The 63,980-nt window shown below is 42.7% G+C and overlaps 2 protein-coding genes and 1 long non-coding RNA gene across 4 annotated transcripts; 1 reads left to right on the top strand and 2 right to left on the bottom strand.

Annotated features, from left to right (window-relative positions):
• Positions 1–39,766: 39,766 nt before the first annotated feature.
• Positions 39,767–44,812, bottom strand: LOC143268854 (uncharacterized). Its single transcript, XR_013044989.1, has 2 exons — positions 44,454–44,812; positions 39,767–43,504 (listed from the first exon to the last, which is right to left on the bottom strand). It is a non-coding gene; the product is annotated as an uncharacterized LOC143268854 (long non-coding RNA).
• On the top strand, positions 43,580–48,570 carry LOC102923800 (sulfotransferase 1A1). 2 transcript variants are annotated; one of them, XM_076552436.1, is made up of 9 exons: positions 43,580–43,733; positions 45,710–45,861; positions 46,135–46,260; positions 46,335–46,432; positions 47,105–47,231; positions 47,320–47,414; positions 47,888–48,068; positions 48,197–48,304; positions 48,402–48,570. In XM_076552436.1, coding segments are annotated over exons 2-9 (885 nt in total). In that variant the 5' UTR covers positions 43,580–43,733; positions 45,710–45,713; the 3' UTR covers positions 48,404–48,570. The 2 variants fall into 2 exon arrangements, with proteins under 2 accessions (XP_076408551.1, XP_042126049.2); XM_042270115.2 differs by lacking the exon at positions 43,580–43,733 and adding an exon at positions 44,832–44,975.
• A 90-nt stretch (positions 48,571–48,660) lies between these two features.
• Positions 48,661–60,185, bottom strand: LOC102924306 (SAGA-associated factor 29). Its single transcript, XM_076552421.1, has 9 exons — positions 60,037–60,185; positions 57,256–57,331; positions 56,009–56,081; positions 50,782–50,846; positions 49,819–49,948; positions 49,605–49,751; positions 49,376–49,411; positions 49,127–49,289; positions 48,661–48,868 (listed from the first exon to the last, which is right to left on the bottom strand). The coding sequence occupies exons 1-9, from the start codon at positions 60,109–60,111 to the stop codon at positions 48,752–48,754; spliced, it is 882 nt and encodes a 293-aa protein (XP_076408536.1). The 5' UTR covers positions 60,112–60,185; the 3' UTR covers positions 48,661–48,751.
• Positions 60,186–63,980: the final 3,795 nt, after the last annotated feature.

Here is a 63,980-nt window from a genome sequence, read left to right as displayed (position 1 = left end):
TCTGGACCCATCTGTCCTTTTATCCCCATTGGCCTTTATGAAGCTGGAAGGCCCAACATTGGGTGCATATATATTTGCAATTGTTCTATTTTCTTTATTAATACATACTGGCTTCTTGACTTCCATCCTTTCACATTCAGTCTCTGTATGTGTTTCTTAGAAACCAAAATAAATTTAATTTCTTTTAAAAGACACGGCCTCAGTCAGGTGTAGTGGCACACAGCTTTAATAACAGCATTTAGGAGGCAGAGGAAGGCAGATCTCTGAGTTTGGGGGCAGCCTGGCCTACATACTGAGTTTCAACGCTACTAGACCTTGTCTCCTCCCTCCCCCCAAAGATGACAAGAGTCTCACTATGTCACCCTACCTGCCTCTTCCTCCTGAGTGCTGGGATTAAACACATGCTTCCCTGCCTGACTCTAGTTTCAGAGCACTGACTGCTATTTTAGAGAAGCTTGTCCTGATGTATTTGTAATCTAAGAACTAAAGCTTGCCTGAAGATCAGAGGACAGAGCCAGCCACAGAGTTAGGAACAGAGCCAGGCAGTGGTGGCACACACCTTTAATTCCAGCACTTGGGATCACACACCTTTAATCCCAGCACTAAGAAGGTTGAGACAGTAAGTAATATGGCTGGGCAGAGAAATGTAGGTGGAATTTTCTGTCCCACCAAGAAGTCCAAATACCCAGCAGCCGCTTCCCAAATTACCACTCTTATACAAATTTTAACTGCTCAGCCATTAGCTCAGGCTTATTACTGGTTATCTCTTTCACTTAAATTAGCCCATAATTCTTATCTCTGTTTAGCCACATGGCTTGGTACCTTTTCTCAGTTCGGCATTCTCATCTTGCTTCCTCTGTGTCTGGCTGGTGACTCCTGACTCTGCCTTCCTCTTCCCAGAATTCTCCTGTCTGCTTGCCCCACCTATACTTCCTGCCTGGCTACTGGCCAATCAGCATTTTATTAAACCAATTCAAGTGACAAATCTTTACAGTGTACAAGAGCATTATCCCACATCACTTCCCCTTTTTTGTTGAATTAACAAGGAAGGTTTAACCTTAATATAGTAAAGAAAAAAGTTATTAAGTAAGAATTATAGTAACAATATCCAATCCATTTGCACTTGGCAAAATTAGAGAAAATACTAATTATCTATCTTATCTTGATGAGTCTAAAGTTTTGTACCTAATTCACTTTGTATCCTAACTTGCATTACTAACTGAAAACTACCTTTTGATGTCTTTCAAACTTATACACTTTACGCCTCTTTAGTGAGTTTCTTTTCTGAATTTGTTAACAAGGAAAACTATAACTATCTAGTTTTCAACTCCCTCAGAGACCATTAGTTAGTGATGACAAGGTAACATCAAATTGTAAGATGAAACAAAAAGTGTTGTGGGATGTCTTTCTGTATGCTGTGAATATGTGTTGCTTTGATTGGTTGATAAATAAAGCTGCATTGGCCTATGGCAGGGCAGGATAAGGTTAGGTGGTACATGGAGTCAGGAGAAATGCCAGCCTGCCGTGGAGGAGCAACAAGGTGCCAGCGGACTGGTAATGCCATGCCCATGTGGCAACATATAGATTAATAGAAATGGGTTAAGTTATAAGAGCTAGCTAGCAAGGAGCCTGACCCATAGGCCATATAATTTGTAATTAATATTAAGACTCTGAGAGATTATTTTATAAGTGACTGCAGGACCTTGGGGCTGGGCAGGACCAGAGAAACATGAGACCGTGGGGTGGGACTAGAGAAAAATCTGGCTACATTTTGGCACTCAATGTGGTAGCAAGAATTTCCACCCAAAACCTGAGAAAGCTTTAAAAAAGCATTCTAAAACAGGGCTAAACAGAGCATCCTACTTCTGTCTGTCAGGCAAGCCATGAATCAGGGAGGCCGCAGCGTGTGGCCTGTTTGTGGCACGTGGGCTTCCTACAGCGTGGCAGGTTCCTGCTGTGGTACACAGAGGTGTCTCCAAGCAGTGCAGCACACTACGTGGTAGATTTAGCTTTTGTTAGTACAGACAAAAAAAAAAGTTTTGGGTTACATGCTGATGGATGGATGCATAGACCTACTGCTTCCCAGACTCCGTGGTGAGCATGGCGGTAAGCATCTCTGCCATGTTGGGAAGCTGAGGTGGGTGGAGCCAGCAGCCAGGGCTGCCACTTTGGTCCTAAGCCACACTGCAGTTTAAATCAATGTTCAAAAAATGATTACAGATTCACAATAAGGCAGATTCAAATGGAATAAAACCCTAACAGTTTACAGTGTGTGTAAAAATGTACAAAAACTTGGGAGTGAGAGGAAAAGAAATACAGACAGTTATATAAAGTAACAGTTTTAAAAAATAAAGTCTTTTTTTTTTGTAGCTGTCTGTCTCTTGCTGTGGTAGAAGTTTTGAGATTTCTTTTATTTATTTATTTTTATTATTAAGAGATTTTCTATTCATTTTACATACCAACCACAGATTCCCCTGTTCTCCCTCCTCCTACTCCCCAGTGTTTGCCCCCATCAACCTCGCCCCCGCCCATTCCCACCTCCTTCAAGGCAAAGTCTTCCATGGGGAGTCAGCAGAGACTGGTACATTCAGTTGAGGCAGGTCCAAGCCCCTCCTTCCTACACCAAGGCTGAGCAAAGTGTCTCACCATAGGCACTAGGCTCCAAAAAGCCAGCTCATACACTAGGGATGGGTCCCAATTCCACTGCCTGGGGGCCCCCTAAACAGTTCAAGCTAAACTGCTGTGGATGATTGATTGATAAATGAAACACTGATTGGCCAATAGCCAGGCAGGAAGTATAGGCGAGACTAGCAGAGAGGAGAATTGTGGGAAGTGGAAGGCGGAGGCAGAGAGACACTGCCAGCCACTGCCATGAAAAGTGAGGCCCGTGGTCCTGATCATCCTCTATGCAGACCTGCTGGGTAAAGCCACGAGGAACCCAAGAATGGCTCCCACAGGTCCCCTCTTCTTAATATATAAAAAAATAACTATTAATGGCTTACAGCAATCTCCATAGCTGTTACACCTCCCAGTATGGGAGTAGAGGATGATATAGATGGCATTTCTCTTTTGAATTAGGTCCAAGGTGACCACAGCAGTCTTAGCTGCCTCAAGCCCTTTCTAAACCAAAAACTCTTAAGGAAACTACAAACTTAAAGAATCCCTTAGCTTCATCATTACCATTAACAGGTTAACATAAATATTGCTATACACAGTCACAATTATCTCAATCTTACAACTCAAAGCAAACTCTTAACAGAACCATTGAATTAGCGTATATGGTGCTATATATAGTTAACAATTTTCTCTGTCTTACAACTTTAACTCAATCATTTGAATTTTCTTGTTAACAGAACATAGGAAAAACTCCGATGTATTCACATCAAACTTAAATATTTCCTTAACTCCACAAAACCAGGGTGCATTAATATCAATAGGTTTCTGTGAACATAATTCAATCTCATAACTCCTCCTTTTCTTTATAATTTTTTAAACAAAATCTCACACCTAGTTAGAGGAACCCAAACTTATACAGTTCCTACAACCCCATATTGAAAAGCAGTATTTTCAATCTAACTATTATCACTTTGAAAACTTTTAGCAAAACATCCAAAAGAGTTTTATAAAACTCTTTACACTTTAAATTTTAGTATACCCATTTGCATTTCTTACTAACATAACATTAATCCACTCAAATAAGAAAATATTTTTTAAATTAAATAGACTAAGGAATATTAACTCTCCCTTTTCTTTATAATTTTTTAAGCAAAGTCTCAAGCCTAGTTAGAAAACCCAAACTTTTCCATTTAAACAGTTCCATTTATAACACAAAACCAGTTCCTTAAGTAATTCTATTTTTACATAAACAGTTCCACAAAACAATTCACCAGTTACTAAAGCATATATGCATACACAAAACTGCATCTTGATTCTAGGTAGAAATAAATTTCTTCATTTAACCCAATTCCAGAAAACCGTTCCTAGGTCATTACTCAAAATTGTCCCATTGCAATGAAATCTCTATTGTTTATTTCATTTCTTAAGTCTTAAAATTCAAATGATAAATTCTGGTACGAGCCTTCCAAATATGAGAAATCCATAACCAAAATCTTTTTGTAATTTTATCTCATTTTAAGTTCAAAAAGTTTAAACAAGAAATAAATTCTGGTATCAGGCTTTCACTTCCAAATATGAAGAGACGTTTTTCAAACAAAACTTTTTGTATTTAACAATTTTTGTGGGCCGGGCGGTGGTGGCGCACGCCTTTAATCCCAGCACTCGGGAGGCAGAGCCAGGCGGATCTCTGTGAGTTCGAGGCCAGCCTGGGCTACCGAGTGAGCTCCAGGAAAGGCGCAAAGCTACACAGAGAAACCCTGTCTCGAAAAACCAAAAAAAAAAAAAAAAAAAAAAAAAACAAAAAAAAACAATTTTTGTTCAAACAAGCGTCTCTGAACTTTTATTCTCAAGCCAGTGACCTTTTTAGTTACAGTAGTATTTTAAACTGCACCATTTTTGATGTTAGCTCAGGTTTTTCTGTGTTGCGTCGATTTTCCACAGATCTCAGCTGCAGATGCCTTGTTGTGCTGGTTCTGGCGTCCACCATTCTTAGCTTCTTAGCGGCTTCTGGAGCGTTTGAAGCCATTCAGACTGCCTAATTTGCAGTCTACTAGGACACTGTCTCCTGTGTCTCAGGTGTTTTCACCATATACATTAATAGACTCACACTTAACATTTACACTTTTTCACAAACTCACATATAACATATTTTGCCTTGCAAAGCATTTAGACTCACATTCAACATTTACACATTTTTACAAACTCACATATAACATTAACATCTACTTATTTATACTCCTTAAACTATAGAACTACTTTAGTAAATATATTTCTTATTATTCGTTCCATCTTATTCTTATTTAAACTTACATTTACGACTAGCATCTTACAAGCTTATTACTACATGTCTTAAGACTACCTCAGATACTTCTTGCAAGCTTATATTCTTAAAGGAACTCTATAGATCTATTTTACAAACTTATATAGGGCTACCATTAGCATATATCTAACTTAGCAAACACCTAAAGATTTCTTAACACAGATCTAACAAGATAGAATAATTTCTACAAACTCACATATCTTATTTTCGTCTTTCTACTTCTTACTCTTAATATTATCACTATCTCTATTAGAAAGATTCTCTTAACTAGACAGGAAGTACGTACATCATTTCTAAAGTTTAGAGTTCATAGTCAGCTTTGTTATAAAGCACTGGGATTTAGTGAGTGTTGTTGTTATAGAATTGTGATAGTTGTTGCTAGGGAACTGTAACCTTCCAAGGATGACACCACACTCCAAAGTTGCCAGTTCTCTCAGCCGTTCTGGACCGGCAGAGATGCACTGTCAGCGGTAAACGGTTTTTAACTAGAGGCTGTCCCTTCACTCAAATTCTTAATAGCTCCCCTAAGTACTTCAATTCAGACAAACGTTTCTATCACAGCAGTACTTTTGATTTGTTCTACCGAAAAGCTTCACTTCACACTGAGGGTGAAATTACCGTATTTAGCTGCTGTAAAGCTCTTTGCCAAATACTGCACAGCTATTAGGTGATATAAAGTATTTTTCTAGAGGAGCTAGTAAAGCCAAAAGCAGCACAGCTCTGAACTCTGTTTCCTCACTGTTTGCATTAACCAGTGACAAAACCTCAGAAACACTAATCGAGCCACTTTCATTCTGGTTCCTTTATAGGAATGTCATTAGAGCTGACTTTTATTAGTTCCACGCTCCTTACCAGATTCTCCGGTAACCACCGAGCTTCATTCTCCTCTTGTGAAAAAACACAAACATGTCCTCGACCCCATATTAAAACAGGATGGGGACCCTCCCATAATCCCGAGCAGGGATCTTTCCATTTCACTTGAGCGAAAGTCACTTGGGTACCACTGTGCTAAAATATATCTGCGGCAGACTGTTCATAGACATCTATATTCAAAAAGTTCAGAACAAAAAGAGCATGATTTAATGCATTATGTGGCGATTGAGGGTAAATTTCTTCCTTTTTTATATTTTTGAAGTTGTATTTTAAGACTGCTATGAGCCCTTTCCACAATACCTTGTCCCTGAGGATTATAAGGAATACCTGTTTTATGTACAATTTCCCATTGGGTACAAAATTGTTAAAATGCCTTACTACTATATCCAGAACCATTATCAGTTTTAATAATTTTTGGTAAACCCATAAATGAAAAACACTTCAAGCAGTGCATAATGACATGTTTTGTAGCTTCCCCAGGTTGTGCACTAGCCATTAAAAATCCTGAATAAGTGTCAATGGTCACATGTACATATCTTAATTTGCCAAATTTTGCAATATGCATAACATCCATTTGCCATAGATGATTGGGAAGAAGACCTCGAGGGTTTACCCCTAAGTGAGGGACAGGAAAATGTGGTGGTAATCTAATTGTACTGAATTATTATTTTGATTGTATGTTAATAAATAAAGTTGTCCGGGGGTCAGAGCTATTAGAGCCATAGCAAGAGTGTGGCGGTGGTGGCACACGCCTTTAATCCCATAAGATCTCTGTGTGTTCAGGGATACAGTCAGCATTGGAGACACATGCCTTTAAGACCTAGGGGGCTGTACATTCAGACAGTGACGAGGCAGTCATGTGTTTGGGTTTACAACCAATGAGAAGGCAGAACAACATACTTTAAAAAAACAAACCGACAGGAAGTAGGTCTCTTTTCGCGAAGCTGGGACAGCAAGAAGAAGGGTGAGATTTTAGCTCTGAGCTCTGACTTCTCGGCTTTTTCTTTTACATTGTTTCTGTGTTTCTTATTTAATAAGACGGTTGGTTACATCTACATCTGGCGCCCAACGTGACAAGAATCCATTAAAAACTGCTTGGCTTGGCGGCAGGTCCGCTTTCCTGCAAGGGCGGCAGGCGGGCGGCGATCGGCTTCTTAGTCCGAGCAGCGGCTTCTGAGCCTGGGTCTAGTACTGCTTGACCTCAGGCTGGACTATCGGTGAGCTGCTTGCTTAAATCCTGCTCGCTTAAAGCCGGTGCTACAAACAACTCAGAGTTGCCCTGCCGAACAGGGCCCTGCCTGTAAAGCCAACGCACGTGGTCGGAGCTTAAGGAAGTCAGACCCAAGCCTTGACTCGGCACAAGAGGGAACACGTGGCTGCATTTAAACTTTAGCCAGCTACGCTTTCTTGTTCTCTCTCTCTCTCTCTCTCTCTCTCTCTCTCTCTCTCTCTTTCTCTCTCTCTCTTTCTCTTTGGATTTACACCTGGGACACTAGGTGGCTGCTTTGAAAATCCCCTCGGATTTCTACTGTTCTACGCAGATTTGGTAAGTCATAACATATCAGATATTTTAAAGGAAACTATCTAAAAGAGAATTTTTTCCACATTAAAAAACAAATGGGTTTTATGTGTACATTGGAAGAAAATTGGTTTTTGTTCGAAATTTTAGGCAGTCTGGCAATGGAACAACTATATAATATTAGTATTGGTGGAATTATGCACCTTATCACTATAATAATCCACATTTTAATATTTAAAAAGATAGTCAATTTAAGTGCCAGGATAACAGCTTTAGAAGAACTTGTTAAACCTGTAAAAATTCAGACAGAAGAAATTAACAGTGAAGTTGTTTCAAGTCGGGATCATAAGGTTGCAGAAAGAAAGCCTGTTTTCACACAGTCACCCTTAATTTATCCTGTAACCGTACAGCAGATGCCTGATCAAATGGCTACACAAAATACTTGGGCTCCAATTGAAATGTTGGATTTAAAAAGGTTTAAGGAGGCAATAGTATCTTATGGCATGCATTCCCCATATGTAAAGCAAATGTTAAACACTTGGTCAACATATAATAGGATAGTACCACAGGACTGGCGGGACCTTGCACAAGATGTTCTGGAACCCAGCCAGAGACTTCAATTTCTGACTTGGTTTAAGGAGGAGGCTAAAAACATAGAAAAACAATGGAGGGATAAAGGAATACAAGTTTGCCAGGATCAGCTTATGGGCGAAGGCCAATATGCTTCAGCACAAGCACAATGTTTATATGATGTCCAAACCCTAATTTTATGTCGAACGGCAGCCTTGAATGCATGGGACAGAGTTGAGGAACCAGAAAAAAAATCTGAGTCATTTACAAAGGTGATGCAAGGCCCAAAAGAGTCTTTTACAGATTTTTTACAAAGACTGGCTTCAGCAGTAAAGAGAATGGTCTCGGATTCAGAAGCTAGTAAGGCAATAATTGAATCTTTGGCCTTTGAGAATGCGAATGCAGCATGCAAAAGAATAATCAGGCCATTAAGGGCAAGATCTGCACCTATAGAAGATTGGATTAGAGAAACAATTAATGTTGAAGCTGATGAGCATGATGATACATGGGTAGGAGAAGTAATTTCAAAAGGTTTGAGGAGTGTTAGATGTTTTGGATGTGGAAAGCAAGGACATTTGAAAAGGGACTGTAGACAGGTCATTCCCAGAAACAATGTTTCTTCAAGGAACAATGGCAACAGAATGCCCCTTCCTTCTGGAGTATGCAGAAGGTGTGGTAAGGGAAAACACTGGACCAACGAATGTAGATCAACAAAGGACAGACAGGGTAATCCTTTGCCTCAGTCTTCGGGAAACTCCCAGAGGGGCCTCAGGCAGGTCCCCAGTGCAAATCCAGTTCAAACCTTTCCGGCAGCCATAGAGGAAATGCCTGCTCTGGAGAGTGATTAAATAACCAAATGCCTATTGGAATAAATAATGCTGGTCAGGATGATGAAACAGAGAGAATAGAAAATTCAGGAGAAAACATAAAGAAAATTTTTTGGCAAACTTCTATTAATGAACAAAGACCAAAATTAACAATAAAAATAAATGGTGTTTTGTTGTCTGGTCTGGTAGACACAGGTGCGGACGTTACCATAATTGCACCAGAATTTTGGCATCCAACTTGGCCTCTTCAGGAGGTAAACGTTCAACTGTTAGGAATTGGGACATTATCTCAGGTGAAACAGAGTGCAAGATGGCTCGAATGTATAGGTCCAGAAGGACAGAGAGGAAAATTAAAACCATATGTGGCTAACATAACTATGAACCTGTGGGGTTGAGACTTGTTGCAACAATGGAATACTCAGATTAACATCCCTCCAATCTCAGAAACAAATCATAAACTAGCACATGTTACTGAGAGAAATATTAGAAGATATTGTTCTAATGAGTGGCCACCAGCCATCCATATTATACAAGAACAGGGCACAATAACTGATGATCTTCCAAAGACACCAACAGCTCTACCTTTAAAATGGTTAACAGACAAGCCTGTATGGGTCCAGCAATGGCCTTTAACAACAGAGAAACTCCAGGCTTTAGAAGAGCTGGTAGAAGAACAGTTAAATGCTCAGCATATTGAAGAATCAACCAGCCCTTGGAATTCTCCTGTATTTGTTATTAAAAAGAAATCTGGTAAATGGAGAATGGTAACAGACCTTAGAGCAATTAACAAAGTAATTCAGCCAATGGGCTCTCTACAATCTGGGATGCCTTTGCCTACTCTGTTACCAAAAGGATGGCCTCTCATAGTTATTGATTTAAAAGACTGTTTCTTTTCAATACCCTTACAAGAAAAAGACAGAGAAAGATTTGCTTTTACAGTGCCTACTTATAATAATTCTCAACCGGTTAAAAGATTTCAATGGAGGGTCCTCCCACAGGGAATGTTGAATAGCCCAACTCTGTGCCAATATTTTGTACAGCAACCATTGGAAGTGATACGTAAAAAATTTCCTAAATCTATAATTTATCATTATATGGATGATATTTTACTAGCTGACTCAAATACAGATACTTTAGAAATAATATTTGAAGAAGTAAAGAAAATTTTGCCTCGCTGGGGATTACAAATTGCTCCTGAAAAGATACAAAGAGGAGATTCTATTAATTATTTAGGATATAAAATAGAGCTACAAAAAATTAGACCCCAAAAGGTGCAAATTCGGAGAGATAGACTACAGACTCTTAATGACTTTCAAAGATTATTTGGAGATATTTCTCATCTACGAACTATTGTTGGGGTAAAAAATGATGAACTGACTAATTTGTTCAGAACCTTAGAAGGTGACAAGGACTTAAATAGTCCAAGAGAATTATCACCTGAAGCTGAGAAAGAATTGGCCTTGGTAGAAAAGAAAGTGCATGAAGGACACGTGGATCGTATTGATCCAAAGCTGGATTGCATTTTGGTTATTTTACCTTCTAGGCGTTCTCCTACTGGAATATTAATGCAGAGGGAAGATATTATATTGGAATGGATATTTTTACCAAATAAACCAAATAAAAAATTAAAAACTTATGTGGAAAAAATCTCTAACTTGATTTACAAAGGAAAACTGAGACTTCGTCAATTAGCAGGCATAGACCCAGCAGAAATTGTCGTACCATTAACTAAGGAGGACATTGAAAAATTATGGACAGAAAGTGAATCTTGGCAAAGAGCTTGCAGTAATTTTTTGGGAGAAATTAACAGCAAATATCCCAAAAGCAATAGAATTGATCTTATAAAGAGAGCTGATTGGATCTTACCTCGAATTGTACGGCAAAAACCCATATCTGGAGTTCGTACATTTTATACAGATGCCAACAAAGAAGGAAAGGCAGGTTACAAATCAGAAAATTTAAGTAAAGTGGTTCAAAGTCCGTATAATTCAGTTCAAAAATCAGAATTGTATGCTATTCTGTTGGTATTAATGGATTTTTCAGAACCTCTCAACATAGTAACTGACTCTCAGTATGCTGAAAGAGTGGTGTTACATATTGAGACTGCAGAATTTATCCCTGATGCTTCAGAATTAACTTCACTATTTATTCAATTACAAGATACAATCAGGAAAAGGAATCATCCTTTATATATAACTCACATTCGATCCCATACTGGTCTGCCAGGCCCTCTAGCACAAGGCAATGATGAGATTGATAAATTATTGATAGGAAATGTGCTGGAGGCCTCAGAATTTCATAAAAAACATCACGTCAATAGTAAAGGTTTAAAAAAGGATTTTTCCATAACCTGGCAACAAGCCAAAGAAATAGTAAAGAAATGTCCTACTTGTTCCTTCTACAATCAGACGCCATTACCAGCAGGATGTAACCCAAAGGGTACTCAGAGAAATGAAATCTGGCAGATGGACGTGTTTCACTTTGCAGAATTTGGAAAATTGAAATATGTACACCACACTATCGATACTTATTCAGGATTTCAATGGGCAACTGCTTTGAGTTCTGAAAAAGCTGATTCTGTAATCACTCATTTGCTAGAAGTTATGGCCATCATGGGTATACCTGCACAAATCAAAACTGACAATGCTCCATCATATGTCTCTGTTAAAATGAAACAGTTTTTTGCTTATTACAATATAAAGCATATTACAGGCATACCACATAATCCTACAGGTCAAGCAGTTATAGAAAGATCAAACAGAACTCTAAAGGATATGCTAAATAAACAGAAATGGGTAACAAAAACCCCCAGAAATAGACTGCATAATGCTCTTCTAACTTTGAATTTTCTGAATGCCAATGAGAAAGGAACAACAGCTGCAGAGAGACACTGGATAATAGAAAAAACTACAGAATTAAATCAGCCTATATACTTTAAGGATGTGCTGACCTCAGAATGGAAACCAGGGTATGTATTACATTGGGGACGTGGTTTTGCTTTTGTTTCTACAGGAGAAGATAAGCTGTGGGTACCATCAAAATTGATAAAGGTTCGATTTGAACAAGAGAGACCTCTTAATTAGAGGAGGTGATAGTTCATTAACCAGCATGAACATCCAATTTAAACTAACTTGTATCAATAACACATGCCTTTTCATTTAATCAGATAATAACTTGTCAAAAGGAAACATCCCCAAAATTAGTCTTGGGGAAAGGTTTTTGTTTTTGTCTTTTAGGAGAATGAAGGTTAAGGAATCTGAAGAACACTGGACAAATGAGACAACTGAAGAAAAGTGACAAATCATCTATCCCAAGAAACAGAGTGAAACGGATAAAGAAAACTTCGCCCATACCCAGCAGGAAGCAATTTTAAGAATACGACGCCCACATTCCCAAAGAGGTGGTGTGGGGTGGGTGGTTTTTTTGGTCTTTTTAATGGGTTTTGGGTCTGGGATAATTTTCAGTGTTTAGGGGGGTTGGTTACAAGTTATTGTCAAGGGTTAGGAAAAAGGCTAAGCAAAGGGGATTAGATTTAAGGTTCTTGTTTAAAAAAAAAAGAGAAAGAAAGAAAAGAAAAAGACAATTACTAGTTTTAAATACTTTACATTGGATTGAATTGTTTTATATTGTACACAAATTTGAAACTGATATTGTTAGAAAATGCTATATGTATATTTCTAATTGTATTTATTCCATCCATTTAACAATGTAATGCAAATTTCTGATCCTTGAATGTTATTATTATCAACTATTAGGATATAAAGAAATGAAAGATAGTAGTTAGACATTATCATAGAACTTGTAGTCATATTAGATATGTTTCAAAAATTGAGCAGAGATGTTTTAGACAGGTCATCTTCAAACCCTTCAGAGATCTACAGAATATGGCATTTAAAATGTTTTAATAACTTAGAAAATTTTTCTTTTTTGAGACATGTCGGCTCCTGGCAGTACCAATCTACTTTAGAGAAAATATGGGCATTGAAGAAACTGCATATGGAGTCAACTTTCATTCTGGCAAAAGTTAGCCACTGGACAACAAAGTATCCTCGAATCAACAGGACAAAATGGACAGACAGATCACGAAACAAGGGACTACTGATTCTTGTCAAAACAAGTATGGTTATGGCTTTATCAAAAGGCATCTTCTGAGGCCAGGACAATATGGCCCCATCCCTGAAGTGGCCTTCGCATCCGGAAAAGGTACAGTGCCCTTTTCTTCGAAGGCAGCTCAACAGGCAGAGTGCCGATGGATTCTGTTGTACAATGGAACAGTAGCTGAAAGCTCATGCCTCTCAAAAGTAGACTGGCATTTAATAGAGGGATGTGGAGAAGAAGGGGATGCTGAGATGAAGCCATATATACACAGCCAAGAAGAATGGACAGCTGAATTAAAAAACTGTCAACAATTTCCAGAATTTAAAATCCTGAATCATGACAGGACACTAGTGGAATTCAGGTGTTTCTGGTACGTGGACTGCTCTCACCCAATGTGAGGTTGAACTGTTGACCTTGTGTACATCCTACTTCACAAATGAGTCTGTCAGATACACTAAGCCTATAGGCTGAAGATGATGCCCCAACACTGCGGAGAAACCTCAGGTGACTGCCCAGGCAGCTGGCTGTTTCTGTCAACTCACAAAAATTTTTTGGAAGTTGCTTGCATGCACTTCCTGTTTTTATTTTTGTTAGCTAATATTATTTCCTTCTTGGGTCTCTGAGGGAGTTGAAGATTAGTTAGTTATGGTTGAAGATTAGTTAGTTATAGTTGAAAATTAATTAGGATAGAAAGTACATTAGATACATCTTGGAATTACCAAAATAGGATAGATAATGGAATTATTTTCTCTGATTTGTCAAATACCTGTTTAGGTATTTATTACTTGTATATATTGTATATAGTTATTGTACTTTTGTATATAGTTTTTCTTTTGTTAGTTATAACCTTTTGCTTTCTTTTTCTTTTTATTAAAATAGAAAGGGGAAATGTGGTGGTAATCTAATTGTACTGAATTATTATTTTGATTGTATGTTAATAAATAAAGTTGTCCGGGGGTCAGAGCTATTAGAGCCATAGCAAGAGTGTGGCGGTGGTGGCACACGCCTTTAATCCCATAGATATCTGTGTGTTCAGGGTCAGAGTTATTAGAGCCATAGCAAGAGTGTGGCGGTGGTGGCACACGCCTTTAATCCCATAAGATCTCTGTGTGTTCAGGGATACAGTCAGCATTGGAGACATATGCCTTTAAGACCTAGGGGGCTGTACATTCAGACAGTGACGAGGCAGTCATGTGTTTGGGTTTACAACCAATGAGAAGGCAGAACAACATACTTTAAAAAAACAAACCGACAGGAAGTAGGTCTCTTTTCGCGAAGCTGGGACAGCAGGAAGAAGGGTGAGATTTTAGCTCTGAGCTCTGACTTCTCGGCTTTTTCTTTTACATTGTTTCTGTGTTTCTTATTTAATAAGACGGTTGGTTACATCTACAGGAAAATATTTTGGACATACCCCACATCGTTTAACTACTTGATAAGCCGCTTCTTTGGTAAGATTGAATTGCTTTCTTAAGCTTTTGCTATTTTGATGATGAAGAGCATGTGACTGTTGAGCCATTTCCACTTGGGATAATGCTACTATCTTTGTTAACTTATCGGCCATCACATTACCCTCAGCTAAAGGACCAGGAAGACTGGAGTGAGCTCTAATATGGCCCACAAAGCATGGCAGCTTTCTTTTGTGAATAGCGTCTTGAATTTATAGAAACATTTGAACTTAGTTATTATTAGTGCCAATATAGGGAACAGTTTCTCTGACTTGAAGAGCTCTATAAATATATTGACTGTCTGTATATAAGTTCAATGATCTGTCTTCAAGAACCTGAAAAACCATGTTCACTGCCCGTAATTCCACTATCTGTGCAGAGACTAGGGTTGTTTGTACTACATAACTTTTTCCATTAATAACATAAGCAGCCTTTCCATTAGAAGATCCATCAGTGAAAACTAGAACAGCATCTTCTACGGGGTCTTTCATAACAATTTTAGGAAATACAAAGGAATGCATTTGAACAAATTGCAATAATGGATCAGCTGGGAATTGATTATCAATTTGGCCTGAAAACTGAGAGAAAGCAATTGCCCAAGAATCACTGTTTTGAAAAAGCCAATCAACTTGCTGCTTTGTAAAAGGAACATTAATTACCATAGGTTCTTTACCAAAATAACGTCTAGACTCAATTCTGCTTTTTTGTACCAAGCAAGCTACACACTCATAGTATGGATTTAATGCTTTGGCTGGTGAAACAGGAAGATGTAGCCATAAGAGAGGCTTGTTTTGCCATAATACTGCTGTAGGAGTATGTCTAGTGGGCAAAATATGTGCATACCAAGGTAGGGCGTAATTAATGTAATGTACTTGCTGGTTTTAAATAGCCTTTTCAACTTGCAGAAGAACTTGTCTACCTTTTTCAGTTAACTCTCTAGGTGAATTAGGGTCATTATCTCCTTTTAAAATATCACTTAAAGGTTTCAAATCACCAGTAAATACTTTTAAATAAGGGCGCAACCATTGAATCTCCCCCCAATAATTTTTGAAAATCATTTAAAGTTTTTAGCTCATCCTTTCTTATTTCCAATTTTTGAGGCTTTATCACCTTAGGGTATAATTCATGTCCTAGATACTGAAAAGGCGAGTGTCTTTGCACTTTTTCTGGAGTGATAATTAACCCTGCACAGGTAAGACAGTGCTGAAGCCGTCCAAAAGTGTCAAGCAAAATTTTTTCGTCTTTATGCGCAAGCAAAATATCATCCATGTAATGAGTAATATAAGCCTGTTGAACTTGCTCTCTAACTCTCTAGATAGCTTGAGCTAAGAATTTCTGACACAGTGTTGGGCTATTGACCATTCCTTGGGGCAAAACTTTCCAGTGGAATCTTTTCATGGGTTCTTTAAAGTTGACTGAGGGAACACTAAATGCAAATCTTTGACAGTCTTGGGGAGCTAAAGGAATGGTATAAAAACAATCCTTCAAATCCAAAATAATTTTATATGTATTTTCTGGTATAGCAGTAGGGATAGGCAATCCAGGCTGCAAAGCTCCCATTGGTTGTATGGTTTCATTAATCTTTCTCAATTCCTGTAATAATCTCCATTTCCCTGACTTCTTTTTGATGAGGAAAATAGGAGAATTCCAGGGAGAATTAGAAGGTTCAATGTGACCACCATCCAGCTGCTCCTGTACTAACTGCTGGACAGCCTGTATTTTTTCTTCTGTTAGGGGTCATTGATCCATCCACACAGGCTGATAGGATTTCCAGGTTATAGGATCTGCATGGAGTACAGGCTGCTCAATGACCCTTCCTAAAAATGCTCCATAACGTCCTTATTAGTTTTTTCTTTAGGAGTTAAAGATGACATTTCCATTAACTCTTTTTTTTTTTTTGGTTTTTTCGAGACAGGGTTTCTCTGTGTAGCTTTGCGCCTTTCCTGGAGCTCACTTGGTAGCCCAGGCTGGCCTCGAACTCACAAAGATCCGCCTGCCTCTGCCTCCCGAGTGCTGAGATTAAAGGCGTGCGCCACCATGCCCGGCTATTTCCATTAACTCTTGGTCAGGAACTTTTTGCTCATAGATAGTTGTATTAGGACTATATAAGTATACTCCCATACGGCTCATAACATCTCAACCCCACAAATTTACCGGCAAGTGAGGGACAATGTATGGCCGAAAGGTCCCTTCATGACCCTCCTCCTCTCTCCAGGAGAGCTCATTGCTGCTCTGCTCGGGACACTGAGTTTGACCAATCCCTTGCAGCTGTGTAACAGTCTCCATTTTGGGCCACATAGCAGGCCACTGACTCGCAGATATAACAGATAAATCTGCGCCTGTATCTAAAAGACCCGAGAAATTTTTCCCATTTATGACTAATGTAAGTCCTATGGCTTGTAGCCAATAGGCATCTGATGAACTGAATCCAGCCTCTCCTCTCTTATCTCTTTTAATTGGATTTTTTGTTTGTATTTGAGGAAGTAAGATTAACTGTGCAAGTCTCTGACCGATCTTTATTACTGAAATTCTTGTGGGTGAATGAGTCATCACCTTTATTTCTCCCATATAGTCAGCACCAATCACTCCAGGGGCAACTAGAATTCCTTGCATGGTAGTACTACTTCTGCCCAACAATAACCCCACAGAGCCCTGTGGCAAAGGTCCATAAACACCTGTTGGGAGGGCTTGCATTCCCATTTCAGGGGTCAAAACTGTATAGATGGAAGAACTGAGGTCTAATCCAGCACTACCTGGTGTTGCTCTATAGAGGTCTTGAATATATTTCTTTGCCGGAGGATTGACTGAATTACCCCAAAGGTCTATTTTGTCGGGGCCTGGGGCGGGCCCCTCCGTCCGTTTCCCTGAAACGGACTCTTCTGGGTGTTTGTCCTTGATGTGCATTCACTAGCCTGGTGTTTCCCTCTCCTACATCTTGGGCATAACCCAGGCTCTCTATTTGATCCAAAGCCCCTTCTCTTGCCAGGGCAACTTCTAATATAATGCCCCATCTGTCCACACCCAAAACAACTTCCAGGAGGTCTACTATCTTTCCCTTGTCTGGAATTAGGGTGTCTTTGCTGGCATAGAACATCCCTAACCATTTTTTCCTTGTAATGCTGCGGCCATGACTATCCCTTGATTATATGATGGTCCTATATCAGAACAAAGTCAGATATAGTCAGAAATGTTTCCCTTTTTTCTAAAAGGGCGTATTGCAGCCTGACATGCTGCATTGGCGTTCTCATATGCAAGTTGTTTTACAAGTAAAAGTCCAGCTTCTGAATCGCTAATTAATCTGCTAGCCGTTTGCATTAATCTGGAAACAAAATCTTGAAATAACTCATCAGGCCCTTGCCTTATCTTGGACAGATCCTCAGTTTGTCTTCCTGATGATGGAAGCACATTCCAAGCCCTTTTGGCAGGGACCTGAACCTGAGCATACACCACTATATCAAAGTTTAACTGTTGACCTGTTTCTCGATAAGGGCCTTCCCCAGCGAGCATATCAAAGGTGATAGGAATCTGTTGTGCCTGATTTATTTCAGCTGTGGCCTGACACTGTTCCTCGAACTCACTTTTCCACAGTAGATAGTCACCTCCAGATAGACATGCTCGGGCCATTTGTTTCCAATCACCTGGGGGCAAAACTTCTAAAGCCAGGCTTTCTAGCAATGCTATTGTAAAAGAAGCAGTCGGGCCATATTGACTACATGCTGTTTTTAACTCCTTAAGCTGTTTGAAAGGAATGGGAACATGCACTCTTAGGATATTACCCTGGCGGTCCTGCTCTTCCAGGACAGGGAACACTTGAAAGCCTTGAATTTCTTCCCCCTTACTAGCAGCTTCCCGGAGGCTGGCTTGAAGAGGAGATGTAGCTTTGACAGAGAGGGTTCGCATTGCCTCAGAGGATCTCTGTGCTATGGCAATTACTGGTGGCTTTTCCATTCTAAAAGACGCCTCCCCAGGTGAGCCTAGTTCCACACCTACAGAGGGAAGAGGAGAGACTTGGAGAGTTTCTATTTTTTGAGTAAGAGAAGTTACTAGGCTTTTCAAGTTTTTCAGTTCCTCTCTTGTCTTATTCCAAGATTTTTGTTCCTTAAACTTAGCGTCATGGCCAAGAGAAACCGGACCCTGTTTAAGCGGTGCTGTACAAGGGTTTTCAGGTTCTGCTGGCGGAGCAGAGGGCTTTGTCTCCACCTCATCTGCCTTAGGGAAGGACCCCTCCTGCTTTTCAGGGTTAGGATCTAAATTATCCCGGATTAATGCCCACAGGCCAAGGGTTTCCACAGGAATATTTTCTGGCCCATGTTTTTCATAGTATTTTTGTATTTCAACTCCAACTCTCTCCCAGGACTCCTCATTCAGCTTCCCATACTCAGGAAACCAGGGACACAATTCCTCTACAAAGTGTAAGAACCTCTGTACTTGTTGTAGTTCCACCTTAACGCCTTTGGTTTTTAGTCTCTCTGCAAGCGACTCTTCAAAGGTCTGCTTACTATTTTCCTGCCCCATTTTAATCAAGAGGTCTTTGTTTTTTCTTAAAGCTACTCGCAGGTAATTCTCACACTAATATCCCCAGGTGATTCTAATCTCGTCTTTCTGAGAGAGAAGGTTAGAGGCTTTAGTTTTTAAGTTTCTTAAGAGAGAAAGATTAAGGCTTTTTTAAAGAGATTTCCCCCCACCCCAATTTTCCAAGAAAAGCTTTTTAGTTTAAGTAAAAGATTTTTTTCCCCAAGAGAGAAAGACCAACTTTTCCCAACACTTCTGAACTTTAAACATCCCCATTTTTGCCTCAGGAAGAAAACCCTTTCTCCTGCCGCTTGGACTTAGCATTTCGGCTGTCCCCAGGTCAAAAGCTTCCATAGGAAACTTTTTCTTCCCCATAAGCTCAAAGAAGAGCTTTTTTTTACTACCTGTAAAGCCCAGAGAAAGATTTTCCCCCCAGTTTGCATTCATAGCCCCCAAAGTTAGAAAATTGAAGAGTTTTTCTGTCTAGTTGCCTTACTTATTTTTTCCTACACAATCTTACTCTTCTAAGTTTTTCCTAAACTATATTACTACCCTATACCTTATACTTATTTTTCACAGATAGAAATTGAGAAAGGGATAGAAGATAGAAAATTTTGACAGAAGAGAATTTTGCGCTGCAGCATGGGACATCCTTCTAGTCTGCTTTTCTTTTCTCTCGAGGATAAAACCCCTGCCTCTCAATAAAATATAAAAAAAAACATCTATTTTCCATAACACCAGCATGCCTTTCCACTGGCAGGGCTGACTCAGCACTTTCGCCAAAAACTCTGTAATAAAACTATTATTTTCCTTTATCTTTAGTCCCTATTACTTTGTCTTTAGTCCCTGTTTATTTGTCTTTAGTCCCCTCTTTTTTTTAGTCCCCCTTTTTTTCTTTAGTCCCTTTTTTTTTTCTTTAGTCCCTGTTCAGGTGCCATTCTGTGGGGCGTTTACCCACCCCCCCCCCCACAGCTTCCCAGAGTTTTCTTGAGTGCGAGCAGCAGGAAACATTAGATAGAAAGATTTATTGCGGAGAATCTTGCGGAGATAAACAGATAGAAAATAAAGGATAGCCTCGAGAGGGCCTGGAACCTATTCCAACGGGCCCTGACTGTCTCTGCCCCAGGGTTTTTATAGAGACCCCAAGGGGTGGAGCAAAAGACCTCCTCCCCAGCACAGCCAAGTGCAGACCATCTCAGACACCTGCACTCAGGCCCGTGGTCCTGATCATCCTCTATGCAGACCTACTGGGTAAAGCCAAGAGGAACCCAAGAACGGGTTCCCACGTGCATGGTGACAGATATGGATCTATTTGCAATCTTCTACATGTTGACATCCAGTTATGCCAACACCATTTGTTGAAGATGCTTTCCTTTTTCCATTGTACAGTTTTGGCTTCTTTGTCAAAAATCAGGTGTTCATACATGTGCGGTTTAATGTCAGAGTCTTCAATTCGATTCCATTGGTCCATATGTTGGTTTTTATGCCAGTACCAAACTGTTTTTTATTACTGTAGCTCTACAGTAGAGCTCAAAGCCAGGGATCATGATGCCTCCATAGGTGGCTTTATTGTACAGGATTCTTTTAGCTATCCTGTTTTTTTTTTTTTTTTCCATATGAAGGTGAGTATTGTTCTTTCCAAGTCTATGAAAAATTGTGTTGGGGTTTTGATGGAGATTGTAATGAATCTGTAGGTTGCTTTTGGTAAGATTGCCAGCAGCCAGAGCTGCCACTTTGGTCCTAAGCCACACTGCAGTTTAAATCAATGGTCAAAAAATTATTACAAATTCACAATAAGGCAGATTCAGATGGAATAAAACCCTAACAGTATACAGTGTGTGTAAAAATATATGAAAGCTTAGAAGTGAGAGAAAAAGGAATACAGACAGTTATATAAAGAAATAGTTTTAAAAAATAAAGTCTTTAAAGAGATAGTAAAATATAAAAGTTAAGCCAAGCAAAGATGAAAATTACACAAAGAATCTGGATCCTGCATATTATTATATTGTCTTTGGGATTTTTAAGTGCAGAGAGACATTTGACTGTTAAGGCTACCAAGTTAAACCAATATGTGTATTTTAAAGGTATCTTGACTTTGAAATTTATATCTAAGGATATGTTGCTTTAAAAAAGAGGTTCTGCTTTTGTTTCCACAGATTATGAGAACCTGTGGATTGCTTCAAGGTTAATATGGTTTGATCAACCAAGACCCCTCCTGGAAGTTCTCTGATGACACCATGGACCAGATGATCCAACATCCAAAACAGCTTCAAAGCAACTGACTGAGATGATCCAGCCTCACAGACTACTACAGTCTAGATTTAACTATAATTCTTAATTTTCTCAGGATCCTCATAAGATTGAGAACGCCCCAACCAGCAGGAAGTAGTATGTGAAGCTATGCCCAAATTTCCAAAATATTATTTATAAATGTTTATTTTTATTTAAGGGGGTTGATTATATATGCAATTGCTTTCTAAAGAAAAGGGGATAATATAGATATGATAGGATAAAAGGGTAGATTATTGAATCTACTTTTAAAGAGCAACGACTTGTTTGAAATGTTTTACATTACTATGGATTTTAGTTTATTGATACAAATTTAAAGTTAAATTTGTTATACTGTATATATTTCTACTCTTGTTTAAGGTATTATGTTTATGCAACTCATTTAAAACTGTAATATATAATTAAGAACTACAGATTAATAATCAGTCATCTATGATAATCAAACTTATAATCATGTTAATTAAGTTTTCTAGGTATACATAGATATATTTTAATTAGGTAGATAATCTTCAAACACTTAAAAGACCTATAGAATATGGCATTTAAAATGTTTTAAAAACTTAGACATTTCTGGACAATGAGACACTTCTGCTCCTGGCAGCAACAATTACTTCAAAGAGGATGATGGGTATCAAAGAAACTCCATATGGAGTTTGCTTTCTTTATGGCAAAAATAGCCATTTGGGCAAGAAGCTGTTCTTGCCTGGAATGCTTGGTAATATGCTGTATAAGCTGGACATACAGGACCCATAGGGAAATGACCACTGAATTTTGCCAAACCGAGGCAAAATGGTCCTTCAGGTTCCTGCTTCATAGACTGCCAGATATTCTATGAGACACAGGGAAAAGTGACTGAGAGACTCTAGGCCTATAGATTGAAGATGGATGCCCCAATGTTGCAGAGGAACTTTGGATGACTGTCCAGGTAGCCAGCTGTCTCTGTCATTTCTAGAATTATAAAGTTGCTTGCAATGTACTTCCTGTTTATTCAGGTAATATTATATCCTTCTGGGTTCTTTGATATAGTTGAAGACTAGATAGATATAATTTTCATTGGTTATAATAAAAGATAAATTAGATATGCAACTTTAGACTCACAAATACAGGATAGAAGATAGAATATTTTCTTTAAATTTGCCAAATACAAATAGACTAGATATTGTAACTGTCATTCTTGCTTGATAATTGTTTTATTATATGTAATTTTACTGTGTTAAAGTTAAAATCTTCCTTTTTGATTGGACAGAAATAGGGAAGTGCTGTGGGATATCTTTCTGTATGATGTGAATATATGTTGCTCTGATTGGCTGATAAATATGGCTGCATTGGCCTATGACAGGGCAGAATAAGGTAAGGAGGTACATGGAGTCAGGGAAAATGCCAGCCTTCTGTGGAAGAGCAACAAGGTGCCAGCAGACAGGTAATGCCATGCACATGTGGCAACATATAGATTAATAGAAATGGGTTAAGTTAAAAGAGCTAGCTAGCAAGGAGCCTGACCCATAGGCCATATAATTTGCAATTAATATTAAGCTTCTGAGTGATTATTTTATAAGTGGCTGCAGGACCATGGAGCCAGGCTATATCACAGAAACATGGGATTGTGGGACTGGAGAAACTTCTGGCTACAGAGAAAGGAATATAAGGCAGGAAGAGACAGGAATTCACACTCTTGCTGAGGCTCTGTAGGGTGAGGAGTTGGTGAGGTTAAAGGTGGTAGTTGTGGCTTGCTCTGTTTCTCTGATCTTTCAGCTTTCACCCTGATATCTGGCTCTGGGATTTTATTATACTACCACTTAGGATTCGTACATCATATGGCACCCAACGTGGGACATGAATTCATGAAAAAGCCTTATGCCTGTGGCTTTGCAACCACCAGGTCAGGCCAGAGCTGCACATGGCCGGAGTCTCCACCCAATCTGGGCCAGAGTCTTTACCCCACCTGCTAAGTTTTTGTTGCCACCCCCTCTGCCGCAAACTCCATAGGTTTTTGGGCTCCACAAACCACAGGAGTTAGCCAGTTTTGCACATTCCTCGGTTCAGACAGCTGACTCCACAGGCACAGGCACAAGCCCAGACCCAGGCACAAGTACAGGTCCAGGATCAGGCTCCAAACACGCCCAGATTAGCTGCTTTTGCATGTTCCCCTGGGCAGACTGTTGGCTCTTTGGCTTTTCCATTCTCCCAGTGGGTCATGGCTTTCTCTGGGCTCCCTCCTCAGGCTGCTTCCACATCATCATCTGAATTGTCATTGTCAGCAGATTTGGTGAATCAATTGGGATTTCTTAAAGGGAGAAATTAGTTAAGAGAGAGTTTTTTTTCCCCCACATTAAAAAAAAAAAAAAACGGGAAACAATATTACAATGGAAGGAGTTTGGTTTCTGTTTGATAGTACACTAGATGGTCTGAAAATGGAACAATTAAATGAGAGGAAAATTAACTTAGATGGGATTGATGTAATGTCAATAATAAACATTATCAGTTTGATCATTCTTGTTTTCTTCCTAAAAAAGTTGGTTTATATGAATGCCAAGTTGGTTAATATGAGTGTCAAGATACAAGTCTTAGAAAAACTTATTAAAATAGATCATAAAGATATTCAGACTCGGCACATGCGCTGCGTCCTCTCATAAAAGGTGGGTCCCGAGACCACTTCCTATTGCCTGCAAGTTGAAATATAGGGCACTTAGCTACTTTTCCAGCACCATGTCCCACGATGATGCTAATGGACTAAACCTCTGAAAATGCATTAAGAAAAGAAATTTCGGGCGGAGACAAGCAGACGCAGGTAGGCCTGTGGTGGCAGCCCGCAGAGGTAGACGGGCCCGGCGGCAGCTGGCAGAGACATTCAGGCCCAGCGGCGGCCCACAGAGGTGGACAGGCCCTGTGGCGGAGATAAGCAGACGGAGGTGGACAGGCCCGGCAGCGGCGGCCGACAGAGACATTCAGGCCCGGCAGTGGCCCACAGAAGTAGACAGGCCACGAGGCAGAGACAGGCGGACGCAGGTCAGCGACCAGCGGAGGTAGACGGGCCAGGTGGCAGCGGCCCACAGGGACATACAGGCCCAGCGGCAACTGGCAGAGACATACAGGCCCGGTGGCGGCCCGCAGAGGTGGATGGGCCCGGCGGCAGTGACAAGCAGAGGTAGGTAGCCCCGCAGCAGCAGCCGGCAGAGTCATACAGGCCCATTGGCCGCCCGCAGAGGTAGACAGACCCAGCGGCAGCTGACAGGGACATACAGGCCTGGCGGTGGAGACAAGTGGACGCAGGTGGGCCTGTGGCGGCAGGCCACAGGGGTGGACAGGCCCGGGGACGGAGACGGGCAGACGCAGCTTGGAACGGGGACGCCCCTAGCCCCAACACCTGGGGAAGAGGCTATCTCCGTGGGTCGGAACCAGGGCGAGTCTGGGCACTCCATCTGGGGACAACCCAGGGCCCAACTGCTGATCCTGTGAAACCCAACAACTTGGAGGTGTTGGTGAGACTACCCTGCTCAGCTGAAACCCATCTGGGAGAGGATTCAGATGCCTACAGTTTGAAGTCTGAAGAAACATGATCAGCTGAGGAGTTGACAAATGAACAAAACGTGACCTGGGAACACAGAAGAAGGTGCTACCCAGCCACTAAACCAGATCACCAGAATCATAAGTATATAATTCACCGACAGATCAGCTGCTCCTGAAGAAACAGCCCAATAGCACCAATTTAACCAAGAACCCCTACTAAAACAAGACTAAAAATTAGAACAAGAGGCACTCTCAGACACAGACACCACCTGCACCGCACAGAGGAAAAGATGAGTAGACGCCAGTGCAAAAATACAGGCAACAACATAAAGACCTATATGGCAACATCAGAACCTAGTGATTCTACACCTGCAAGACCTAAACATACCATGACAGAAGAAACAGAAGAAATCAACCCAAAAAATGACTTTAAGAAGATGATAGAGGCCCTTAAAGAAGAAATAAAACATTCCCTCAATGAGGAAATAAAAACTTTCCTTAAAGAGGAATTGAAAAACTACCTTAAAGAGGAAATAAAAACTTTCCTTAAAGAGGAAATGAAAAACTCTCTTAAAGAGGAAATAAAAAACTCCCTTAAAGAAATGGAAGAAAGGGCTGGAGAGATGGCTCAGAGGTTAAGAGCACTGGCTGCTCTTCCAGAGGTCCTGAGTTCAATTCCCAGCAACCACATGGTGGCTCACAATCATCTGTAACAAGATCTGGTGCCCTTTTCTGGCCTGCAAAATAAATAAATAAACCTTAAAAAAAAAAAAAAGAAAGAAATGGAAGAAAAAACGAACAAAAAATGGGAAGAAATCAAATCAAGCCAAGAAAAAGCAATTAAACAGATGAAAGAAACATTCCAAGATCTGAAAAATGAATTTGAGACAATAAAGAAAACACATGCTGAGGGAATGCTGGAAATAGAAATCCTGACAAAATGAACAGGAATTACAGAAACAAGCATAACCAACCGATTGCAAGAGATGGAACAGAGAATCTCTGACACTGAAGACACGATAGAGAAAATAGATTCGTCAGTCAAAGAAAACAATAAAGACAAAAAAGTCCTAACACAAAACGTCCAGGAAATTTGGGACACCATGAAAAGACCAAACCTAAGAATAATAGGGATAGAAGAAGGAGAAGAATACCAACTCAAAGGCACAGAAAATATATTCAACAAAATCATAGAAGAAAACTTTCCTAACCTAAAGAAAGAAATACCTATGAAGATACAAGAAGCTTACAGAACACCGAATAGGCTGGATCAAAAAAAAAAGTCCCCTCGCCACATAATAATCAAAACACTAAACACACAGAACAAAGAAAAAATATTAAGAGCCGCAAAGGAAAAAGACCAAGTAACATATAAAGGCAAACCCATCAGAATAACACCAGACTACTCAATAGAGACTATGAAAGCTAGAAGATCATGGACAAATCTCATGCAGACACTAAGAGACCACGATGCCAACCCAGACTATTATACCCAGCAAAACTCTTAATCACCATAGGCGGAGTAAACAAAATATTCCAGGATAAAACCAGATTTAATCAATACCTGTCTACAAACCCAGCCCTACAGAAAGCACTAGAAGGGAAAATTCAACCCAAAGAAGCTAAACACATCCATGAAAAATCAAGCAATAGATAATCCCACACCAACAACTTGGAATTGACTGGGAGGCCAAAGATTTAAAAAGCAGAAGATTCTCTCAAGACACAAGTTGTGTGATAATAGTGTGTTTTGTGTGTGTGAATGAGAATTTGTAAATGTTGAATTCTAGGCTTCGACAATCATTGTCAGTGCAGATCAAGCTGCAAGTATTTATGTTTTAAAACTTAAATTATGATTCAGTCCCAGCGGCGGCCCACAGAGGTAGACAGGCCCGGCGGCAGAGACAAGCAGATGCAGGTAGGCCTGCAGCGGGGGCCGGTGGAGGTAGACGGGCCCAGCGGCGGCAGCTGACAGGGATATTCAGACCCAGCGGCAGCCGGCAGAGACATTCAGGCCCAGCGGCGACCCACAGAAGTAGACGGGCCCAGCGGCGGCCCGCTGAGGTAAACGGGCCCGGCGGCAGCAGCCGACAGGGACATTCAGGCCCGGCAGCAGCCGGCAGAGACATTCAGGCCCAGCGGCGGCCCACAGAGGTAGACAGGCCCGGCGGCAGAGACAAGCAGACGCAGGTAGGCCTGCGGCGGCGGCCCGCGGAGGTAGACGGGCCCAGCAGCAGCCCGCTGAGGTAGACGGGCCCAGCGGCGGCAGCCGACAGAGATATTCAGGCCCGGCGGCAGCCGGCAGAGACATTCAGGCCCAGCGGCGGTCCACAGAGGTAGACAGGCCCGGCGGCGAAGACAAGCAGACGCAGGTAGGCCTGTGGCGGCGGCCTGTGGAGGAAGACGGGCCCAGCGGCAGCCCACTGAGGTAGACGTGCAGCGGCCGACAGGGACATTCAGGCCCGGTGGCGGCCCCCAGAGGCAGACAGACCCAGCGGCAGCTGACAGGGACATACAGGCCCGGCGGCGGACCGCAGAGGTAAACAGGCCCAGGGACGGAGACAAGCAGACACAGCTTGGAACAAGGACGCCCCTAACCCCAACATCTGGGGAAGAAGCTATCTCCGTGGGTCAGAACCAGAACGAATCTGAACACTCCGTCTGAGGACAACCCAGGGCCCAGCTGCTGATCCTGTGAAACCCAACAACTTGGAGGTGTTGGTGAGACTACCCTGCTCAGCTGAAACCCATCTGGGAGAGGATTCAGATGCCTACAGTTTAAAGTCTAAAGAAACAAGATCAGCTGAGGAGTTGACAAATGAACAAAAAGTGACCTGGGAACACAGAAGAAGGCGCTACCCAGACACCAAACCAGATCACCAGAATCATAAGTATATAATTCACCGATCGAAATCAGCTGCCCCTGAAGAAATAGCCCAAAAGCACCAATTTAACCAAGAACCCCTACTAAACCAAGACTAGAAATTAGAACAAGAGAGGCACTCTCAGACACAGACACCACCTGCACCTCACAGAGGAAGAGATGAGTAGGCGCCAGTGCAAAAATACAGGCAACAACATAAAGACCTATATGGCAACATCAGAACCTAGTGATTCTACACCTGCAAGACCTAAACATACCATGACAGAAGAAACAGAAGAAATCAACCCTAAAAATGACATTAAGAAGATGATAGAGGCCCTTAAAGAAGAAATAAAACATTCCCTCAATGAGGAAATAAAAACTTTCCTTAAAGAGGAATTGAAAAACTACCTTAAAGAGGAAATAAAAACTTTCCTTAAAGAGGAAATAAAAAACTCCCTTAAAGAGGAAATAAAAACTTCCCTTAAAGAGGAAATGAAAAACTCCATTAAAGAGGAAATAAAAAACTCCCTTAAAGAAATGGAAGAAAAAACGAACAAAAAATGGGAAGAAATCAAAGAAAGCCAAGAAAAATCAATTAAACAGATGAAAGAAACATTCCAAGATCTGAAAAATGAATTTGAGACAATAAAGAAAACACATGCTGAGGGAATGCTGGAAATAGAAATCCTGACAAAACGAACAGGAACTACAGAAACAAGCATAACCAACCGATTGCAAGAGATGGAACAGAGAATCTCTGACACTGAAGACACGATAGAGAAAATAGATTCGTCAGTCAAAGAAAACAATAAAGACAAAAAAGTCCTAACACAAAACGTCCAGGAAATTTGGGACACCATGAAAAGACCAAACCTAAGAATAATAGGGATAGAAGAAGGAGAAGAATACCAACTCAAAGGCACAGAAAATATATTCAACAAAATCATAGAAGAAAACTTTCCTAACCTAAAGAAAGAAATACCTATGAAGATACAAGAAGCTTACAGAACACCGAATAGGCTGGATCAAAAAAAAAAGTCCCCTTGCCACATAATAATCAAAACACTAAACACACAGAATAAAGAAAAAATATTAAGAGCTGCAAAGGAAAAGGACCAAGTAACATATAAAGGCAAACCCATCAGAATAACACCAGACTACTCAATAGAGACTATGAAAGATAGAAGATCATGGACAAACCTCATGCAGACACTAAGAGACCATGGATGCCAACCCAGACTATTATACCCAGCAAAACTCTTAATCACCATAGGCGGAGTAAACAAAATATTCCAGGATAAAACCAGATTTAATCAATACCTGTCTACAAACCCAGCCCTACAGAAAGCACTAGAAGGGAAAATTCAACCCAAAGAAGCTAAACACATCCATGAAAAATCAAGCAATAGATAATCCTACACCAACATACACCACAGAAGGACAACACAACACAACCAAAAAAATAACAGGAATTAACAATCACTGGTCATTAATATCCATCAATATCAATGGTCTCAACTCACCTATAAAAAGACACAGACTAACAGAATGGATTAGAAAACAGGACCCATCCATATGCTGCATACAAGAAACACACCTTAACTCCAAAGACAGACACTACCTCCGAGTAAAGGGCTGGGAAAAGGTTTTCCAAGCAAATGGACCTAAGAAACAAGCTGGTGTAGCTATCCTAATATCTAATAAAATAGACTTCAAACTAAAATCAATCAAAAGAGACCAGGATGGACATTACATATTCATCACAGGAAAAATCCACCAAGATGAAGTCTCGATTCTAAACATTTATGCTCCAAATACAAAAGCACCCACATTCATAAAAGAAACACTACTAAAGTTTAAAACGCACATCAAACCCCACACATTAGTAGTGGGAGATTTTAACACACCACTCTCACCAAAAGATAGATCTACCAGACTGAAACTTAACAAAGAAATAAAGGACCTAACAGATGTTATGACTCAAATGGACCTAATAGATATCTACAGAATATTCCATCCTAACACAAAAGAATATACCTTCTTCTCAGCACCCCATGGAACCTTCTCAAAAATTGACCACATGCTTGGACACAAAACAAATCTCAACAGATACAAAAAAATTGGAATAACCTCCTGTATCTTATCAGACCACCAAGCCTTAAAGTTAGAACTCAATAACAACAAAAATTATAGAAAACCCACAAACTCATGGAAACTGAATAATACCCACCTGAAACATCAATGGGTCAAGGAAGAAATAAAGACAGAAATTAAAGAGTTCCTAGAATTCAATGAAAATGAAAGTACAACATACCCAAACTTATGGGACACTATGAAAGCAGTGCTAAGAGGAAAATTCATAGCTCTAAATGCACACATAAAGAAGACGGAGCAATCCCATACCAATGAATTAACAGCACAACTGAAAGCTCTAGAACAAAAAGAAACAAACTCACCCAGGAGAAATAGACGCCAGGAAATAATCAAATTGAGGGCTGAAATCAACGAAATAGAAAACAAGAGAACAATACAAAAAATCAATGAAACAAAGAGTTGGTTCTTTGAAAAAATCAACAAGATAGACAAACCACTAGCCAAATTAACCAAAAGGCAAAGAGAGAACACCCAAATTCACAAAATCAGAAATGAAAAGGGAGACATAACAACAGACAATGAGGAAATCCAGAGAATCATCAGATCATACTTCAAAAACCTGTACTCCACAAAAATGGAAAACCAGGAAGAAATGGACAATTTTCTGGATAAATACCAAATACCAAAATTAAATCAAGACCAGATAAACCATTTAAATAGACCAATAACCCCTAAAGAAATAGAAACAGTCATCAAAAGTCTCCCAACTAAAAAAAGCCCAGGACCAGATGGTTTCAGTGCAGAATTCTACCTGACTTTCAAAGAAGAACTAATACCAATCCTCTTCAAAGTGTTCCACACAATAGAAACAGAAGGAACACTACCAAACTCTTTTTATGAGGCTACAATTACCCTGATACCCAAACCACACAAAGATGCAACAAAGAAAGAGAACTACAGACCAATCTCCCTCATGAACATTGATGCAAAAATACTCAACAAAATATTGGCAAACCGAATCCAAGAATACATCAAAACAATCATCCATCACGACCAAGTAGGATTCATCCCAGGGATGCAAGGATGGTTCAACATACGGAAATCAGTCAATGTAATACACCATATAAACAAACTGAAAGAAAAAAACCACATGATCATCTCCCTAGATGCTGAAAAAGCCTTTGACAAAATCCAACACCCCTTCATGATAAAGGTCTTAGAAAGAATAGGAATACAAGGAACATTTCTAAACATAATAAAAGCAATTTATAGCAAGCCAACAGCAAACATCAAATTAAATGGAGAGAAACTCAAAGCGATACCACTAAATTCAGGAACAAGACAAGGCTGTCCACTCTCCCCATATTTATTCAATATAGTACTAGAAGTTCTAGCTAGAGCAATAAGACAACAAAAGGAGATCAAAGGGATACAAATTGGCAAGGAAGAAGTCAAACTTTCACTATTTGCAGATGATATGATAGTATACATAAGTGACCCCAAAAACTCTACCAGGGAACTTCTACAGCTGATAAACTCCTTCAGTAAAGTGGCAGGATACAAGATCAACTCAAAAAAATCAGTAGCCCTCCTATACACAAATGATAAAAGGGCTGAGAAAGAAGTCAGAGAAACATCACCCTTTACAATAGCCACAAATAATATAAAATACCTTGGGATAACACTAACTAAACAAGTGAAAGACCTTTTTGATAAGAACTTTAAATCTCTAAAGAAAGAAATTGAAGAAGATATCAGAAAATGGAAGGATCTCCCATGCTCATGGATAGGTAGGATTAACATAGTAAAAATGGCAATCTTACCAAAAGCAATCTACAGATTCAATGCAATCCCCATCAAAATCCCAACACAATTCTTCACAGACTTGGAAAGAAAAATACTCAACTTTATATGGAAAAACAAAAGACCCAGGATAGCTAAAAGAATCCTATACGATAAAGCAACCCTTGGAGGCATCACCATCCCGGACCTCAAACTCTACTATAGAGCTATAGTAATAAAAACAGCTTGGTACTGGTATAAAAACCGACATACGGACCAATGGAATCGAATTGAAGACCCTGACGTTAATCCATGCACATATGAACACCTGGTTTTTGACAAAGGAGCCAAAACTATACAATGGAACAAAGAAAGTATCTTCAACAAATGGTGCTGGCATAACTGGATGTCAATATGTAAAAGATTACAAATAGATCCATATCTGTCACCATGCACAAAACTCAAGTCCAAGTGGATCAAAGACCTAAACATAAATCCAGTTACACTAAACTTAATAGAAAAGAAGATAGGAAGCACTCTTGAACGCATTGGCACTGGAGACCATTTCCTAAATAAAACACCGACAGCACAGACCCTGAGCACAACCATTAATAAATGGGACCTCTCAAAACTGAGAAGCTTTTGCAGGGCAAAAGACACAGTCAATAAGACAAAAAGACAGCCAACAGATTGGGAAAAGATCTTCACCAACCCCACATCTGACAGAGGATTGATCTCCACAATATATAAAGAACTCAAGAAACTAGACATCAAAGCACTGAACAGTCCAATTAAAAAATGGGCTAAAGAGCTAAACAGAGAATTCACAAAACAAGAACTACAAATGGCTGAAAGACATTTAAAGAAAGGCTCAACATCCTTAATCATCAGAGAAATGCAAATCAAAACGACTCTGAGATACCACCTTACACCTGTTAGAATGGCTAAGATCAAAAACACCAATGACAACCAATGTTGGAGAGGATGTGGAGCAAAGGGAACACTCCTCCACTGTTGGTGGGAATGTAAACTTGTACAACCACTATGGAAATCAGTATGGCGGTTTCTCAGAAAATTAGGAATCGAACTACCTCAAGACCCAGCCATCCCACTCTTGGGCATATACCCAAAGAATGCTGATACATACCATAAAGATACATGCTCAGCTATGTTCATAGCAGCACTATTTGTAATAGCCAGAACCTGGAAACAACCTAGATGCCCATCAACGGAAGAATGGATGAAAAAAATGTGGTACATATACACAATGGAGTACTACTCAGCAGAGAAAAACAATGAAAGCATGAAATTTGCAGGCAAATGGATGGAACTAGAAAATATCATCCTGAGTGAGGTAACCCAAACCCAGAAAGACAGTTATGGTATGTACTCACTCATTGGTGGATTCTAGATATAAAATGAACAATCAGACCACAACCCATAGAACCATAGAGGCTATATATATATAGCATGGAGGTCCGTAGGACGACTGTGGCATATAATAAATTTCAGTTTTACTCAATTATTGAAAAAAAAATAGCCAAATGAATGGAAACACATGAACTATGAACCAAAGACTGAGGGGCTCCCAGCTGGATCAGGCCCTCTGAATAGGTGAGACAGTTGGTTGGCTTGATCAGTTTGGGAGGCATTTAGGCAGTGGGACCAAGTCCTGTGCTCATTCCATGAGTTGGCTGTTTGAAACCAGGAACTTATGCAGGGACACTTGGCTCAGTCTGGGAGGAAGGGACTGGACCTCCCTGGACTGAGTCTACCAAGTCGATCACAGTCCTCGGGGGAGGACTTGTCCTGGAGGAGATGGGAATGGAGGGTGGGCTGGGGGTAAGGGGAGGGCGTGGGAGGGGGGAGAATAGGGGAACCCATGGCTGATATGTAGAACTGAATGGTATTGTAAAATAAAAAATATATATCACAAAAAAAAAAGAAAAAAAAAAACTTAAATTATAAAGCTAGTTACGTCTTTCTAACAACTAGTTTTAATGTTTATGAGCATATTTCACCTACATTACCTTTTCAGGATGTTGAGAAAGATGCATCACAAGCACAGGCTGGAGGCTGGGGGCTAGATGGTTTTGAGGAAGAGGTCTTGGTGGACTCTTTCATAGAGCAAAGGGAAGCAATGCCTTCTGGGAAATGAGCTAAGTTTTAATCTAGTCTTTAAGATTAGAAGTCAAAAACAAAAATATTAAGGAAAGGAAAACCTAATTGATCTTTTTTTTTTTTTTTTTTTTTTTTTAGTTTTTCGAGACAGGGTTTCTCTGTGTAGCTCCTAATTGATCTTTGAAGTATTGTTATGTGGAATTGAGTGGGACTTTTGAGGCCTTTCTTCCAGAAAACAAGGACTTGGTTTTCAGGCCTATATTAGGCCTAAACCTTGGTGCCATGTAGTTGTACTTAAATCATTTCAATGGAAAGTGTCTTAGTGATTGGAACTTCTAGTGCAGTTTGGAGTTCTTCCATTTGAAAAATGTGATATTTGCATGGGATTGTTTGAATCTTGTTTTCTAGTCCCTCCCCATCACCACCCTCAAAGTCTGAAGGTAGATTTTTCTCTTGATAAAGGAACAAAAAAAGTGAACATCTTGTTTGTAAATAGGTATCTAGTAACTAGTGGTAAACTTGAAATGGTAGAATTCTTTAAAGCCTAATTCTAGGTAGCCTTAAGAAAATGTATCTTAATTATTTTTGAACCTGTATTCACCTTGTTTTTTTCAAATATCTTAAGTTATATTTTCTTTTTCAGAGCTGCTTCTTATTTGGGGCTACTTTTTTTTTTTTAATTGAGGCGTAATTCATAAAAGGATATATTGTTTTGATGAGACTTTTTACAACTGTGGCTGGATGTCTTTCTTTAGTCTTCCAAGAAGGGCCATTTTACTTTTTTAGAGTTACTTTTTAAAGTTATGAGGTCAACAACTTGGACTACTATGCATGTAAGTGCTAATGCAAATTAAAGCCCAAGTTGACCTCCAGCAGCAGTTCATTCTATGTTGACAGTGAGAGAACACTTTGCCTGTTAGGATATTGTTACTCGTGGACTGAAATGCTGAAGAAACCCCTCCCCCTATTTTGTTTTTTGCAAAAATCAAGGTATATTCTAGGGTTTCCTGGTTGACCTCAACAGATAAACTGAGATGATAGTCTTAGTTCAGAAATGATCTGAATGTAGATTTACAGTCTACGTGTACAGCTGGCTAAGTGAGACCGCTTTCACAGTTCTGCATGTATCCCATCGGCTCCCCATTAGTCACTGAACTCTTAAAACTGGTATTGTAACATTATCACAATGTTTTGCACCAATTTTATAAACTTTACAGTGAAATATGTGTTCCTTTTCTGAGGCAAACCAAAGGTATATTTCTCAAGGTTCTGCTGCTATCAGCAGCATTGATGGAGGATTTTTTATACATTTGTAATAGATAGAAATAAACCAGAAAAAAAGAAGAAAAAAAAAGTGGTGGAGGAAAAGGTGAACACTGCAAGAATACTCAAAAGGGCTGAGAGTTGCAAATGCCAAGAATGGCTTTGCATAGTAAATGGAATAGAACAGCTCTGAACTATAGCTTACTTTTCCTGGTTTGGTCTGACAGAATGATTGAATGCTTTTGTACAAAAATCAGAGCCTTAAAAACAAGGATTTGGTGAGATTGTAAAATGGTGTGCCACTTTGGCAAAACAGTTTGGTGGTTGGTCAAAATGCAAAACATTGTTACTCTATTACTCAACAATTCTACCCTTAGGAATATATCCTCAAACTACTGAAAATGTGCACCTATGAAACATGTACATGAAGGTTTACAGCAGTGTGTTGCTAATAGTAAAAAAGTTAAAATAATTCAAATAGCTATCAAATACTGGAGAGAAATAAACTGTGGCTTATTCATACAATAGAATATTATTAATACATAAAAATGAATGAGAAACTGACAGATTAAATGACTTTGGTGAACCTTCATAATTTCATTTGTAGATCTTTCCATTTCTAATTTATAAATACATTTGGGGTTATAAATTATAAATGTACTGCCTCCTGTCAACATTGTATACTTCTATTTGATGATTTCTGTGTCAAACATTATATGGAAATGTTTCCAAGTATTTTCTGTATTAACTGTGAATGAATAGAACAAAATAAATTGCCTGTGATGGAAAAAAAAAAGATATTCAGACTCACTGGGCAGTGGAGGCGCACACCTTTAATCCCAGCACTCGGGAGGCAGAGCCAGGCAGATCTGTGAGTTCGAGGCCAGCCTGGTCTACAGAGCAAGCTCCAAGATAGGCACCAAAGCTATACAGAGTAACCCTGTCTCAAAAAAACAAACAAAAAAAATTAAAGCTGCCTTTGAAGTTGGACTGTGGCTCTCTCCTTCTCTAAACCCAAGCATGTTTGTTAAAGGAAAATGAAAAATCTCTGTATATCATGTCAGAAGAGCTACCTGATATGGGACAGAAGAAAAACCAAAATTAAGGAAATATTCTATTGCTACTAATCTCATAATCCTTTGGTTTTTACTCTTTAAAACTTTTTAAGGTATGAATTCTATATCAAAATTTAGAAGATATATACATACATACATACATATATACATTTTAAATTTCTGTCATGATATCAATGGTCATATAGAGTACTAACTAATTCCAGAAGAAAGGCTTCATCTAGCTTCCTGTACATGATTTTGAGTTTGAGTCTCTATCGGTTTTCTGCAGTGAACCATGACCATGACTAACAGCAACCTTTGAAGTCTCCAAAAGGATGATGGGGCCCTACAATGATGATTTGATCAGGATGATGATAACGCCACTAAGCTTTGGACTACAAACTGTTCAGGACAATTTTGAGATGGCTAGCTGAGATGATCCAGCCTCACAGACTGCTATAGCCAGGACTTGAGGCAAGCCCTGCACTTCCCCATTATGCAGAGACTGGACAACCAATGACACAGCTGCCTCTCCCGTGATTTGATGATTAACCCAACATTTTTCTTTTCAGGATCCCCTAAAGATGCCTTTGCCCCAAGACAGCAGGAAGTAAACTTAAGAACATGATGCCCACATTCCCAAGAGGTGGGGTGGGTAAATTTGGTTGTTCAATGTGTTATGGCTATTTGTCATTGATTAGGGTGGTTGTTATTGGTAATGGTCAGGAAAAAAGCTAAACAAAGGAGATTAGATTCAGGGTTCTTGTTTGAAAAAAGTAGATATAGCTATAAAAGGTTGATTATTGGATCTATTCTGAAAAAAATATAGAAACAATAGGATAAAAGGATAGATTATTGAATCTACTCTGAAAAGAAAAAAGGGAGAATATGGATATGATAATATAAAAAGATAGATTATTGAATCTACTTTTAAAAAGCAATTACTTGTTTTAAATATTTTACATTTATATAGATCTTTGTACATTAATACAAAGTTGAGATTAATTTTGTTAGAATGTACTCTACATACATTTTTAATTTTGTTCAAGGCATTGTTCCTATACAGCTCATTTAACAATGTAATACAATTTTCTAGTCCTTTAAAGTTATTATTACCAACTACTTAGGATATAAAGAAATTCAGGTTAGTAGTTACTCACCTATTACAATCAAACTTGTAGTCAGGATAGGTATGTTTTCAAAGTCAGAGATATATTTTAGATAGACAAGTGGTCTTCAAACATTTCAGAGATCTGTGGAATATGGCATTTAAGATGTTTTAATAACATAGATTCTTTTTTTTTTTAATGACAATGAGACATGTCTGCTCCTGACAGCACCAATCTACTTCAGGGAAGATGATTGGTATTGAAGAAAACTCCATATGGAGTTTACATTCTTTGTGGTAAGTTAGCTATTGGGCAAGAAAATGCCCTTGCCTTGACTGCTGACAGTATGCTGTCCAAATGGGACAAGCAGGACACAAAAGAAAGGACTGATGAACTTTGCCACAACAAAGTAGGAAAGCCCTTCAGAAAACCCTGCTTCACAGAAAGGTCTGTCAGATATGCTAAGCCTGTAGGCTGAAGATGGATGCCCCAACACTGCAGAGGAACCTTGGGTGACTGTCCAGGCAGCCAATTATTTCTGTCATTTCTCACATTTTTGGAAGGTTCTTGCCTGTACTTTCTGTTTACTTAGGTAATATTATTTCCTTCTTGGGTCTACGAGGGAGTTGAAGACTGGATAGTTATAGTTTTCCTTGTTAATAAATTCAGAAAAGAAACTCACTAAAGAAGTGTAAATTATATAAGTTTGAAAGACATCAAAAGAGTTTTCACTTGGTAATACAAGTTAGGATACAAAGTGAATTAGGTACAACACTTTGGACTCACCAAAATATGATAAACAACGGAGTATTTTTTCTGAATTTGTCAAATGTTTATGGACTGGACATTTTTAATGTAATTCTTGAATGTATATATTGTATATACTTATTGTATATAGTTTTTCTTATATTAGTTATAACCCTCTTTTATTATTGTAGACAAAAAAGGGGAAATGTGGTGATGTATTTGTAATCTAAAAAATCAGCTGGGTGGTGGTGGCATATGCCTTTAATCACAGCACTTGGGAGGCAGAGCCGGGCGGATCTCTGTGAGTTCAAGGTCAGCCTGGTCTACAGAGCGAAATCCAGGACAGGTACCAAAACTACAGAGAAACTCTGTCTCTAAAAACCAAAAAAAAAAAAAAAAAAAAAAGCTTGCCTAAAGATCAGAGGACAAAGTGAGCCATAGAGTTAGCCAGAGATCAGGTAGTGGTGGCACACAAATTTAATCTTAGCACTCCGGGTGCAGAGGCAGAGATACATGTGGATTTCTGTGACTTAGAGGCCACAATGGGATTAATCCAGTCTAAAAGAGAAACAGCCAGGCAGTGGTGGCACATACCTTTAATCCCAGCACTAGGAAGGTTGAGACAGGAAGTGAGATGTCTGGGCAGAGAAAGGAATATAAGGTGGGAGGAGACAGGAATTCCAGCTCTTGCAGAGGCCCTGTCAGGCTGAGGACTTAGTAAGGTAAGAGGCTATGGCTTGCTCCGCTTCTCTGATCTTTCAGCTTCCTCCACTCTGGCTCCGGGTTTTATTATAAGACCATTTAGGATTCGGGCAACAGAAGCTGTTGATTCCCAAAACCCACAGAGGCCAAATACTCACACACACATAGGAAAGCTAAGCATGAGGCAGAGTGTGCAAGCCAGTAAGCAGAACTCCTTCAAGGGCTGTCTCTGCTCCTGCTTGACTACTTCCTTCCCGGAATTCCCTTAGTGATAGGTTAAGACCCGAAAGTGTAAGCCAAATAAACACCTTCCTCCCCAAGTTGCTCTTGGTCATGGTGTTTATTCCAGGAGCAGAAAGTAAACTCGGTCAGTTCTTCTCAAGCATGCTCTCGTTTCCTGTGCTCTTACGATGGACACTATCTTTCTCCTCTGGGTTTAGGATTCCTTTTAAGTATCTTCTGCAGTGCTGACTTAATATTAATTAATTGCTTTAATTTGTATGACACTTAAAATGTCTATTTCTCCACTAAATATAAAGACAACTTTGCAGGACACAGCAACTTTGGTTGGCAGTTATTTTCATGACTTGAAATTTACCATTCCATGCTTTCCTGGCTTTCATAGTCTTGAATGAGAAGTCTGATGTTATTCTGATGTGCTTGCCTTTGTGAGTTGGCATTTTTCTTTTGTATCTTTTAATAGTGCTTGTTTCCTAGTTTGGGTATCTTGACTACTATGTGTCATGAACAGGTTCTCCTCTGGCCACGTCTATTGGAGTTTTAAATACTTCTTGTGCTTGGATATCCACTTCTTTTCTTATATTTGGGAAATTTTCTACTAAAATTTCAGTGACTAGGTTTTCATTTTGTGAAGACCATACTCATGGTGTCCTTTATTCCCTCCACCAGTAAGATACATTGATTCCAATCACATCTTAGAACAGTGGGGTACATTTATTTCAACTAGTATTCAATTCTCCTTAAGATTTATTTGACCTAAAGTCACTTTATGTAGGAGCCCAGACTCAAACAACCCTCTGCCTCAGCCTCTCAGGAATTAAAGGTATGCAACAGTATAGCTTCAGGTTTGGTTTCTTGACTGTATCCCAAGTTCTGTAAGCTGTGGTTATGCATATGTATTTTTTGTTCCTTATTGTTATCTAACTATAGTATTCTTTTGGCCTTGCCTTCCATCCCGATAAGTCCTTCTTATCACTGGTCTATTACTTGGTGGTACTTTCCACTATTTTTATTTGATTTGTCCATTTTTTCACTCCTGATATTTATGTTTTTCATCCAAAACACGCCTTGCTGAGTTTTGCATCCACGTCGATAACTTTGTTCATCCTGAATTATTTTCTTACTTTGTTTACTTGTGTTCTCTTTGAAGCCATTAATTTTACAAGTAAACTTAATTCTTTTTTTTAAAAAAAATCCTTTTTTTTTTAAAGATTTATTTATTTATTATGTATACAGCATATATCACTGCAGGCCAGAAGAGGGCGTCATATCTCATTACAGATGGTTGTGAGCCACCATGTGGTTGCTGGGAATTGAACTCAGGACCTCTGGAAGAGCAGTCAGTGCTCTTAACCTCTGAGCCATCTCTCCAGCCCTTAATTCTTTTTTTAAACACAGTATGTAGCCACCACTCCCAACTTAACTTTTAATTTCACACACACACACACACACACACACACACACACACACACACACACATTTAAAGATTAAAAACAATTATGTGTAGGTATGTGTGTGTCTGCATGTGAGTGCAGGTGATCACAGAGAGCAAAAGCATCACATCATCACATCCCCTGGAGCTTTGATGTGGGTGCTGGTAACTGAACTCAGAACCCCTGGAAGAAAAGCAAGTGCTCTTAACCACTCAGCCATTGCTCTACTCAACTCTGAATTCTTCCTTCAGTTCTTTCCCAGTTTCAGTATCTTGGATCTGGCAGTGGAGGTGTTATGTTCCTTTCAGGGACCATGCTACCTAGTTTTTCATGTTTGTTATGATCTGTGAGTCTGTTGGGACAGATGTGACCCCAGTATTCCTAAGGGAAAAAAAACATAACAAACAGTTGAACAACCAACCAACACCAATAGCAAGTCAAACCAGATATAGAAATGCATTTTAGCTGGGCGGTGTGACCCATGACTTTTATCCCAGCACCCGGAGGGCAGAAGCAGGCAGATCTCGATGAGTCTGAGGCCAGTCTGGTCTACAGAGAGAGTTCCAGGATATCTAGGGCTGCTACACAGAGAAATCCTGCCTTTGGGGAAAAAAGAAAGCACTTTAAATCTACTGAAGTCAACTATGATACCACCAAGAACTGCAGAAAATAAACTGCCAAGAGAGTGTAACTGGGAGTGGTTTTATATGCTTTAATCCCAGCACTCAGGTGGGCAGATCTCAGTTTGAGACCGACCTGCACTGCATATCTAGTTCCAGGACAGCCAGGAACACATAATAGAGAGATTGTCTCAAAACACTATAAAATAATTGGGTAAAGGTTGAAACAAGAATTGAGTGAAATAAAGGAAGGAGGAACAGAAAAAAAAATTAGATTCTAAAGTTAAACAAAGAAACAAGAGAAGCTTGTTAGGGAGAAGGAGAGGAGATAGCAAACTATAAAATAAACGTACAATAAAGAAGAGTACATGAGCAGAATTAGAATCATAAGGAACAACAATAATATACTTTAAAAAACAAGATCAAACTGGGGGTGGTATCACAGGCCTCGATCCCAGCACTTGGTAGTAGCAGAAGGATCAAGAACTCAGGACCATCCTCGACCCATGCTACACACCACCTCTCAAAAATAAAATAAACTTATCAGGAGTACAGGAAGAGGGGAACACAGGGCCGAGGGAAAGAAAATGCAGGAAAATGTCCTGGGTTTGGAATGGCGCCCACTAGACAGGAGAGCAGGCAGTTACTTGGAGATTTCCTGTTTTATGCTGTTTAAACTGGTGCTGAGCCCAGAGGATTCAAAGGTCAACTGCTCAGCAGAGCTAATGCTCCTCAGAGACCTCCCTTCTTTGTGTGCTAGGAGAGACTGGAGTCTCATCCCATCCCAGACTCCCCCGTTTGTATACTTCAGGGTTGCTGGGGTCTAAGCCCAAGTGTGTTCCCCAGTGACTGAAACATTATCAGAGGACCCATCTTAGCCCTCTCTACTCTCCCTGAGCTTGAAACACTCCTGCAGGAAGGAGAGACTCCATGGAGTGACCTAGAAACCTGCATGGCTGAGGCCGTCCTGGAGTTTACACCACCTGCTGCCTCTGTCCTGGAGCTTCTGCCCTCAGAAGTACCCAGCCCCCTTTCCTACAAAACTGCATGTGAAAAAAAAAAAGGTGGGTGATGTCCCTGACCTCTGTCTCAGAGTTGCCAGTGTTGAGTTACCTTACTCTAAGGAGGGCGGGGCCACCACTGCCAAGCTTCTCATGGAATCTGTCCAGCCTTCCCCTAAACCACAACTCCTGATACAGCCACCCTGCTCCAGGAGCTGAGGCTGGGGAAATCCGGGGACAATTGACTGTGATCATTTCCTGTTTCCAGGCCCCCAAAGTATCTTAGTCCCAAGCAATATGCCCCTTCCAAGACAGAACCTGCCAGGATGGACGTCTCAGTTTTGCCTTGTCACACAGGAGTTCTCCCACACAAAACGCTACAGCTGGATTTAAGGTTTAAACTTATTCTGGGGCTAGGAAAGACTACCTTCAAATAAAAAAAATACATACACAACACACATATGTTGTGTGTACCTGTGTATACACATGTGCATTCATGCTGTGCGGGGGTCAGAATACAACCTGTAGGAGTCATTTCTCTCTTCTCACTGTAAGGGTCCTGGGGATTGAACTCAGATCACCAAGCTCTGGCAGCAAGTGTCTTTTTCCTCTGAGCCATTTTGTTAGAATTACTGTTCACTCCCTCAGCTGCACAACTGCACGCGCGCAGTTCAGTAGCCAAGTAAGAGGCCTCACGTCTTATGTCATCCCAACGCTCTGTGGACACACAATCTGCGCATGCGTGGCATAGCTCCGTAAGCCCACATGCGCATGTGCAGGGAAATCCTTAAAACACTGGTCACAGACTCCCCACCACCACCGCCCACGTGTCTTTCACAGGCCTGGTCACTCTCTTCTGTCCCCTCCCCTCTCCTAATGAAGCTCTGATTTTGGGTTTTGTCGTGCCTTGTGACCCTTCCTCACAGAGTAAAAGTGCCGCAATAAAGTAAAACCAACAATATTGCTGGCCCGAACTACCCTTTGGGTCTCCAGTCTTCTCTTTCTCCCCGTTCACTGGCTGCAGATGCGCTGACAGAGACTTTCCAGAGGCAGTGACCTGTAAGCACACTGTTGGGACTGCTACAGCTCTGAGTTGCAACTAGACACTGTCCCTCCAGAGATGCTGCTCTGTTTGTGACCCTTTCCACAGGTGCCGAGTTCTGAGATGGATCCCCTCTGCACAGACGCCAAGTTCAGGGAGTGGATCCCCCCTCTATAGGAGCCAACTTCTGTGAGTGGATCCCCTCACCATAGATGCCAAGTTCTGAGTGGATCCCCTCTGCATAGATGCCAAGTTCTGTGAGTGGATCCCACTCTCCATACGTTCCTGTTAGTGGATCTCATGCCTCTAAGGCCTGGCATTGGATCCTAATGCCCACCCATAAGGAAAAAAAAAGACATAATACATGGATAAATGAATTTATAGTTATCTTCAAAACTGAGAAATGCTCCATAGCTTGTCTATAGACTGGAGGAGCCAGAAGCTAGGAGGACACATAGGGTGGTGGTCTCTCTCCTGGGACACTGGTCTCCCTTGTGTTGTCAGAGCTCCTGCAAGGACCCATCTTCATTCCAAGCACAGAACTCTCCTAATGAGACTGGGTGTGGTGATTCACAGCTGTAATCCTTGCACTTGGGGAGTCTGGGGCAGGAGGATTGCCACAAATCCAAGGCCACCTTGAATTACATTGTGAATTACTGGTCAGCACAGGCTTGCTGTATGATATTTTGTGTTCTGCCAAATAAAGCTTGCCTGGAGATCAGAGGGCAGAGCTAGCCACTCTTTAACTATAGAGGCCAGGCCGTGGGGGCACACACCTTTAATCCCAGAACTTGAGAGGAGGAAGCAGGAAGATCAGGCAAGGCCACCCTGGGCTTCGCAAGATTGATCCAGTCTAAAAGAGAAACAGAGCGGGGTGGTGGTGGCTCACACCTTTGATCCCAGCACTTGGGATCTCAGGCATTTGATCCTAGCATTTGGGATCTAATGCCTTTGATCTCAGCACATGGGATGCTCATACCTTTAATGCCAGCACAATAGGGAGCTGGTGACAGGATCACCTCCATTCAGTCTGAGGATTCCTAGAGACATATGTCCCCCATTCGGTCTGGGACTTTGTAGAGGTAAGAAGTCTCTAGTGGCTGCTGCTGTGCTTCTCTGACCTTTCACCTTTCACCCTTGATATCTGACTCCAGTGCAGCTTGATGCAGAAGACAACGTTCTAGAGGGTGGGGTTCTTCTCCTCCCTGGGGCCCTATGACACACCCAGCTGCAGCCTTTCCTGTCTTTGTGGAGCTGCTTGCACGTCCAGAGGGTAAAAACCCTTCTAGGGACTGTGTGGCTCTGGCTGAGGTAGCCCAGCAGCCATGAGGCAGGGGCACCTTCCAGGGCCGCTAGACTCCAGGTCTCTCCCCGGAACAACTTATCAACTCTGCTGCAGCTCCAGTTCGCTGACCTTGCTCCCTCTCATCACTCTGTATTTTCCCTGAGTTCAGCAAGAAGTTCCGGGCACTGCTGTGGTTGCTCTCATCCAAACCCAGATGTCCTCAGGACTGGCTGGGAGCCAGCAGGAACATGAACAGCTTTGTCCCCATCTGGCCACGCCCCTCCCTTTGCTAATGGTGTCAACTGTCCATTGATCTACCCTTGTTTTCTACAGGCTAAACCCACAGTCCACAGTGTGTGTGTGGGGGGGAGGTAGTAATAGAGTTCTGTTGCAAAAATTCTAAATGCAATAATAATAATAATAATAATAATAATAATAATAAAACCTGGTGCCAGATATTGGGTAAATGCTGAAAGATCAGAAGACAAAGAAACAAGCTACTAGAGACATTTCTCACCACTACTGAGTCCTCAGGCTGAATGGAAAGTGAGATCCCGTCTCCACGAATCCAGACCGAAAGCCTCCGAGTCCTCAGCTGAAAAAGCGTCTAGCTCCTGTCTCCTCCCGCCTCATTGCCTTTCTCTGTCCAGCCATTTTACTTCCTTTCTATACTGGGATTAATGGTGTCTGTGATCCCAAATACTGGTAGGAAAGGCAGGAGATCTCAAGTGCTAGGATTAAGGTGTGTGCTACCACTGCCTGGCCTGTGTTTAATCTAGTGGCAGGCTCTGTCCTCTGCTCCTCAGGCAAGCTTTATTTAATACACAATACATCACCACAGAGTTCCGCCCCATCTCCACCCCCTTCCACTCCCCTTGTTTTTGGAGAACAGTCAGTCCTAGTACTGATGCCACTCCCTCCCACTTGGGACCTACAAAATCTTCAGCTCAAAGTCCAATTCTGCATTTCCCACATTGCAACATCTACACAAAGATCCCCACCACTGTGCACCAGGAGAGGCTCAGAAACTCAGAATCAGGTGAGTGGCAGAGTGGGGTGGCCACCGTTGCCCTGCCTGGCTACAGACAGGTTCCAATACTCTTCCAGGGCCAGCTACTTCCTACACCTTGATTAGTCTATCTGACCCCTGCCTGGGCCTCTAGCCTCTCTGTTCTTCCCCCCCACACACACACTCCACCTCAGAAGAGCTTGTCTGAGGCCTCCCTCCCCCCTCTCTTTCTTGGCTGGTTTTAGAATCCTTTTTAGTAGAAAATCTCTCCCTGGCCTAAAACACTCTTAGTAACTAAACTGGTTATGCTCGTCTCAGAGCAAGAAAGGCATCAGGTCTGGATGGTGTGGGGCATTTCTGAAGGTAACAGAAAGCTCAAGGAGGAAAAGTGAGGAGAGACACCCATGCCGCAGGGGCCGACCTTCCAGCTGCACCAGGAAGTATAAGAGACATGGCCGGTGCTCAAAGTTTCCTGAGGTGCTGGAATCTTCCCCCAAAATGTCAAACCCTGTATTGATTCTACCTCAGTGTGCTTTAATGTCTGGACTATGCTTGGGCACCAGGGACATGCAAAGTTCTGCAGGCGAGCAGCGATGTAGCCACAGTAGTGACTTTTGCTGGAGTTAGAGTTGCCTCTGATCCCAGGTCTACCTGGCACCTCAGTGAGCTGCCAGAGCCTCAGGATCCCAATCTTAAAGCAAGAATTCAGCACAGAATTGTGAACTTGTTGGGAAAGTGAGTCTTATATTCTGTTCTCAATGCAGCAACATGGAGTTGATTGAGGATTTCGCCCGTCCACCACTGGTGCCTGTGAAGGGCATCCCACTCATCAAATACTTTGCAGAGACTATTGGGCCATTGCAGAACATGACAGTCTGGCCTGATGACTTGCTTATCAGCACATACCCAAAGTCTGGTGAGCAGTGGTTCCCCTAATGTCCTATAGACCTTACTTTGGTGAGCAGGGCCAGACTCTGGGACCTCCATACCTTTTTGTTGTTTGTTTAGTTGTTGTTGTTTTTCGAGATACGGTTTCTGTGTGTAGCCTGGGCTGTCCTGGAACTTGCTCTGTAGACCAGGCTGGCCACAAACTCAGAGATCTGCCTGCCTCTGCCTCCCAAGTGCTGGGAATAAAAGTGTACACCATCACCTCCTGGCTCCTCCTCACCCCTTTTTCCCTTCTTTCCAGGTACTACCTGGATGAGTGAGATCCTGGACATGATCTACCAGGATGGCCAGCTAGAAAAGTGTCGCCGGGCCCCCATCTATGCCCGGGTGCCCTTCCTTGAGTTCAAATGCCCAGGAGTTCCCTCAGGTATGAACACTAGGGTGCTAGACACAAGTGGAGAGAGGTAGGACCTCTTAACAAAGTTCTCTGCTCAACTGTAGGTCTTGAATCTTTGGAAGAGACACCAGCCCCACGGCTCCTCAAGACACATCTGCCCCTGTCGTTGCTTCCTCAGAGTCTGCTGGATCAGAAGATCAAGGTAAAAACAAAAACAAGAAAGACCAGTTATGATGGTACCTTCCAGCATTTGGGAAGGAGAGGCAGAAGGATCACAGTAAGTTCAAGACCAGTCTGAGCTGTATCTCACCCTGTTTCAGGAAGACAGAGGAAAAGAAAGGAAAAGAGGGAGGAAGGGAAGGAAAGAGGGGGACACAGGGAGAGAAGGGGGGCTAAGGCGAGAGGATTCAAGGGCTCCTGGGATCATCCTACCCTTGATCTGTTCTGCTGGGAATTGTGGGACTACTCAAGCCCTGTTTCATCTTGGATGGAGGATCTCTGGCTGTCACTCTGGCAGGGCTCAGGTAACAAGGAAAATGAATTCTTCAGTGTAAGCTACAGAAGCTCACAGGACAGAGATGGAGGGCGGGTGGAACTCTGACCTACCACGTGGATGTATTGACAATAGTGGAGTCAGATAAAATATAGTTCATGGAATAGTCAGGACTGTGGCATCAAAGGTGAAATCTTAGGTCAGTGGTGCCCATACCATGAAGTCTCAACAAGTCAACTTCTAGTCCTGTGTTCTCTTCTGCCTTCCCCAAAAGAAGTGCTGAGAGTCCCCAGTGCTAGAAAGTATGACACCTCACTGGGTCCTGTGAAGGGTGACAGGACAGCAGAAGGAACCAGAACTAGGGATTGTCTCCCCCTGCAGGTGATCTACATTGCTCGAAATCCAAAGGATGTGGTTGTCTCCTATTATAATTTCTACAACATGGCCAAGCTACACCCTGATCCAGGCACCTGGGAGAGCTTCCTGGAGAACTTCATGGACGGGAAAGGTGAATCTGAGTCTGTAGCCAGGAGGGGGCTGGACCCAGGGGCAGAGCTGGAGCTAACAGGCCTGTGTCTGTGCCGTCTTGTCCCCAGTGTCCTATGGGTCGTGGTTCCAGCACGTGAAGGAGTGGTGGGAGCTGACACACACCCACCCTGTCCTCTACCTCTTCTATGAAGACATGAAGGAGGTGAGGCTGCCTGCTACCACCTCCTTCTGGGTCCCACAGGCAGGACCCTCAGGAACCTGGCCCTGTCCTGGCCCTGAGCTCCATCCCTATCCCAGCCTCACCCCAGACAGCACCTCCCATCTTACCTCCTGGCTCAGGACCCCAGCACAGCTCAGCAGAGAGCATGCTCAGCCCTTATCTTGGAGTAGGTGTCAGTCATGTGCCAGGATTGACCTGGTGGCTTGCTGCTCTTGCTTCTCCCTGCTCCAGAGGTGCCAAGTCTGGGCACCAGTGATCAAATCTGTCCCTGTCCTCTCCAGAATGAACCCAGAGATCATGCCAAGACAAGTTAGAAACTACCTACTTTGCATCAGGGCAAGAGGCTGAGTCAAGGCATTAGTTCTGAGAGTTCCTTGGTAGAAGTGGCCAGCTCCCTGTGGGTCACACCCCAAACTCATCCCAGTGAGCAATCAGAGATCCTCTCTACACTCCAGAACCCCAAACGGGAGATCAAGAAGGTCCTAGAGTTTTTGGGGCGCTCTCTGCCTGAAGAGACTGTGGATCTCATTGTTCACCACACATCATTCAAGAAAATGAAGGAGAACTCCATGGCTAACTACACCACCCTCCCCTCTGAAATCATGGACCATGGTGTTTCTCCCTTCATGAGGAAAGGTAGGTAGCGGCCTGGATGGTCATTTGGAGTATTTGGGGGAGGGAGGTTGGATGCACCAACAATACTGTAGTCACGTGGTCCTGTGGCTGTGACTCAACAGTCTCTCTCTTCCTCTCTCCCTCTGCAGGTACCACTGGGGACTGGAAAAACACCTTCACTGTAGCCCAGAATGAACGCTTCGATGCCCATTACGCTAAGATGATGAAAGGCTGCAACCTCAAGTTCCGTGGCATCTGTAAGTGGGGGTGGCTATATTGGGAATGAAGGCAAACTGACATAACCCATTATGGCCTCAAGACTAAAACATGACGCATCCTGCTGTATTCCTACAGGAAATCTGAGCGAGGAGAATGAACAGGGCTGAGGACGTGTCTGAACGAAGATGGTTTTATCAACGTGTGTCAGGAAAGCAATGGATCCGAGCACTGAACAGGAACCAACCATTCAAGAACGGAAGACAAACTGTATTTTACCTGAAAGAATAAATGCCCTGCGAGCTGACTGGGCCTTCTCCCTTCTGCGGCCATCAATCCCATGTGTCTGATGGAGGAGGGCAAGAAGGTCTGAAGCATTGAGGCCCAGGAGACGTGGTGAGAGGGAAGAGTATTTATTTCATTACAGGACTCCTTTGTTGCCTTCTCCCGTGAGGTCGGCAGGGGCAGACTCTAGCCTGCCCCCAGCTTCACTTTTTCTTGGGCTCCTTACAAGCCACCACGTACCTCTGGGCCACATTGAGAGGAGGGGAGTAGCCATCTGCATAGGAGGTGTCTTCAAACAGGACTGAGTAGTCATCCTGAGGCTGTAGGACACACAGGAAGGGCTGGTCAAGACATTTCTAGGCCAGGGCAGCCTCTCCTTGCCCAGAGTCCCAGCTGATCTCCTTGTCTATCCTGCTTCCCTCTCTACTCTGGAGACAAGGGATCTGGTGCTACCAGGAAAGTCTATGTTTAGGGGATGAAGGACAAGAAGATAGCAAGAAGGAATCCTGAAGAACGATTAATGGGACCAACCCTTAAGGTTCTGGTGCCATCAAAGGCTTTCTATGGCGGCTCCTTACCCGCTGTGGGGGGGTGTGGATCAGGGCACGGTAGAAGCAGGTGGTCTGGGGATATAGGGCCAGCACCAGCTGCTCCTTCTGAAACAAGGCCTCGGGGTCTGTCTCGGGGTTAGCTTTCCACTGGGGCAGTGGGATGATGCGCCGCCGGCTCAGGGTGTGTCTCCTGGGGGAACAATATAGGCCGTGACCAATGGAGGCTTCTTCTCCCACAAGCTTGGTGACCCCACTGCTCCCCATCTGGACACTCACTCTTTCCCTTCTTCATCAATGTCGTCTACCTCATACCTGCGGGCAAACAAAAGGGAGACAGTGCTGGGACAAGGGGCACAGTCTGCATCCAGGAGGAAGGATGAGAGGATGAAAAGAGCCTGAAGCAGCTTGAGGGAGCACCCCCCACAGCCTTTGCAAGGGTGGGGGGGTCCTCCCCCAGGCGGCGGAAGCCGGAGCGGTGAGAAGGCAAAGTCAGGCACACACTCACTTGTTGGTAGCATGGCTGTAACTGACTACTTCAGCCAGGATCCACTGCTCATCCCCATCCACAGCCTTCACTCTAGCAGCCACCTTGTCTCCAGGTTTGGCCACATAGTCCCCTGAGGCTGGAATGGCTCCACAGAGCGGTGGGGGCCTAGGAGAGAAAGCCTGTTAGTCTGGCCCCCTGACACCAGCCCTCTCTGGCTAGTTCCTGCCCTCACTTGTCACCAGGCTTCCCGATCCAGAGGGGCAGGGTCATGGCTGACTGCTGCAGCAGCGTCATCAGCACCCCTCTGCGCATGGTCTTCCGTGGGGGCTCCGAGTCATTGTAGAGACCTGCGATCTTGGCCGCTGTGGGAAGCAAGTGAACCCCTGAGGCCACGTGGATGGTACCTGACCCAGTCACACCCCAGCAACTGCTCTGAGCTGGAGCACTTGATACCAGCATCCCAACACCATCCACGCCCCTTCTTAACAGACATCTAAGGGTGGGAACTGACAGGCCTAACTCTCAAACGGGTGAGATGTCAGGACAGTGGCCACCATCATGGAGAAGAACTAAAAAGGAGGGTTCCCAGGAAGCAGGCTACATTCCATTTCCTGATCAGGGTGCTGGATATGTGAATGTGCTGGGTCAATGAAAATCCTGGAATGAGGTGCTTAGGTTGATCTCCTTTCTACTAGTGTATGTAATTTCAGTGAAAGGGGCACAAATTATCTCGGGGGGATAACCACACTCTTCAACTGAAAACAAACAAAAATGGTCCCATGATGATGCCAAAGGGTGAAGAGTTGCATCTGGGGCAAGACGGAAGTCAGGAAGCCAAGGAGGTGGCACCTGAGGGGACCCACAAGGCAGGGAGCCAAGCCAGATTCACATGTGTGGCTGGCTTTGGGGCACAAAGAGTGACAGATTGTCACCAAAGCATGTCACACAGGGAGCAGCGGTAGGAAGGAGAGAGATGACCAGCCCTGGACAGAGTGAGCAAGGGCAGTGGGAAGGCTGGGGCAAAATGACTGGGTCTGGGCAGAGAACTAGGCACACTCTTGGCCTCTGAGTCTGTCTCCGACAACTGTTGGGTGACCCCACCAGATCATGTGCCATGCTTCCTGCTGGGCCGTGACTGCTTCCCCGGGCCCCCACCATGTCTGGTCAAGAAATGCCCTGCATTTCTCCCACTCACCGATCCGCCTCTCTTCCAACAGAGACTTGATCTCAGCTATCTTATCCAGCGCTTTGCGGAGGATGCTAGGCAGGGAAGGGAGAAAAGAGTGCTCGGTGAGGCACCCAGCATAGGCTTCTTGGCCACTGGGCTCCCCAGACCAAGTCTATGCTGCAGACTACAGATCCTTTTGTATGTGGTGGCTGGCACCTGTAATCCTGCCACTTAGGAGGCTGCAGCAATCCTGTAGTGAGTTTGATGACACCTTAGCTACACAATGAGCTCCAGGTCTGCCTAGGCTAGAGAGAGACCTCGCTTCAAACAAAAAAGGAGAAGCTATGGATATGGCTCAGTGAATTAAGTACCTGTTGCCCAAGCTTGAGGATCTGAGTTAGATTACCAACACCCATCTGAGAGTCAGACATGGTGGCATGTGCCTGCAATCCCGGCACCGGGATAACGTGGAGACACCTGGATCCTCGGGGCTCACTGGCCAAACACCCTAGCCAAGTCAGTTCCAGGTTCAGTGAGAGACCCTGTCTCAAAAACTAAGGGGGACAATAATCAAAGAAGACAACAAATATCAACCACTAGCTTACATATTCACTCTCTCCCATGTACATGCACACTCACATGCCTGGGAACCTACACAAACATATATACATACTGCATAAACATATATACCACATATATACACAAAATACTAATAAAAAACAAAGAGAAAATATGAGACCATAGACCCTAAGTAGAAATAGGAATTACCCCAGATATCTCAGTCAACAAGTCTGTATATGTCACAATCCTGGGACAGTGGCCCCACAGGATTATAATGGACTTGAACAACTTTTAATGCCTCATGGCACCACTGCCATTTAATGTCATAGTGCACATATTACATTCTCTGCAGTGACAGTCACATACAAGCAGGGCACATACAATCATATATACTCAATAACATTTGATTATAGTATTGACTATGCTACTGATTTAGAAATTTACTGAGGCTGGAGGGATGGCTTAGTAGTTAACAGCACTGGCTGCTCTTGCAGAGGTCTCAAGTTCAATTCCCAGCACCCACATGGTGACTCACAAACACCTATAATGGGATTTGATGCCCTCTTCTAGCATTCAGGTGTATATGCAGATAGAACACTCACATACACAAAATAAACAAACAAAAAACCAAGTATTTATCTGGATAGTGATGGTGCAGGGCTTTAATCCCAGCATTTGGAAGGTAGAGGCAGGCAGATCTCTTGAGTTCTAGGTCAGCCTGGACCACAGAGCAAGTTCCAGGACAGTCAAGGTTACACAGAGAAACCCAGTCTTGAAAAACCAGAGCAAACAAAACAAACATTTACTAAATTATACTTTTGAGAAAACACATGAAACACTGGTGGCTACATCACACATTTCATGTTCAGAGAATGTCTTTATAGTGTAAGAGGCCACAGTGAGTGGTCAATACTCCAAGTTTGTGTCAATGTGTGATGTTCACGGTGGGATTCATCAACGACAGGGCTCAGAATGTTAACTAACCAATGATTATAAATTTTATTCAGTGCTCGGGATGGAGCCAAGTGCCACGTGAAAGCCTGGCAACTGCTCCCATGCTGTTTTCCACTGTGAAAGCATAAGGACAATGCAGGAGAGAGTGGCAGGACAAGCCCCTGAGAGAGCAGGTGCATGAGGTCCTGGATACTGCTTTGGCCAGTTCTGTAGAGATCCTGCCAAAGCTCTGACCCCGTCCTGAGATGACAGGAACGGAAGCTCGGATCTGAGTATGCCACGTCCCTAATAGGCTCATGTGTTTGAGCAGGGCAGGTGGCCCTGAGTTGGTGGAGCTTTATGCAGGGTTGTGGATCCTTTAGGAGGGGGGCCTGGCTAAAGGAAGTGGGCTGGTGAGGTGCAGACCTAATTTAGTGTCCTGCCTGAGCTCTCTGCCTCCTCAGTACAACGCAGGGCAACCAGCAGCCTGGAGCTCCTGGTGCTGTGCCTTCCCTTCCACGACAGACAACCTTCTCACCATGAAGCCAAAGGAACCCCTCTTCCTTAAGCTGCTTTCTTGTGGGAGTTTCATGACAGTAAGGAGCAATAACAGGGAAGCTCCAGGGGCGGGGCCAGGGAGCAGAGGGGGAAGCAGAACCCCAGAGGTGGGGGTGGGGGTAGGCGTGGGCCTAGGGAGGCCAGGCAAGGTCAGGGCAGCCCCAGTGACAGGGACTCATTCCTCCAGGACTGAAGCCTGGGTAGGCCTGTACCCTGAGCCTCCAGAAGTCAGTGGACAGGGGTTCCGGGCTGGCAGGCAGGCCAGCAGTGGACATCACTGTACAGGTTCTCCAGAGGCCTCTTCTCTCAGATCTTGTGACATCTTCCAGAGAAGGCTTCACCCTTAATCAACAGGAACAACCGTGGGCCACTTTTTCTGTTTCCTCAGCAAACCCTGAGCAAAGCTGTAGCTTGGGAGTGTTGGGACTCAGACAGCGAGGGACCCAGAAAGCTGACAAAGAATGATGGTCAGGAGGCCAGAGATACTGTGAAAGGCTGATATTGCTGCTGGGCCTCTTTGGAGAACATAGTTTTCTGTCCTACATTCAAAGTTGCAGTCTACATAACATCAAAGGAACAGCAAAACCCACCAAGAACCAGCCCAGTGATTTGGGAACAAACAGAAAGGGATACTAATCGGTGATGTGAAGTGGGATATTCAAAGAGTCGCAAGACCTTGCAGATGACACAGTGGGAAACACACCTGAGAGATCCCACATCAAGTAAGGAGACATAGCATCTTGGGCCTTCTAATAGAAAGCTACTACTGTGTTACCACTGCCTGAGGTGCCAAGCCTGAGTCTAGAAGCCAGGAAGTACTAAACACTCCCATGGGAGGGACATGCCACAGAATAAGTAACCTATAACCTTCCCAACGTCAAGTCATAAACGGCTAAGAGATTGAAAAGTGGTCCAGATCAAAGCCTGGAGACTTGAGCAATGGAGATCTGCACCAGAACAGGCCTCTTTCATGAGGAAATAGGAATAAGCCCTCTGGGTCACAGTTTTATATCTGCACTGATATCCTAATTTAAATGCTGTATAAAAACGCTATTGTGTTTATTACTAATCACCCAGATGGATTCAGTAACCCCGGTGGCATGGGTTTGTCTGATCTAGATGGAGAGTAGCTTCATCTCTCTTGCTTCCTTTCTCTCTCCCAGCTACTGAGTTGGGAAGGTCTGGTTGGGTATCTGTAGGGTGATGAAAATCTAAATTAGCAAAAGCATTTCAATGCAAGCCCATGTTTACCAAACAGGCTCCTAAGTGTTGAATGCTGGGTAAGTTGTGCCAGAGTCATTCCATACCAAACTCGTTTGAGTCTTCACTCTGTCAGCAGTTAGGACAGAAAGGGCAGTTGACTTTTTACTGCCAATGAAGATCTGGAGTCTGCAAAGGCGCTGGGTCCCATCCCCAGCACTACAAAAGGAAAAACCCACAAACCAGAAAAACAAACTTGAGCAGCCATCTGACCTACAGGAGCCACTCCAGTCCAGAGTGGGCGGGCTCGGCTCTCAGAAGAACTCATGTGTTTCTTCTGTAGGAGCAGAGCCCACTCCTCTTTCTGTTCTGTGCTCCAGCCTCACATGGGGAGCCACACCAGACGCTTCTGTCTAAACTAGAAACTTTGCCATCTTGAAACTCCCTTCTGACAACTATCTCCCTAAATAGATCTCAAAAACTGCTCTATTGAACTGGCTTTTGCTCTCTACCCTTCTACCACGGTCCACTGACCTCCATCGCCACCATGGACTTGGTCTCTAACTGGCTTTGAAGTCTTCCCCAACTCTTCTTTTTTATTGCAACTTTAAGTCTTATTGTTTCCCGAGGCCTCTGGAGTGAGGCCTGTGGCACTCGAGGCCCTTATGGACCACCTCCCCTGCTTCTGAGCCATGTAGGCTTCTCTGGTCCTTACCCCACAGCTGGCATTCTGAGGGTCCCTCAACATACAGCCACTATTAAAAACAGCAGAGTAAGACTTATTAGGAAGGCTTAAGATTATCTGCCTACAACTTGCATTAAAAAGTGAAGAGGCTGGGCAGTGGTAGCACACATCTTTAATCCCAGCACTTGGGAGCCAGAGCCAGATGATCTCTGTGAGTTCGAGGCCAGCCTGGTCTACAGAGAGAGTTCCAGGACAGGCACCAAAACTACACAGAGAAACCCTATCTCGAAAAAAGAAAATAGAAACAAACAACAACAACAAAACTGAAGAGAATTGGCTACACATAAGAACACATTAACTTCTGTCAGAATCCTGTGAGATGTGTTCATTTAAAATAAGTTGAGCTGTAAAAAGGCCCTGTTCAGCAACCTAGCAGAGTACTAACTGTGGACTTCTGCCTTAGAAACCAGACTTTCCCACTTACTAGCTCAATGAGTTTTGAAGATTCATTATCCCTCTATGATTCAGCTTCCTTAACAGTAAATTGGTACAATACTAAAAACTACATCAAAGGAATGCTTTGAGGATCAAGTGGAGTAAAGAAATATATAAAGTATCTGGACCAGGTATGGTACAGCACGTCTTTAATCCTAGTACTAGGGAGGCATGGGCAGGCCAATCTCTGGGAGTTGGAGGCCAGCCCGCTCTACACAGTGAGTTCCAGGACAAGAGCTACATTGTGTGACTCTGTTTCAAAAAATAAAAAATATTAAAAAAAAAAATACTTGGAATGGTAACATGAGCACAGCAGTACCATACAGTGGTCCTGGTTCCCATTACAGGCACAGCAGCGCCATACAGTGGTCCTGGTTCCCATTACAGGCACAGCAGCGCCATACAGTGGTCCTGGTTCCCATTACAGGCTGCAACAATCAGCATATTCCCATGGGGGAAGAATAGTTTATAGAATCCAGCATTCTCTCCACATTATCCCACAGTCTGTTCACAATCCAGTAGGAGTTACCACCCAGATTTTAATGGCAAGGCAACAGAGTTTCAACTGAATTGACTGCAGGGTCACATGACTAGGAAATGGTATGCAGGGACATGACACTGATTACTGCATCTATAAAGTAGTGAACTAAAGGGGGAGAATGGGTAATAAAGGTAGGGCTTGGGAAGGTTCAAGCAATGGGAGAGGCAGAGCAGGAGGACCCTCTTCACAGACAGAAGGCAGGCTGGGGCTGTGGCCTCCAGTCACGTGTGGTCCAGAACAGAGGTCAGGGATGGGACGGCAGCCCCGGGGATGGTACTCACTTGCACTCAGCCTCCGCATCAGCCTTGGCAGTTGTGTAGAGACCACGCAGCTTTGTCCGGTAATAAGGAGAGACTACAAACACAGGAGGAGGAGGCGTGAGCAAGAGGAAGTGGCAGCGTGGGACCCCAACCCAGGACATCAGAATCAGCTTGAAGAGGCTCAGAGGCCAGGGCCTGGATTCTAAGCTTCAGGAGTTCAAACATGCTCCCAGGAGGTTAGTAAGAAGGCTCAGGATGGAAAGTACTTGCCTTGCAAGGACCAGGAACCAAGCTCAATCACCAGAACCCAAGAAAAGAAAAGCCAGGCACCTCACATGTGGCAGCATTTGTTTTAATCAGCACTTTCAGAGGAAGGTCAATATCAGCAACCTGAAGGCCAGTCTGGCTTACACACTGAGTTCTAGGCCAGCCAGGGATATATAGTGGACCATTTCAAAAACAAAAACAAAAACAACAAAAAAGTGCAAGATACCTGAGGAATGAAACTTGAGGTTGACCTCTGCACACATGCACATGTGCATATACGCCCCCTTACAACACACATTAAAAAGGTGTTCCCTGATCATCAGGGTCACATTTCCATGTGGTGAAGACACCACCATCATTCTTTTTTTTAAAAAAAAAATAATAATTTATTCCTGCTTTAGATGCATTGTGTATGAGTATGTCAGACGCCCAGGAACTGGAGTTGCAGATAGTTGTGAGCTACCATGTGGCATGTGGGTGTTGGGAATTGAACCTGGGTCCTGGAAGAGCATCCAGTGCTCTTAATCATTGAGTCACCTCTTTAGCCCCCACCATTCTTAGAAAGCACTTCTAACCTGACACCTGTCCATACCAAGACAGGTACAGAGAACCAAGGAGAAGCTAGTACTGTCCAAAGTTACTCTGAATTAGAAAGCACCAAGCACAGGGTGGGGTGAGCTGCTTTCCTGCACATGCAGAGGCCATGGGGGAATTCTGCTCCAGAAAAGCCCTGTGCCCATGAGCTCTAAGGTAAGGGTGAGTTTTCCTGCACACAAGGCTGCCTTTCCAGTCCTGAGCTGAGAGACTCTGAGGTCCTTTGGTGCAAGGCAGTCAGTCATCAGTCCCTGTCACTTTAGGTCCTTCAGCCAAAGGAACAACAACCCTGAAGAGCAACTTTGGACTATGCAGATACAAGCAAAAGTCCCTTGGAAGACACAGTAAGGCCATGCTCCTGGTCTCAGCCCTTCCCACCTCCTTTCTCTCCTGCCTCATTTACTCACTCTTGTTCTCAGTCTGCATTCGCTCATGGGTTTTCTGGATGTTCACCAAGTTGTGCTCGCTCCTCGAACGCTCTTCCTGTAAAGTTGAGGTCAAGAGGCCATGAAGTTGACCCTTTACCCTAACGACAGCCCACTGTTTACATTACGGCTCCCTCTGCGTTGTGCTGCCCTATGGTTGAACAGCCACTGCAGTTGTAGACCTCTCATTACAGCATCCTACACAAGAGTCCTACCTCCCTAAACCTCCTCCACGGCCCTCCTAGCCTTTCATCCCACCCCAGGTCTCCCAAGGCTCTGCCATTCACATCTCTTTACTTTCTCTAGTGTGTCTTTTCTGGAATTTGTCACACAGTTTGAATGACGCATATAGTATATAACATACTGGGATCTTTCACTTAGCAAACATGCACCAGTATTTTATGATTCTTATTTTTCAGGGTACACCAACTAAGGGTAGGTTCTGAAGAGGAATTTCTTGGAATTGCTCCCTACTGGCTCACTGGACCATGTGGTCCAGAACAACTAGTGTGTAGCTATAAACATCAATAAGCCATATGTGGTGGCACATGACTTTAATACCAGCACTCGGGAGGCAGAGGCAGATAGGTCTCTGAGTTCTAGGCCAGCCTGGTTTAGAGAGCAAGTTCCAGGCCAGCCAGGACTACACAGAGAGACCCTGTCTCAGAAAAACAAAACAACCACACATACACACACACAATCTTCAGTGAGCAAATACTTGGGAAATCGTAGTGGACAAACAGAGCAATGGCATGCTCAATATGCTACGAGTATGCTATAGGAACAAACACATAAGACTCTTTATTTGTGAATGAGAGAAAAGCTATTTGAATATATAGGAGGAAATGGGATTTTGAGCATCATGGGGCTGGAGAGATGGCTCAGTAGTTAAGTGCTGCTCTTCCAGAGGACCCAGGTTCTAGCCCTCGCACCCATGTGGCAGCTCACAATTGTCTATAACTACAGTTCCAGGGGATCTGATGACCTCTTCAGGCCTCCAGGGACACCATGTATGCATGTAGTAAACAAACATACATGAGGGTACTCACCCATAATCATAAAGTAAAAATAAGTCTGAAAACAAAAAGATTAGAGTAGTAGATATCATCTGGCAGATGCAATTCCTTGGTACTATACTCAGGACAAATAAATGTGCATGTGACTGTGACCGGTTTAGTCCTAGAATGGCCACTGTACATATTCTGGAATGAAACATGTACCCTGACTACACCTAGGTCATCAGTATATATCTGCAATGTGAGTGGCAGGTCAACACTGACCCACAGACAGAAAAGGGCTTTGGAAGAGGCAGGTGACAGCCTATGCCTTGTGGGACAAGACAAATACATGATGAATGAGGAGCTGCATTCAGAGGAAAAGTATTTGTTAATTAGGATAAGATGATCGACGTGAGTTCTCTTATAGGAAAAAAGCCAAGAATGGAAGTCAATTAGAAATGGAGAGGGACTCTAGAGTCAGGCAGGACCAGTACAAATGCTGGGAACTCCAAAACCATCCATCGTGGGGAAAGAAGGGGTTAAACACTGAACCAACAGAGCAGGTTTGGTACTGTGAACAGACAGAGGCCAGAGAAGCCACAAGACAAAGGCCTTCCACCCTCATTCCTGTAGCCTATGGACATCTCCAGGGTACTTGTAACACAGTGACGTATCATGACTACACAGTAACAGAGCAACCTAAGCTATGTCCTGAAGCACTGTCAATACCGGTAAGAATTATGCTAAATACCACCTGTGTCTATCTCAGAAGAAGTGGTAGACTCTAGTACATAATGCCATGGTAATCTGTCTGGACTGAGGCAAGGTGACTGGCTTTATTTTCAGCTGAGCTGCAGCCCAGAAATATATGGTCATGGGCCAGGGTAGTAATCTGGGCAGCAGAAGGTGAACAGGGTTAACTCAGTAGACCTGGCTTGTCTAAACCCCACACATTCTAAAGTGCTTTGTCCTTTGACCAGATCCTGGAAGTTATCTCTAAATCCTTTGACTACCTTACCTCGTAATAACATCTGTGTTTACTTGGAGTTTGGGGATAGAGGAAGAAGAGTTTGGGGGTGGAGGAAGAGGACTTTGGGGGTGGAGGAAGAGGACTTTGGGGGTGGAGGAGGAGGAGTTGGGGAGGAGGAGGAGGAGTTTGGGGTGGAGGAGGAGGAGTTGGGGTGGTGGAGGAGGAGTTGGGGTGGAGGAGGAGGAGTTGGGGTGGAGGAGGAGGAGTTGGTGGAGGAGGAGGAGTTGGGATGGTGGAGGAGGAGTTGGGGTGGAGGAGGAGGAGTTTGGGGTGGAGGAGGAGGAGTTGGGATGGTGGAGGAGGAGTTGGGGTGGAGGAGGAGGAGTTGGGGAGGAGGAGGAGGAGTTTGGGGTGGAGGAGGAGGAGTTGGGGTGGAGGAGGAGGAGGAGTTGGGGTGGAGGAGGAGGAGTTTGGAGTGGAGGAGGAGGAGGAGGAGGAGTGATCACCTTGAGTACGGCTCTAGAACTGACTGCGGTGACAGTTATACAACTGAATTCTAAAAATCACTGAATTGTGCACTTTCAATAGGACCCTGTGTGGTCTGCGATCTGTCTTCAAAGCGCTGTTAAACAACGGTGAGATCTGTACTGGACAGAAACCCCACAGGAATGGCAGTCAGACTCGAGTCTCCTCCCCCCGCCTCTTCTATGGTATCTTAGCTCATGGAGGGCTCTGAACATAAGCCCCTCCTCCTCACAGCATAACACCACAGCCCATGCTTCACTTCGCCCCTACCTGGGTTTGCTTGATCAGCTGATGGAGCTCTGTGAGAAGCTCTGCAATTCGGGAATCAGCAGAAACGAGGGCCATGGGACGAGCCTGTGACGGGCATCTGGTGAGAGAAAAGAAAGGCAGGAAAGCCGTCACTGTCTGCTGTGGGTTGAACTGTATTTCTGACTCACGGAGTCCTGATCCTTGGTGCATGTAGATGATGTCATTGGAAACAGGGTCTTTGCAGACGTAAGTCAAAAGTAAGACGAGACCGTCACCTGGAGCGACTGTGCCCTTATAAGAAGAGACAAACGTACACAAAGGAAAGATAACCACAGAGGCAGAGATGGAGGGATGCAGCAAGCAAGCGACAGTTGGCCTTACACTTGAAAGCTTTGCCTTTGCCTGCAGAATGGCCAGAATGATAGCCAAGCACTACCACTCTGCTTCAAATAAGACTTTACATGAAGATGATTTCAAAGTCAGAGACATTATTTTCTCACTAGAGAAGAAAGAGAAATCACTAAAAAAACAAAAACAAAAAAAACAAAAAAAAACCTTTTTCAAGATAAATTCATTATAATAAAATGTTTTTGCATAACAAAAATTAGAAAAAATGACAATAAAGGGTAAAAAGAGAAAGTGATGACTAGTTGAAGACAGATACATCTAAAATAAAGGTTTACTTGGGATGAGGAACATTCTTTTTGGAGGGGTGCTGGAATTTTGTATAAGAGCTGCCTCTTAGAAGGGTTGATCTGGTGCCAGCGATGGTGGTAGATACCTGCAATTCCACCTACTCAGGAAGCACAGGGGAAAATTCCACATTCCAGGCCAGACTAAGCTACATGAAAACTTATTTCAAAAGAGGAAAGAAAACAAATACTGGGTGTGTAGCTCAGTGGTAGTGTTTGCCTAGTGTGCACAGGCCTAGGTTCCATCCTAGCACTGGGACAGGGAAGAAAAGGGAGAAAAAGGCTTTCACGGGACAGGACCCTGAGGGTGCACAACGGGGATCCTAAGGAGGCAAGGGACACAAGGCCTCATGCCCACTCTTTGTATAACCTCACCCAGAGGAATATAAGCAGAAGCTCAGCGTTTTCTAAGAAAGGCTCAAAGAGGTAGAAGACCATGTGGGATGAAGACAAGAGACAAGGTTTACCATGAGAAATGATCTGGTACCAGAGGAGCCCCTTTCTGAGTGTGAGCAAAATGCACACCGAAGAACATCTTCCTAGGCATTGGGGGTGTAACAAAGAAACAGAGAGAGCTGGGGAACAACCCGCTGAGGTGACAAGCAGCCTCTTGAAAAACAGGATGTTGAGCTCAAAGAATAATACAGGTATATTACTGCCGACTGGGCTCTATAGGAAAACTCTGTGCAAAAGGGGTGTGCGTGTGAGTGAGTGCATGGGTGCGTGCATGTAGGTTTAAAAAAAATAAACAAAAATGTCTTGTGGGGCTGGAGAGATGGCTTAGAGGGTTAGAGCATTGACTGCTCTTCCAGAGGTTCTGGGTTCAATTCCCTGCAACCTAATGGTGGCTCAGAGGCATCTATAATGAGATCTGAAGCCCTCTTCTGGTGTGTAGGCCAACATGCAGACATAATGCTGTATACATAATACATCTTTTATATATTATATTTTGTTATTTCCATTACGTTGTGTGTGGGAAATTATAAACGCCCTCTCCCTGGAATCACTCCCTTATCCAAAGACAACTGTTGCTTTGGTTTGTATATTATTTGAAATTTATGCAGGAAATAATCCTGTTGGAACTTGAAAAGTCTCCCCAAGAGACTGTCCTTTTTGGCATTCTCATTGAAATGCCAGAATGTCTATATTTGCTCAAATCTATGGCGACCCATTGTCTGTGGAAATATAAGGGTGCATATCAAAGGATCTGTTGACCAATAGTCTCCCAAGCTATATTTTCCTGTTTGGCCCATCAGAATAATTAAGTCAAGGAATTTCTTGATGTCCTTTTGTGTAACTGGAGACCTCTTCAGTGTTCTAGATGGTGTTTTGAGTTTCACTGCAGTTTGATCGTGATGATTGGACAGCTCTTTGTACAACATCTCAAACAACTCAACACCAAATGAGACATTAAATTCATCACCAAAAAGAGATTGGTCACAGAGGGTACAGAGTCACACTGAGAAGGAAATGTAGTGACCCCGGCATGACCTTCAAATGTTTGTAAGTGTGGTGGTGTGCCAATTAAGATCAAAAATGATCAGTAGCTTCGTCAGTGTAGGAATCTCTTGAAAGCACCGCTGCCTGGGGTTTCCTTCCAGGTTAATAATGTTACTGTCAGTAGAATCTGTAGAGTTATCTCCAGCACTGTCAAAAGCAGTCATCCTCATCTTCAACCTCACTAGGAATATCTGATAGGTTGTCGTTGAATACTTCCGGAAGTACATCAGTTTCAATGGTTTCATTGGGTTTCCTCCTTTTTCCAGGAGGTCATTTCTAAAAGCACCAGTAACATGAAGAAAAGACTATTCGAACGACCAAAATACTATGTAACTGCAATGCTTTATGGGTTCGTGCAATTATATAGTTTTTGTAGATTAACCTGCATGGTTTCTACCAATGAAATCACTTCATTTGAAGTGGACAAGACAGAGTGTTGACATCTAGTGTTGACATCTAAGGTCTATCACAGACAGTATGTGAAAAACAAGAAAACTCATGAGTAGTCCTTAAAAGATGGTGTACGAAACACAGAAAACTCATGAGCCATATGAAATGTCTTAGTAGATAATGGTCCTCAAACTCTTCAGAGATCTGCTGAATATGGCATTTAAAGTGTTTAATTTAAAAAAAGCTTTTTTTTAATTATAAATAACTATTAAGCTATTTCTGTAATAGACAGAAATGCCAGCTCCTAGCAATGACCCTGAGGTCTCCAAAGGAGATGATGGGGCACAGATGACTCTATGCAGATTGTATTAATGCTAATCACTAGAAAAAGAACTGCCCATGCCTCATCCACTGCCAGGTCCTGCCCAAACCATGAACACTGTTGGGCTGACTGTTCTACTCTGCCTTGCCAAAGTAGGTCAGTTTTTCCAAGTTCCTCCTCTACAGGAAAAACTGAGACCTTCAGAGTCTGGCAGCTGAAGATTTAACACAGTCCTGTGTGAGAGCCGAATACCAACTTCTTCTGTTTCCAACAAAGCCACTGAGATCACCACAGGAGCATAGATTAATCATCCAGTAGCTGTTAAGTCTCTGTCATTAATTGATATTGAGGCCATTTGGATTATACTTCCTGCTCTAACTTATCCTTCTCAGATGTGATGATGCTGATGACTAACTGTGGCTTTATCAGTTTAACAGATGTAAGCAAACCAGTTCCTCCTCCCAAGGCTACAGTTTCTTGGTCAGTCCGTGTTGTGGTTTGAAACAAAATGACCCCCAAAGGGAGTGGCACTATTAGGAGGTGTGGCCTTGTTGGAGTAAGTGTGGTTTTGTTGGAGGAAGGGTGTCACTGTGGAGGCAGACTTTGAGGACTCCACTCATATGCTCAAGTCATGCCCATGAGACAGTTCACTTCCTGTTGCCTTTGGATCAAGATACAGAATTCTCCAGCACCATGTCTGCCTACATGCCACCACACTCCCAGCCACTGTGCTCCCCACCATGATGATGATGGACTGAACCTCTGAAACTGTAAGCTGTCATCCCAATTAAATGTTTTCATTTATAAGGGTTGCCATTTTCCTAAGGGTTGCCATTGCCATGGTCATGGTGTCTCTTCACAGCAATGGAAACCCTAACTAAGACAGTTCAGTTCAGTTCATATGTAAAAATCAGGCCTCCCTTTTCTAGAGCTGCTAGGTCTCCTGCTAAGAAAGGCAGAAAGTTTACCTTGCTTCACACTAAAAGAGAGAAACTCACAAAACAGGTTTCAGTGTAAACTTTTATTATTCCTTTATTTAATGAACTTGATTCATTTACAAT

Source organism: Peromyscus maniculatus, chromosome 1 (genome assembly GCF_049852395.1).
Source record: "Peromyscus maniculatus bairdii isolate BWxNUB_F1_BW_parent chromosome 1, HU_Pman_BW_mat_3.1, whole genome shotgun sequence".
NCBI classification, from domain to species: domain Eukaryota; kingdom Metazoa; phylum Chordata; class Mammalia; order Rodentia; family Cricetidae; genus Peromyscus; species Peromyscus maniculatus.
The sequence above is the reverse complement of the archived record's forward strand: the minus strand, read 5'-3'. Positions and strand labels throughout refer to the sequence as shown.

What these genes read in the sequence shown, in the direction of transcription:
- LOC102923800 (XM_076552436.1), top strand. Translation starts at nt 45,714, where the DNA reads ATGGAGTTGATTGAGGATTTCGCCCGTCCACCACTGGTGCCTGTGAAG. An exon ending in TGCTGGATCAGAAGATCAAG is followed by an intron (nt 46,433 to 47,104) that starts GTAAAAACAAAA and finishes CTCCCCCTGCAG; the next exon opens with GTGATCTACATTGCTCGAAA. An exon ending in GAACTTCATGGACGGGAAAG is followed by an intron (nt 47,232 to 47,319) that starts GTGAATCTGAGT and finishes TCTTGTCCCCAG; the next exon opens with TGTCCTATGGGTCGTGGTTC.
- LOC102924306 (XM_076552421.1), bottom strand. Translation starts at nt 60,111, where the DNA reads ATGGCCCTCGTTTCTGCTGATTCCCGAATTGCAGAGCTTCTCACAGAG. An exon ending in TACAGCCATGCTACCAACAA is followed by an intron (nt 49,412 to 49,604) that starts GTGAGTGTGTGC and finishes GTTTGCCCGCAG; the next exon opens with GTATGAGGTAGACGACATTG. An exon ending in ATTGATGAAGAAGGGAAAGA is followed by an intron (nt 49,290 to 49,375) that starts GTGAGTGTCCAG and finishes TTGTTCCCCCAG; the next exon opens with GAGACACACCCTGAGCCGGC.